Genomic DNA, 72,089 nt, shown 5'->3' on the forward strand with positions numbered 1-72,089 from the left:
AGGAAAGCATACAGGACCATTGTGCCATATTTTTGCACTTTACTAGTATGTTACAATGCTGAATTTTATTAACGAATGCAGAATTCTGCATTTAAAGTGTGTTTTAGGCACTTCCCGGCAATATAACTATCACCTAGTGACGTAGTTTTATGGTCCTCACTTCCCTACACTCCATACTAGTGCAGTACCCTGTCTCTGGCTCATACTTGCCTTAAAACATAGTCTGTCCATGTGCTGGCAGTGTCAGCATATTTCTGAATTACCTGCTCAGTGTCCTAACTATGCTTTGTGCATCAAGTATGTCACTAAAGTTTGTGTGTAATATGTGGAGTGCCTGTATGCAATATGATGCATATGTATTTATGATGTATAATTCATAAAGCAGTTCAAACCGTCAGTTGTAACCAAGCACAGTCATTAAGCACATAATTAAAATTAATTAATTGTACGGATACCTGTAATTGTGAGGGTTGCAACATTCTCCCCCCGTTAAGAAAATTTCGTCCCGAAATTTTAGGTTCTGCTTCTAGTTGCAGGGGTCTTGGGGAACAAATGTGGGTATTTTTCCTTCATTCGATCCTCACGTTCCCAGGTGAATTCTGGGCCGTGTCGTGCATTCCATCGAACCTTGATGAGTTTGACACTACTCCTGCGTGTTTTGATATCCTTCCAATCCGTAACCTCGACTGGTTCTTCGATAAAGTGGAGTGTGTCGTCAACATGAACTTCGTCGGCAGGAATGACCACGGTTTCTTGTGTTGGACTCTTTTTCAAATTTGATACGTGGAATGTATCATGAACGCCATTAAGTTCAGCAGGTAAATCCAACTTGTATGCTACCAAACCAATTCGTTCCAGAATCCTGAATGGACCAATGTACCTGGGGTTCAACTTCCCACGCTTCCCAAAGCGTGCCACACCCTTCCAGGGTGAAACCTTCAATAAAACCATGTCTCCCACCTCAAATTCCAGAGGTTTCCTTCTTAGGTCCGCATAACTCTTTTGTCGATCATGAGCTGCTTTGATGCGCTCTCGGATCTGTGCAATCTTGTCTGTCATTTCCTGGACCAATTCCGGGCCAACTATTTGTCTATCACCCGCGTCAGCCCAACAAATCGGTGATCGACATTTGCGTTCATAGAGAGCTTCAAACAGTGCGGCTTGAATGCTTGCATGATAACTATTATTGTATGAAAATTCCAGCAATGGTAGGTGAGTGTCCCAACTTCCACCTAAATCCATTACGTAAGCTCGCAACATGTCCTCTAATGTTTGAATCGTTCGCTCGCTCTGTCCGTCTGTCTGCGGGTGAAATGCTGTACTCATATTTAACTGAGAACCGAATGCTTCTTGAAAGGATTGCCAAATCCTTGACACGAATCTTCCATCTCTATCAGAGATGATCGAGAGAGGCACTCCATGTCGTGCAACAATCTCTCTCATGTATATCTCAGCAAGTTTACTCGTGTTGTCTTTTTCCTTGATAGGCAGAAAGTGCGCAGATTTCGTTAGACGGTCTACTATCACCCAAATCGTATCGTGGCCCTTGGCAATTTCGTTATGAAGTCCATGGAAATCTGTTCTCATTTCCATTTGGGTATTTCAGATTGTTGCAGAAGACCTGAGGGCTTCTGGTATTCGGCTTTCACTTTGGCGCAAGTTAAACATTTACCAACGTATATTGCAACATCGCCCTTCATCCTTGGCCACCAATAATAATCCTTTAGGTCTTGATACATCTTATCCGCTCCTGGATGAATCGAGTATCGTAACTTGTGAGCCTCATCAAAAATAACCTTCCGCAAACCAACAAACAAAGGAACCCAAATTCGTTTCATGAAGCACAACGTTCCTTCCCCGTTTGGTACCAATTGCTTCTCCATCCCACAGAGATACTCATCCTTGAAATTCCTTTCTTTAAGAGCTTCTCTCTGCGCGGCGCGAATGCGCAATGAGAGGCCTGTCTGGACAATCATTTCTAAAGCCCTAACCCTTATGGGCTTGATCCTTTCCTTCCGACTCAGGGCGTCAGCGACCACATTCGCCTTCCCTGGGTGATACTTGATTTCGTAGTCGTAATCGTTCAATAATTCAACCCAACGTCTTTTTTTTTTGGGTAAAGGGTTACCCCGGTGATTCTATTAAATGCAACCGCAAATAAGTACAAGTAGTGAGGATGTGTTCCTCACTAGTTCATATATAGGACATGCCCCATATATGTATGACCCATCAAAACAAAACAACTAAGACACCCCGTAACCTAGCCTACTATACCCAACGTCTTTGCCTCATGTTAAGCTCCTTTTGATTGAAAATATGTTGCAGGCTCTTGTGATCAGTGAAGATTGTGCACCGCGTGCCGTACAAATAATGTCGCCAGATCTTCAAAGCAAACACCACATTGCCTAACTCCAAGTCATGCGTGGTGTAATTTTTCTCGTGAACCTTCAACTGGCGTGACGCATATGCTATAACCTTCTGACGCTGCATCAGCACGTAGCCTAACCCTTGACGCGAAGCGTCACAATATACCACGAAGTCGTCTGTGCCTTCGGGTAATGATAAGATCAGTGCGTCACAAAGCTTGTTTTTCAACAGCTGAAATGCTTCTTCCTGTTTGTCTCCCCAAACAAACTTCTTGTCCTTTTGGGTAAGGGAGGTCAAGGGTTGAGTGATTTTCGAGAAATCCTCAATGAACCTTCGATAATAACCAGCCAAACCTAAGAACTGTCGAATTTCGGTTGGCGTCTTCGGAGTTTCCCAGTTTTTGATCGCCTCGATCTTTGTGGGATCCACATGAATTCCATTTCCATTAACCACATGACCCAGAAACTGAACGTCGCGTAACCAGAACTCGCACTTTGAGAATTTTGCGTACAACTTCTCCTTTTTAAGTAGCTCTAAAATAGCTCTTAAATGTTGTTCATGCTCGTCCTTCGTCTTCGAGTAGATAAAAATGTCATCAATGAATACAATTACCAACTTATCGAGGTACGGCTTGCAGACTCTGTTCATCAAATCCATGAATACAGCTGGCGCGTTTGTCAGACCAAACGGCATAACCGGGAACTCGTAATGTCCATAACGAGTCCTAAAAGCAGTCTTGGGAATACTTTCCTCTTGTATTCTCAACTGGTGATAACCTGATCGAAGATCGATCTTTGAGTAAAAACTTGAACCTTGCAATTGATCGAATAAGTCATCAATTCTCAGCAAAGGATATCTATTCTTGATAGTCAACTTGTTCAGCTCCCGGTAGTCGATACACATGCGAAAACTACCATCTTTCTTCTTGACGAACAGAACTGGAGCCCCCCAAGGCGAGAAGCTTGGTCTGATGAATCCTTTATCTAACAGCTCTTGGAGTTGCGTTGACAGCTCTTGCATTTCTGAAGGCGCAAGCCGATAAGGTACCTTAGCCACAGGCGCGGCGCCTGGAACTAAGTCAATGCGAAATTCGACCTGCCTTTGTGGCAGCAATCCTGGCAAGTCTTCTGGAAAAACTTCAGGATACTCCTTCATGACTGGAATATCTTCTATCTTGGGCTAAGCGGCTTCTTTATCAACGATATGTGCCAAGAAGGCAACACATCCCTTCATCAAACACTTTCGAGCTTTTAGGCAGCTAATGATCCTCAGAGGCATATCACGCTTCTCTCCGTGTACTACAATCGTTTCCCCATCCGCCATTGGGATGCGAATGGTCTTCTCGTGACAAACAATTTCGGCTTTGTTGCTAGATAGCCAATTGATCCCTACTACCACATCGAAGCTTCCCAACTCGACTGGCAGTAAATCCAGAGTAAACTCGTGTTCTCCCAGCTCAATTACGCATCCTCTGATGACTTCATTAGTTTCCACTAGCTTTCCAATAGCCAGTTCAATTGAGTACGGAATGTCTAACATACTAGTAGTTAACCCAAGCATATTCTTAAATTCTAGCGATACAAAACTATAGTCGGCACCAGTGTCAAATAGAACAGATGCAAAGCGTTGATTTATAGGGAATGTACCAGTGACAACATTCGGGTCCTAGCGTGCTTCCCTCGCTCCAATGTTGAAGACTCTGCCTTGCGCTTGATTCAGTTTTGGGCATTCCCTTTTAAAATTCCCCATGTCTCCACAGTTGAAACAACCTGGTCCTCGACCATTCCCATTTCCATTTCCACCTTGCGCATTGCCTTGGTTACGATTCCCACCTCCAGCTTGATTTCCAAAATTTCCCCGATTGCCATTTCCGTCGTTCCCTCCTTGTGGGCGGTTTCCATTTCCATTACCCCCACGGTTGTTGTTACCAAAACCCCTTTGGCCACCACGGCCAGCACCAGTACCAACCCAGCATGTATTCTTTGAATGACCCTCCTTCCCACAAGCCTCACATCTCCTCAATCTGCACTGGCCGAGATGGTGGTACTGGCATGTATCACATTTGGGCAGAGTGCCCATATATCCTTTCCCTTTTTGTTCACCGCCAGTCTTTACTTCAGTTGGCGGGTTTGTGTCTCTCCTCTTACTGGCACTGCCGGTACTTTTCTTAAAGTTCGAGAACTTTCTCTTGTTTTCTCCTGAGGATTCGACATGTGTCTCCTTTTTCTTTGGTTCAGAAACTGAAAACTTGTTCAACCGAATGTCTTCTTCTGTAAGTGTCACGCTGAGATCAATGGCTTCGGTAATCGTTGCAGGCTTTGAAGTGGTTACCATGCTCATAATCTGGGGTGCTAATCCCCAGATGAAACGCTCCACGCGTTTAAATTCGGGCGTGACCATGTACGTCACCACATGGGACAGATCGTGAAACCTTTGAACACATTCGACGATTTTTGGGCCTTCCATCTTTAGGTTCCAGAATTCCGTTTCTAGCTTTTGTATCTCAGCCCACGAAAAATATTTCTTCCTCATGAGCTCCTTCAGCTCATTCCATGTTAACGCATATGTCGCCGCCTCTCCCAATGTTTGAACTTGCAGATTCCACCATGATAGGGCACTATCAAGAAACAGCCCTGAGATGTATGTAACTTGTTGCTCATGGGCACACTTGCTCATTCTTAGAATCGAATCTGTCTTTTCTGCCCATCTGACGAATGCAACAGCACCTCCAGTGCCGTCGAAATTTAGGGGCTTATAGTGAAGGAATTGTTTGTAGGTGCAGCCTGTACAGGCAATATTGTTAACAATCAGTATTAGTGGATGTGTAAGAAGTACCCAAGTGTAACGTAATGTGTCTCAAGCGACTTAACATTACCACTGGGTGGGTTGTTGTTGTTGTTGTTGTTATTTGAGGTATTCCGGCTTGTTTCTACGTGGGAGGCCACATACTGTGCTACAGCCGCGGCAATTAGCTCCTGGAGTTCCGCCTCAGTATTAGGCAGACGGGTGTTTCGTCGTGGAGGCATCTTCTAAAAGATGATCATATTGGTCAGATCATAATAAGTATAGTAATTATGCATACATAATAACATCCATCAACCTCATAACACATAACATCCCATGTTAAAATATAAAACAAATAATTCAATAAAGCATGTAGTGAGAACGTTGCCATTGAGCTTTCATTAATGGTGACCACAATATAGTTTTACATAGTTCATAGTATATCATACATCAAAATAAGATCATAGGGTTACATAGCCCTAAAAATACAAGTCAGCCTACACAAATTATATACAAAAGTGTGGTCTTCCAAAAGTCTTCATGTGTTAGCCCAATTGCGACTTTCTCACCAAAACAATCTACCTGCACTAAACCAAAATATAGCTACGCTGATGGCGGTGGAGGAGGACGATGAGAGAAAAGCAAACTGCGCATGTGCACCCAATCCTCCTCAAGGGCATGAATAACACGCAGCAAATAAGCAATCTGCTGCTCAGGTGTGAGGAAGCGAACACCCGAATCAGGGGGTAATGGAAGAGGAGCTGGTGGTGTAGAAAAAGGAGACTGACAATGACACGGAGTAGGACGTGGAACTCTCTCTAACTCCTGAACGCGACGACTCAGTGCGTCCTGCTGTAGCTGTAGGGAGATGAGTATGTCGTCCGTCGTGTACCCCACATGAAAAGGGTGGTACGGGTCTGATAACGGCATAACATTGAGCGAAGACCACAGAAACGGCTCGCCCGAAGGTACAAAAGATGGTGTAGTGTGAGGAAACTGAGACATGAATGGAACAGCTGATGATACAGGCGGTACAAAAGCAGGCTGCTGTCTCGACGAACCCTCCCCACGACGAGGTAGAGGAATGTCCTGGATAAAAGTGATAGGAAGGTCGGTGCGATGGACATCAGAGATGTGTGGGTGGAAAAACGGAACATCAATAGGTGTGGAAATAGGTGCTACAGGAGGGGTGACTGGTAGCACAAACGGAGGGTAGTCATCATCATCCTCGATCCACCCTTTACGGGTGTCGGCATATCTTGGATCGATGTGAGTGGCGAAAGGTGCACGGTCAACAAATGCTGGCACGGGATCAGGCAGGGGTGCATCAGCAATAGGAACATCCACCACTGGTGGTGTAACAATGGGAATATCAACAATAGGTGGTGCAAGGGCTGGTGCATCCACAAGAACAGGGTCGTGCACCGGTACAGGGTCAGGAGCAACAACAGGCTCTGGTGCCATGATAGGTTCAGGGTCGGCAAAGTCCATATCAAAGTCGGCAGGTATATCAAGAAACTGATCAATAGGAGCCACTGGTGCCTCCAAGGGCTGGTCAACAGGAATAAACTCGATCTCGTGATCAGGATCAAAATTAGGAGGAAAAACTGGATCAAACTCATCCTCGAACTCATGATCAAACTCAAACTAGTGAGGTGAACCATGTGACTACTGGCAAAAATAATGGTAATTCCGTACAACTTAAACACTTGATTAACGTTTAATTTCTCTCGTTACGATTTAATTATTGCATGATTAGATCGTACAAAGTCTAGCAATCATAGGACATGGTTAAAAATAAAATGCTAAAGAAACATTAACACAATCGCCATGTCGCGAGAAAACCGCAAACTATGTCCTAATATTTTGGCAAAATGTTAAAAACACTATTCACCGGAACACTGTTCATGCCAGCTAGTTCTGAAAACTGTCGGAACGAGCAACGAAGGGCACGGACGCACTTGGTAGATGGAATACAAATAAAAATCCCGAATTAGGGGCATTGAATCATTAAAACACTTTAACTTTCCGGAAAACACGTGTCGTTAAAATTCGTTCGAACCGCGCCAAATTATAACAAAAAAATAAAATGTCCGCGACACTAAAATTTAGCATTCGAATGTCCGTAGGACTTGTAAATAATACTTTACATCATAAATAAGCTTGGGGATATCAATAGGATACCCGAAACATTTACTCCCGGTGTCACGCCGCGACTTTCCCACACTGTCCAAACTCGAGCCGATAGGCGAATAAATTATATTTCTACCATCCAATCTCCTAAACTAAAAGGCTAGCGAACTAGTTAGCGATATTTTGGCATCATAAGCGCCTTAAATAAAAGCCATAGCATCGATGGTAAAATAGAACCATCGCTTCCGGTATTAAACTACGACCTTCGTATATCACCCGATATCGCACCGGTGAGCGAACTAGTGGTATTTTTACCATCCAAAATTTATACCCGCTAAACTAATAAACTAGTCAAACCTTATTTATAACTCTAAAATACCATTAACCACTAATTTCCCTAATTAACATAAATGTCTAAATATCTCATGAACTAGTTTATACAATATACGTAAAAAAAAAAATCTTATACCACCCTTCCATGTTCACGACAACAAGTGGGTCCCCACCCACTTGTTTAGTGTTGAATTTTGATGGTAAATGTATGGCAATAAGATTTTGAGGTAAGGTATGAAATTTGCAACATTATAACTCCACCTTACTTCATCATTTCTATCATATCATAATCTAGGAACACCAAACATCTTTCTTTCTCCCCTTCTACTTTCGGCAGCCCCTAACACCCACACCCACTTCATTTTCTAACACTAAAAATCATTTATTACATCATATTAAGCCATTTCAAGATCATCTAAGGGATTTGCACGTATGGAGGGCCATTAGGGAACACTTTGGAGCTTTATCATCTTCTTAAACTTCACATTTAGCTTGTGCAAATTTGTAAGATCAACTTTTACCATTTTTAAACTTATTATGATATGTAGTTAAAGAAAGTACAAGTTGATCATCTTGAACATAAAGAAAATCAAACTCAAAAATTTTAATCTCTCCTTAAAAGGTTACTAAATATGTTGTATTATGTGATCATTATATGTTTTAGGGTTGTATGAGTTGTATGATCTTGTTGATTTTGTTTAAAGTAGGTTGTTTAACCTAGGATTTATGATAATCATGTTGTTTGTTTAGTGTAGTGAACTAGATTAGTGATGATCTTGTTAGATTAGTCCTAAAATGTGATTTAAACACTTAGAGGTTTAAATCAAGAAAGGTCATCACCCTTAAACTCATGAGCTTAATATATATATGTTTTTAAACTTGAAAAGTTAAGGATTTAATGAACTACAAATGGTGATTAAGAACTAATAAGTGTGATTTTTAAATAAAACAAGTGATTTAATAAATAGTCATAAAACCACACTTAAAAATCTTGAATTTAAAAACATAAAAGTCTTGAAATTCTTAAGAAAATTATTATATATAAGAGCTCATGAATCAAGGATATAAATGGTAGTATTTAGTTACTTGAAAGTTGTAAATTGTTGAGATTAGTAGAATGATGATTTGGAAATTGAAAAATGATTTTTAAACATGTTTTGACTACATGGGAAAAACGCCATAGTTTAGGGAAACTATGGCAAAAATTTATAAAAATCTAATCGCGATTAAAAAGAGATTAACGGGGTGATTAGCATGGTTAATCATGATTAGTGATCTTAATTGTGATTAACAACCATAATCGTGATTAGACAAACCCTAATGACAAGGGTTAAGATTTAACCATCCAAGAGTTATTTAAACACTAAAAAGTTGTTTTTATTAAATAAAATGGGTGAAACTAAAAGTATAAAAATCAATATAATTTTTGGAGAAAAATTATATATATTTCCAATACCTTATTTGGTGTATGATACATGTATAAGTGTGTGTATGTATTAGTACTAGGAAGATGTACTAAAATAACACATACAATTTTTTTTTACAATAAATATACACTTACAAATAACCGAAACTCCCCAAACATTCGCAAGCATGACAATAGTCGCGAACCTTCGCAAACACTCAAGACACACTTGTGTAATATCATTACTTCCGGCGCGAACATCGGACGACAAGGCTCGAATGACGGGCATCGGACGACCCTTTATGCCACGTCGGCGAAACGAACAACCTCGACAACAAAAGTTATATAAACCGAGCATTATGACAAGTCTAAAAATAAAGTATTTAGACACTTAACATATATTTTACAGACAACGAAAAACCGGAAAGTTTAATGCAAAAATAACGCTAAGTATAGTTATAAAAGTTGGGCTAAACAACTAATATGGGCTTAAAATAACATTCATATTGGGCTAGGCCTAACATCTTGAATACATGGGCAAAGGCCCATTCCATAAACACTAAATAAGCCCACTCTAATAAATAAAATGGGCTAAGCCCAAATACAATATTAAAATGGACTAAGCCCACTAACTTAAAGTCATGGACTGAGGCCCAATGTCTAAAGGTATGAACCAAGCCCAAAACACTAAATGGTGGGCTAAGCCCAAAGTAAAATACATGTATAATTTTTATAAATATATATTATAAAAATACATTATAAATACGGTATACCTACACGTATTATACGATATCCCTACGCGTATAAATACGGTATACCTACCCGTATAAATACGGTATACGTACGCGTTTAAAGCACACAAATACAAGTATACATACGGTATATGTATATGTATAAAAGACTCTAGTATACGATGATATACTCACATACACTTGTTGAAGTGTACTCTCTCACTAAGGTTGTATACATACGACAACGTATTTCGACATTAAAAATAAATATTTTCAACACTTTTGTCGAATAAAGACATACACTTATATTTGTGTAACAAATATAAAGTCTTGAACCAAAGCATACACCTGAAACAAATGCCAACATATTACTAAAAATACGCAAGCGTTCCAAAAACAAAATGAAAACAATAAACGTTCAAGATGAGCAACGAGTACAAGGTCTAGGAAGGACCGGTGTGTCTAATGAGTTAGAACCCTTGTAGGTTGACTCGCGTTTACGGAACACGTTGATTGAATATATCTCTCTCAGGAACGCAAAGCTGTGAGTTCATGTCCCCCTTTTCTCTTAACTGTTTTCGGATTTATAACTCTCGGGGGTGGAATACATGTCTCAATGGTATGGTTTAGCTAGGGAATGAACTGTTAGATCATGTGAGCGAATAGTAATCTCTCTTAAGTGCCATTAATCTTGTATAAGACCGAGGGCAAAAGTGGTAGATCTATCGGGTGTAGCGAGCCCCACTCTTGGGTCCTTGTGTGGCCCATGTAGTGCTTTTGTTGTTCTGACCGGGTGGACCGGAGGAAATTCGCTAGGGTTGAGTGCTTCCTATGTCGCCACACATATTAATGTCCTTGCAAAACATTAATGATCTGTTCATAGACGCTATACATACCTGTTTGTTATAAAAGATCTCTCATATGTTTAAAGGTTTCATTGGAGCTCACTCAAAACACATGAACTCGCTCAACTTTTGTTGATGTTTTCAAACTCACATGTATTTCAGGAAACTAATGGAACTTGGGTGCTGGTGTTTACTATGAAGCTTTTGGATTACAAGTCATCGATGTCATCCCTTTTGGAGGGTTTGGTCCATATATCTCATCTTCAATGAGATATAGGATGCAAAGCCTTATGTTTTAAACTTATGTTGAACTCGTCTTTTGTAAAACTTATAACTTATGTCGTTTTTGAATTTAAAATAACTTATGATGTGTAATATTTTTATTATGTCAATGGATGAACATCGTATGTTTTTAATCATGTAGTTGTTTACTTATATCGTACGCAATGAAAACTAATCAAGTTCACACCGCGCGCTTCCGCTAATGAACGGGTGTGACAAACCAGGTGCAGCTGACATCGCTACGTCAGAGTCAGCGTCAGGAGAGTAGTGCTGTACGCCCCGGTCGTGCAAGGAAGCGGATGCCACAGACTCAAACGAGTCTGGACCAGGTGAATCAGAAGGAGCCTCCTCCACAGGAGCCTCAATAATAGGAATGATGACATCATCAGCAATCGGGGCCCCACCCTCATTGTCGTCCTCAGGGGGACCCTCAACGAAAAGATCGATGTTGTCATCAGACACAACATGGAGTGGCAAATCCTCTACGGGAAATGCGGCAAGTGGAACGGGGGCAGGGATCTCAGCAAGAGGTAGATCCCCAGCTAGAATGCCATCAGCGGGCTGAACATCATCCCCGAAGTCGGGCAAAGCAAAAGGTTGAAAATCATCATCATCCGTGCTCGTGGTATCCAACGTGTAAACCTCGCTCTCGGAAAGGATCTCGTCGTCCGAGACTACCGCCATAGGATCAAGCGTATCTGACACTCCGGTATCCAAAGATGACATGCTGTCTGTAACAAACAATCATGACAATTGCACATATATCAACATATAATCAAATAATCATGTAAGTCACAATAATGCAAGTAATCGTCCTAGTCTTCCCCAGACTATCCCACCCAGCCTCTTAGACTGCTCTCTAGCCTCTCAGACTAACTCCCTGATCTCTAAGACCAACTTTCCCAGTCTCTAAGTCTAAATCCCTGGTCTCTAAGACCAAACTCCCAGTCTCTAAGACTAAACCTCCCCAATCTCTAAGATTGAATCCCCCAGTCTCTGAGACTGAACCTCCCCAGCCTCTAAGGCTGAACTCCCCCAGTCTCTAAGACTGAACCTCCCCAGTCTCTAAGGGTGAACTTCTCTAGTCTCTAAGACTGAAATATAAATTTGAAATGTGAAATTGTGGCCTTTTGTTTGTATAATGTTTGTGCCTCGGATCTGGACTTTTAGTGTATGCAATGTAAAAATGTTTTCGTGAGAGCCCTAGTGATTATACTCTAGACTCGAGATGGAATCCCAGTTCGCTATGATCGAGGCTCTGATACCAAGCTGTCACACCCTGGCATTTGCGGAAGCGTGGATTAATTGGTGTGACTTCTTAATACCATAGCAACAATCATAACAATGCTATATGAAAATAAAACACAAGATGTTCATCCATTCATTAAGTTTTATAATACCAAAACATAATTGTCTTGAAACAACTACCCAAATCAAGTTACATCCATGACTTGCATAAAACAAAATGAGTTCACAAAGGACTCAACAAAAGACCTTAAATAAAACGGGGTTTGGAGACATGTGACCCGTCCAGGCAAGGGTTACACCTCCCAAACCCTATACCCCTGGATGACATCTTTATTTAATACGCAGCTTAACGTGCATCACCTGCCAGATCCGTTCAATTCCCTGAAATACATGTAGTTTGAAAAATCAACAAAAAGTTGAGCGAGTTCATGTGTATGTGATTATGTATAAACCTTTGTAAACGGTGTATGTATGAAAGTCCCTGGTATGTAGCAATACGGAAAAAGAGATCACCAATGGGTTGCAAAGCCACTGGTATGTGTGAAATGGTGCAGGAAGTACTCAAACCTAGCAAATTTGTACCGGGCTTCCGGCTGGAAGACATAGCCACCACTATAGGCCGCCCCGGCCTCACGGGTGTGGGCTCGCTACTCCCAAATAGATCTATCACTCATGTCCCTCGGTCCTACGACGAGGATTAATGGCCTTAAGTGTTGTACCCACCACTCACATGATCTAAGTAGTAAACCCTCCTTAAGCAAACCATACCATGTATAAAAATGTCTGTAGTAATTGCAACATGTATTCCACCCCCGAAGTATAAAACTGAAAATAGTTAAGAGAAAAGGGGGACATGAACTCACAGTAGTGCGTCTCTTGAATCGTATCGTCAACTCAAACTTGGTCCGCTACACAACCTCCTACAACGTACTATGTCTATTAGACGAACGGGCCGTGCCTTGCTTTCATATTACGGGTTTGAGTTACATCACTTTGTTATTATTCCAAGTCTTAACTTCTTGTTAAAATAATGATAATTATTTTAACTTAAGTATTGTTTTAAGGGTTTTGGAATAATAGTTAGGCAACTATTTTGTATCCGTACTTTTCAAGTAATTTATATGCGCATTTCCTTCCCAAGGTTGGGGGTATTTATACATGTATTTTGGTAGTTCCGAAAATAATATATTTTTAAATTCCATTTAGAAAAAAAATATATTTAACGCATTTTTCGAAAATAATGTATTCCCAAAATATATATACTTTTCCCAAAAATAATATATTTTCATTCTTTGTGTCCAAATAATATTTACCCAAAATATATTCGTAAAAGTATTTCCGGAATTATAAAATGTGATGGCATTTTGCTAAGTTACATTATTTTGCCCTAAATAATATAACTAGTTCACAAAATAAACAAATAATCACACAAGCGTTTTAGTATAAAATATATTCTAAATATATATTTATCCACTTTTAGTTAAGAAAAATCAACCTCCGACATTCGTATTTTGATACAAAAATTATGGCGAAGTTTATGTTCGAAACACAAGTTATAGAATATACTTGTAACACTTGTTTAGAAAATATTTTCTAAGTCTTGGAATTTTTAGAAAATTTCGCCAGAGTTTCCCCTAAAAATGGAGGTGTCCATGCTATTAAGCATATCGTTTTCTTTTCAAAATCAATCAACAATCATCAACAATCAATCTTTACATTACCAAGAGCAAAAATATATGTGTTACACACTAATCATGAACTTGATATATTTCGAAAACGCGTAGTAACTTGGTAAAGCTTTTAGGGGACTTAGTTACCTTCCGAAGCGTATTTATTTCTTTAAAAATCATTCTCATAAAATAATTTAGTGTTTACAACTTGTAAGTAATTTTTACAAAAATTAACCCCTTTGAACTCTTCTTGTAAATAAAATATTCTCATACTTGTCTTATTTCTAAAAATGGTGTAAGTGTTTGTAATAGTCATGATTTTCTAAAAACCGCTTCTCCAACTTGGTTTATTTACAAAAATCCTTTGTAACTCTTGGATTTACAATATCATCAACTCACTTGTTTGATTATTCATGAAAAATCATTTTTATCAAGTTCATATTTAGTTAGAAGGTGGTCATTTTATGTAACACATACCCATTTTCTAATCTTGTTAAATCATACTTCTAAATATTATTTAACAAGACCCATATGGTGATTAACATCACACAATCAAGAATCATCATAAAATAAAAAACATATTCATAACTACATCCTACTAGTAACATTTCATCTTCATGTAACCTTTATGTTCAAGTTTCTTGTTTAACCCCTTTTAGTGTTCTTGGTCTTTAATGTTTTGAACATAGCCATCATACTACAACTTTTAGCTACAAAGACAAGATGAACAAGGGTGTAACAAGGACTTACTACTAGCACAAAGGCTAGGGATGATTCTAGTGAAGAAGATGAGGAAAAAGCAAGAAACTAGGTCCTTTGAAGCTCCACAAGTTGCAACTTCCTTGAATCACCTTGTAAGCTTGAATGGGACTTGAAAAATGGATGAAGATGGTGGACTTATGGTGGTGATGGGGGCGGCATAAGTGAGCCGAGAGGAGGGAGTGGGGAGAGTGAAAGTGTGGTGTGATGATGAGAAGTGATGATGGTGATGCTAGTGCCATACTTATAGTCCTTTCTCACATATTTTGCTCACCTAAACAAGATAACAATCCCATAAAATATTGAATTAAATCTTGTAGGAGGATATGAAGCATGGGGGATGATTTGTGGGTCCCTTGGGGACCGATTTCGGTTGGGGGGGGGGGTTAAGGGTAAAATTTTGCAACTAAGTTGTAAAGGTTAAGTTAGTTTCCAAGTACATGCTTATACATGTTAGTTATTTGATATTTAGTGGGTGTTAGGGTGTTTGGGGATCATGACTAGCCAGGAAATAAATAAACAATGTGTTTGGCAAAAATTTAGTGTCCCGGGTAATGTCCGGTTATCCAGTTAGATACTGTTTCGTTAAAGTGTTTAATTAGCCCGTAAAGTGTTTTTCATATATATTTTTGCAACTCTTTTAATTCCCGGCACTTAGGAAAGCATACAGGACCATTCTGCCATATTTATGCACTTTACTAGTATGTTACAATGCTGAATTTTATTAATGAATGCAGAATTCTTCATTTAAAGTGTGTTTTAGGCACTTCCCGACACTATAACTAAAACCTAGTGACGCAGTTTTATGGTCCTCACTTCCCTACACTCCATACTAGTGCAGTACCCTGTCTCTGGCTCATACTAGCCTTAAAACATAGTCTGTCCATGTGCTGGCACTGTCAGCATATTTCTGAATTACCTGCTCAGTGTGCTAACTGTGCTTTGTGCATCAAGTATGTCACTAAAGTTTGTGTGTAATATGTGGAGTGCCTGTATGCAATATGATGCATATGTGTGTATGATGCATAATTCATAAAGCAATTCAAACCGTCAGTTGTAACCAAGCACAGTCATTAAGCACATAATTAAAATTAATTAATTGTACGGATACCTGTAATTATGAGGGTTGTCACATGTCGGCAGACAAATCCTCACGGATTGGCAAGAAATGCGCTGACTTTGTAAGACGATCAACGACTACCCAGATGGCATCGTGACCTTTCTTAGTGCGCGGAAGTTTGGTAATAAGATCTATAGCAATGTTTTCCCATTTCCAAACTGGGATCTCTGGTTGCTCTAATAAACCAGAAGGATGTTGGTGTTCAGCCTTAACCTTAAGACAAGTAAGGCATTTTGAAACGTATAAGGCAATGTCTTTCTTCATACCAGGCCACCAATACTAAGTACGAAGATCCTTATACATCTTGTCAGCACCAGGATGAATAGAATAACGAGACTTATGAGCTTCATCCATAAGCAAGGTGCGAAGATCATCTTGACTTGGGACTCACAAACGGTCCATGAAATAATATGACCCATCGTCTTTAAGTACAAGATCAGGCTTAATGTGACAGGGTAATTCCTTACCCATCAAACCTGGTGAAACACAAGTATGCTGAGCCTGAGAAATGCGGGCTTGGATATCAGATCGAGCTTGAATATCAGATTGAACACGAACACAATGAAGCTTGACACGTTCCTTGCGACTCAAAGCGTCAGCCACGACATTCGCCTTACCAGGATGGTAGCGGATTTCACAGTCATTGTCGTTTAGAAGTTCGACCCAACGTCGTTGCCTCATGTTGAGTTCTTTCTGATTGAAGATGTGCTGAAGACTTTTGTGGTTAGTGAAAACCACACATTTTGTACCATACAAATAGTGTCTCCAGATCTTAAGAGCGAACACAACTGCACCTAACTCAAGATCATGAGTGGTGTAGTTCTTCTCATGTACCTTCAACTGCCTTGATGCATATGCTATGACTTTGTTCCTTTGCATCAGAACACAGCCAAGACCCAAATTTGATGCATCACAATACATGACAAAATCTCATTGCCCTCAGGCAAAGTTAGAATAGGCGCATCACAAAGTTTCTACTTCAAGGTCTGAAACGCTTCCTCTTGTTTGGTTCCCCATTCAAAGGGTTTGTTCTTCTGAGTTAGAGCAGTTAGGGGAACTGCAATCTTCGAGAAGTTTTTGATGAAGCGGCGGTAATAACCCGAAAGACCAAGAAAAGAACGAACCTCAGTAGGAGTAGTAGGCATATCCCAATCTTTAATCGCACTTATCTTGGAGGGATCTACATGAATACCTTGTTCGTTGACAATATGTCCCAAAAATTGAACTTCCTTAAGCCAAAATTCACACTTGGAGAATTTGGCGAAAAGTTGCTCTTTCTTTAGGAGTTCCAGAGTAAGACGAAGATGTTGCTCATGATCAGCTTGCGTCTTAGAATAAATCAAGATGTCATCAATGAAAACGATGATGAACTTATCTAAATAAGGCTTGCAGACCCTATTCATCAAGTCCATTGAAACTGCAGGAGCATTAATTAAACCGAATGGCATAACTGTGAACTCATAATGCCCATATTGAGTGCGGAAAGATGTCTTGGGAATATCTTCTTCGTGAACACGAAGCTGATGATACCCAGAATGAAGGTCAATCTTCAAAAAACAAGTCGCACCCTGTAACTGATCAAAGAGATCATCAATGCGAGGTAGGGGATATCGATTCTTGATGGTAAGCTTGTTAAGCTCACGATAATCGATACACATCCTGAAAGATCCATCCTTCTTCTTGACAAAAAGAACGGGAGCACCCCAAGGTGAAAAGCTAGGACGAATAAAACCTTTGTCTGAAAGTTCCTGAAGTTGTTTAGACAACTCTTGCATCTCAGACGGTGCAAGACGATATGGAGATCTGGCAATAGAATTTGCACCAGGTACAAGATCAATACGGAACTCGACTTGGCACGCTGGGGGTAAACCGGGTAACTCTTCACGAAATAGTTCGGGATAATCCCGAACAACAGGGATATCCTGAATAGACTTACCTTTGCCTTTATCTACTACATCATGTGCCAAGAAGGCTACGTGGTTCTTTCGCAGATACTTCCGAGCTTGAAAACAAGACATGAGCTCGAGGCTACTAATAGGTTTCTCACCACGAACCTGTAGGATCTCACCTGACGAAAGCGGAACATGAACAATCTTCTCGAAACAAACTACCTCTGCGTGATGCTTGGCTAACCAATCCATACCCACTATAATGTCGAAACTCCCAAGTTGCATAGGCGTGAGGTCAATGGGAAAAAGATGGTTATTAAGGTTCAACTGGCAGTTACGAAGAACAGAATCAAGAACAACAGTTCACCACTAGCAACTTCTACTGTCAAAGGCTTTCCTAGTTTCGTTCTAGACACGCGAAGCAATGGCTCAAAAGGCAATGGCACAAAACTCTTATCGGCACCTAAATCAAAAAGAACAGAAGCAGGTTAATTGTTAACAAAGAACGTACTGTTGACCACTTCATTGTCTGCCTGCGCCTCTTGTGCATTCATATTAAGACTCGCCCACGAGCCTGAGCTTGATTCGGATTCGCATTAACCAGCCTTGGACACTGGTTTCTATAGTGAGTCAGGTCTCCACAATTATAGCACGAACCAGGAGGAAAATGAGGTCGTGCAGCTTGTGCTTGCTGTTGAGCAGGTGGTTGGGCAACCTGCTGAGCTGGATTACAGGCTGCCTGATTCTAAGCAAAACGACAGACCTCAGCAAGATGACCTGACTTTCCACAGTTAGTACAGAAACGGCACGGAAGTTGCGGCTGATGGTGACTATTGCATCTGTTGCACAAAGGTGCATTTCCCGCATACCGTTTCTTCGGTGGAGGCTGTGCGGGCTGATTGGGAGCTGCCTAGTTCGGTTGGGCAGTGACAGCAAAATTTTGTGAAGCCTTACGCTTCCTTGACCCCTTTGCAGAACCTGAATCCTTACCCTTCTTGTTTTTACCTTTCTTGCTATCCCCTTTGTCAGACGACTGCTTCTTACCCTTGTCGCCCTTCCTGTGTAACTTACCCTTCCGAACCTGCGACTCAGTCAATGTTGCTGCTAACTCAATTGCCTGACGAACTATGATAGGGTTACTACCAGTAACGATGTCTTGAACAGAGTCAGGTAAGCCATCAATACACCTCTCGATAGCTTTCTCGAGTGGGGTAACCATGGTAGGGCAAAGTAAACTCAACTCCTCATACCTGTCAGTGTATGCCTGGTGCTCACTACTATCCAGTTTTAAATCATCAAACTCCCTTTCTAAAGCCCCTAATTCATGACGAGGACAAAACTCCCTCATCATAAGAGCTCTAAGCTCAGCCCAAGTTTGTGCTAACGCAACCTCAGCACCACGGTCTCTCATAACCCCGTTCCACCATGTAAGAGCCCTCTTCTGAAATACACTTAAAGCAAACTCGACTTTCCGATTTTCAAGACACTGAACGTGATAAAACGTACTCTCAATGCTCTCGAACCACTGTAGGAGCCTAGTTGCCCCTTCAGAACCACTGAACTTGAGTGGTTTAGCCGAATTGAAACTTTTGAAGTCGCATGGAGCATTCTGGTTATTGTTGGCTTGGTTCACTTGAGCAATAATGTCTGGGAGTACAGCAGCCGTATGCTGCGCCATGATGTCTGCCATTTCGACATTAGATAGCGGATTTTCGCGTCGAGGAGGCATTCTAAAAGATGAAACAATGAGAGGAAACGAGTGAGATGATTAGATAAAAAGAATGAGATGAAACAAAATCGACAAAAGCAAAGATGGTGGTCATTCGTCCGTATCACAAAGCAAACAAATGACACACAGTGACTAATCAAAGTAAATGGGTCAAAAATAATGTATCGCGAATACATGCTCGCCTATAAGTGAACACTCACCCCAACAGTTCCCAGGTAAGAGTGACCGGTCCGATTATGTGGATTTGTATGAACACTCTAGCCTTAGACAGAAAACCCAGGGTACATGCATTCACTCTTCCAGTTTACACGTGTTCACACTATTTAGAACCCAAAACTGTGACGAGATTTTGAAAACTTGGAAGGCACAAGGCCAAAGGAATCATTCAAAAATGGATGATAAATTTCTAAAATCATTTTGAAAAATTGAAGGGTTCAAAACCATACAATAGATTATTTGAAAACAGATGATTGATTTTCGAAAAGTGTTTCGGAAAAATTGGGTTCTTGTTTTGATAATCACCTAAGGATAGGTGAAGTACATGTCTTAAGATCTAAACACAAGATAACTTGTGTTGGGGTCCTAGAAAGGTTATAGTCTAGGTCAAAGCATTACTAATAACCTAGTTGCCTATAACCATTGGCTCTGATACCAACTCTTCTGTCACACCCCGACCACGTAAAACATCAAATCATGGCGGAAACGTCGGGGAGTGTTGTAACAGAGTTATTGTTTCACAACCATGGCATTCAAAGTTATGTTTTATTTATCAAACATAAAAGTTACATTGTCTTAAACGAAAGGAAGCAAGAGTACATAACAAAATTAAACTACTTCTATCTTCATTTTTAAGTCACTAAGGCACAGGTTCGCCCTAGTGTGTCACGAACATCCTATGCAACAGCTCCTGAAAACACATGTGAAAATAGATACGTCAGTAGAAAAATGCCTGTGAAATACATAGGTTTTATGGAAATAGGATTCATGACTTAGGTTTAAAGAAATGTTTAATAAAAATTAGTCATAAATCTTGTTAGGTGTTTTCTTTTATAAATCATATGAAAATGCGATAAGAAAATCAGATTATATAAAAGAAAAGTGTATGGTTAATTAAATAACCAAGTAAAATGATTTGTATAAAACAAACTGTTTTGTAAAACAATGTCTTGTGAAAAATATGTTATCTTGCTTAAAATGTATATGTCCAAATTGAATGATTTAAATAACGCTACGATATGTTATATCATACAAGCACTTATATATAGGAAGTACCAGCGGCGTATCCACCACGCTTGTATCATATTACACACGCCTCGTTACCTAAATCACTTACCCAAACAAACCACCAATGTAAATTGCCCATGTCTAAACCCTTTGTCAAATGTCATTGTGTAAACCGTGTCAAAATGTTTATGTCAAAATGTAAATCATGAAATGTGTATATCAATGTCAAAATGTCTATGTCAAGTGTCAATCATGTAATGTGTAAACAAATGTCATGTATGGCAAGTGAAATATATATCAACTAAACCATAGGTTAAAATGCACAAAACAATGTATTGAAGTAAAACATGGTTTAAATCAAAGTTATGTTTTGTGGAAATGCATGCTATACTGATACAAACATCTATGCAGTATTGTGAAAATGCATACATTCAAGCCTTGTGACTGTGGTGATAAACCCTTAAACAAATTAAAGGTTTATCTGTAACACCCGGTCTTTTATTTCAAGGTTTAACGTAAATTTTACGTTAAACAATCATGTAATTAAGATTACATAAACATTTGGAAATACGGGGTTATTAAAACTTTTAATAAATCATAAGTTATTCTACATAACGTGATTGAATTCGGTGTTTAAAAATTACAACGTAGCAAAATGCGGAAGCGTGTATCATTATCGTGTTCGGTTCTTCGCTGAGCTTGATCGTCTTCCGGCATCCAAGGTGTACCTACATTTCATAAACATGAAATGCTTTAGTCATACGGGGTTTAAATCATGTCCGAACGATGTCCGGGAAACAATTGATTTTCAAATGAAAAACAAAATATATAAAAAAATATATCTCCACCGTAAATTACGGTGGGACCGTAATTTACGGTGGCACCTGGGTTCAAGCTTTTCTACCGTAATGTAACACCCCCAAAATTCCACCTGCGGAAACCCCGCGAGGCGTGTTACGCATCAGAGTTCGAGCCACCAATCACATTGAACAAATGATAACTATTTAAGTAAGTCATGACATTAATTACCAAAATAAGATATCAACATGATATCAATTCTCAAATGATATGTAGCGGAAGCATGTAATCGTTTAGCAATCATTTCATAATAATAATCAAAATCAATGTATTGTTTATAAGTGAATTTAAGAGTCTCGATCCATGACCACTCCAGCACTTCCAGATAGCAAGTCCATGATCCAAAGTTAACGACCTACAAGCATGCAAACAAGTGTGTCAGACTACGCTGGTGAGTTCAAGGTTTTGTTAACAAGTTATGTTACCATATGTATGTTAATGCGATTTAATGTTGCGTTACGATGTTGCTCATGTTAGATACCCTAGGGAGTGTGCCCATAAGTATCCGGGGAGTGGGTACCCCTTAACGACCGTTTGCTATGTTGCCGGTTAGATACCCTAGGGAGAGTGCCCATATGTATCCGAGGAGTGTGCCTCTAACAACCATAGCCATACCCAGATAATTAGTTCACGCCCGTCCTTACGGCCCGGTGTGAGGTTTCCCACCTAATAGCGCTATCAACTAATCACCCCCATTGCCCTCCAGGCAATAACCAAAACCGATTAAGTTATTTACCCAATGTTTCCCTTCCAAATGTTTACCAGTTGTCCCAAACCACCGGGACGCATGCTTGAGAAAAGTGCAGTGAACTCACCTTAGGTTGCTCGGTATGTTGCATTACTTGTTCAATAATTGCTCAACACATCCTAACATGGGTATTAGTTACAATCAGTTTTGAATTCTTTTATACCAGATCTTTCACATACAATTAATTCACATATTCCATAATCACATACCACATTATTTGATGTATAAGTAACATACACACTATCCAACACATTGTAACAGTTAATCATATAGTGAAATTAGGAACATACACCATCATATCACATAGCAACAGTTGTAGGCGTTTTAAACCTCACAATGTCCGTTTGTTCTCATGACCATATATATAATTCCTACTCGTCACAATGTGTGATCTTCATGGTCCATTCGCGGCCCATCCTGACTGGCCCAAACGAACACGGTGCAATGGGTTCAAAGTGTGCGGCCCAAAGTACTAGTCTAATACAAAGGTATGTGCAACCCAATGTGCATTCGGCCCAAATCTCAACTATACTCAGGTCCATATATGAATTAAGTATTCCTATGATGTTTTGCCAACACTAGTGCGGCCCAGCCCACTTCAACCATATTTACAACTCTATTCTTGAGTGGCCCAGTGGTACGTACAACCCAAATTGTTATTCCGATTGTTACCCTTCTTTGGTTTATGATTACACCTTAACCTCTTAATAAGAAACTTAAAGGTTTAACACTTTAACCTGCTCGTGTGGTCCAAGTGCAGCCCAGCTGCCTTACGAGGCCCAGTCCCCTTCTGTATAACCCAATTATTTAATCATGAAAATCTAACATATCATGTAAGCCCATTTATCCTTATGTACTAGCTAATATAGACCTGCTGTCAATATTCCTCGGCCCAATGTTATTCAACACAAAATTTTCCAAAACATGATAATAGTTCATCAAATAAACACATAATGTCAATATAAAATTCAAGAACAATCATAATACTAGTTACACACAACCATGTTAATCATGTTAATTATAGAACTCAGTTTCTTATAAAACTCAATCCACGTTTTACTCCTAATCATACCCATACAACTCAACATATGATCCCATAATTATTATTATCATACCATCAGAATTAACCCACATCCAAAAGATACCCTAAACCAAAACCCTACTGATTAAACCCACATGCATGCATAACATCGAATAGCCAAAAGACAACTGTTAGTCATAATTATCATATTACATACATCATCCTCCAATCAATAGAGTTGTTTCTCATCGAACTTGTGACACCAATGATTCACATAAAACAGTTACAAACTAGCATGCAATTCACGAAACACAATCATCACATAACACCAGATTATTCAAGAATCCTAACTAGCGTGCTAACATACTGACTTGAATTGAGAAGATACAACTACAGGCTTCGATGGAGAGAAGATTATTCACGAATCCTAACTAGCCTGCCGTCGAACGATCAAGAAGGAAAAATATAGGGTTTGCAACAAGTATCAAGAACCCAAACATAATATACGTAACTTAAAGGAAAGGTTGGGGATTGGGCTTGATTGGTTCGGCCTATGCTACATGTGGGGATTGGGCCGATTATCAATAGGAGAGGGATCAATCCAAATGGACCGATCTCATAAATATATTTTAGTTACATCTTTGGGCTCCAGGGAACTGGTTACACAAAAGATGAGTTGGGCGGCCCAATACGTGAACGGTTCCTAAACTAACTAAACATCTATGTTGACCCAAGTACGCTACCTTCGACAAGTTTATTGTAAAATGTACGGCAACACATTTAATGCAACAAGAATGTGAACAATAATTAACGAGACATCGGACGCACGAAATTAAGCAACACTAAACTTAAAAGTCCGGGTTGTCACATCATCCCCAACTTGAAAGAAATTTCGTCCCGAAATTTGACAAGTATGCACAGTGAAGTGAAGTGGTAAATCAAGATTGCTGCAGATTTTCCTCAGGTGTCACATCATCCCCAACTTGAAAGGGAATTTCGTCCCGAAATTCGCCAACCCTGTCAGAAGTTGATACAACCGTTTGAACAACTGATGATACTAAAGCTTACTGTGGTCATCGCGTTCCCACGCAAACTCAGGTCCACGTCTTGGGTTCCAACTAGTTCTCACGATTCGATTGGTTCTTTGATAACTGCAACTTGTCAAGTAAAGGTACCATAAATGTTTCATCAACACTGTCTTAGATTCTAGACATAAATGACACTGTGCACGTTACCCAATTCGTCGGGTAACTCGAGTTTGTAGGCCATGTGACAAAATCCATGGCTATCTGTTCCAATCTCCAAATAGGTGTTTCTAATTACTGACACAAACTAGAAGGTTTCTGATGTTCCACCTTGACTTCCGCACAAGTCAAACGTCGTTCACCTGCTTCGCTGTGTAGGCCTTCAAGTCCATTGTCAGTACAAGATCCTTAGATCCTAATATATTCCATCAAAGTCCCGATGGCGAGAATATCGAGGCCGGTGTGCTTTGCTCAACACAAGTTCTCTACAGTTGCTGTATAATGAGATCCACATTCGTTCCGTGAGGTAGCGAATATCGTCCGACTTGCCAAAGGTTGCTTCTCCATGCCCCGCATGGGCCAATCTTGAAAATCCTCTTCCTTCAATTCTCTAGTTCGAACAGAGAGAGTCTGATAAGGTAAGTTCGTTGATTATATGACCAAAAAGGTATCCCTCGCATCCAGAAGTTACATTTATCAAGACTACGCGCGGTGTGGCTCCTCCTTCAGGAGCTCTCAAATAAGATACAAAGCTGCCCATGGTGTTCCTTTCTCCTGGAAATGATTCAACATATCGTCAATAAGCACGGTCAATTCATGTGATTCATACAGCTGCTGGTGTGATGATTAGCTCGAAAGTCTTGGCACACAACGTCAAATTGACCGCACTGCGCTTGGTATGCCATTGCAGACACATTCTCCCCTTAGACTACCTTCTGACAATAGCTCGTTTAATATTTAAACCTCGAATGGAAGCTCGACCCCCCCACAACTGGTCGTCAGGTTGTCAATATATGGTCGTGGCAAACGGTTCTAACTGTCACCTTATTGAGTTCTTGAAAACCAGTACACATACGAAAAGGCTTATCTTCACGAATATAACCGGGGCTCCCCAAAGCGAAAAGCTAGGTCCGACAAAACTCTTGTCCAACAGTTCCTGCAGTCGATTAGGCAACTCTTGTAACACTCCTGGTGCAAGACGGTAAGAGTGTGTGTAGTCAGGGCTGCCTCTGGCGCGAGATCGGATTGAGATTTCGCCTAACAGTTGTGGAAGTAAACCTGAAAGTTCCTCGAGTAGCTCACCAAAAGAAATCATGAACAGTTGTTGGATCCTCAAGCAGGTAGCATACCCTGCAGTATAGACACACGCTAGGATCCTTAGATCCTACATTAACTCTTGTATTTAACTTCGTTCTATGCGTACACAATAGGTCAACACGCGCAGCAGCCTGTCTGCACTTTCAAGTACTTCATGGACTGCCGTCCAAGTACTTTCAGTGGCACCGAGGGGGCAGTGGGACTCCTCCATTGGTTTGAGAAGCTAGAATCAGTGTTTGAAATGTGAGAATGCCCTGAGGCTCGCAGGGTCAAGTATGCCACTGGCACGTTGGAAGGGATTGCGCTCACATGGTGGAACGCGCAAGTACAGATCCTAGGGTTGGCAGCTGCTAACGCCACACCTTGGGAGGATTTCAAGGAATTGATTAAGCGTGAGTACTGCACCCGAGACGACATTCACAAGCTGGAGAATGAGCTTTGGTACGAGTGCCAACATAGCAAGGTAATCCTTCCGTAGACACTTCTGTGCTTTCATAGCTGAAATGACGCTAACCTTTGCGCCACTCTGACGCTTTAGAACAGATAACGATCCTCTACGAAGGAGAGGATACCCAAAATTTTCGCCTCACAGCGTATATCTACGCGATATCTGGATAACCAATCCACACTACTTACCGCATCGAGACTATCAAGAATAACAGAAGGAAGGTCGATGTCGAACACTTGTCCCACAAGGTCAAGTTTGCATCCCAGCGAACATATGAGGTTTCATTTGACTTGCCATCTACCGATTCCATAGCAAGTTCGGTTTCGAGAAGCATCAGGGCTAAACGGAATCGAGCCGAAGCGATTTGCTATCCATCCAAACTACCATGTTGTTATTGTCCTGTCGTCGCCCACGTCAATCCTAAATATCCTTTCGCGAGCACCACTGCCGGTGTTATTGTTATCATCACACGGATTTCTACCATACCGTCATCGCTCCCTTGGTTGTTGTCGTCTTGAATTATCAACTCCCATTACATGCCGTAGGCACCTTCATTTCCATACAGTAAGCTACTATTACAAGTACCTTGATGTCACGATAGTTGTTGCTTCTAATGTTGTTGCTCAAAACAGGGCTCTACGATCCTTCACCAACGATGTCCATCTCTTCATATTTCGTGCTAAGTTCCAGGGTGCTACTCGTTGGGTTGGAAGTTACACAGTCCACATCCTGGTCGATTGTCATCGTTCTACGTTTCGATTGATTCATAAAAGTCGGCTCCCATAAGTTGCTGACTAGAATTAAGGATTCGTTTGGAGTCAAATCGTTGGTGTTCATTGTCAATAATTGGAGTCGTTCAAATGCTGAAGTCGGTAGAGTACTAAATTTACCCTTATGCCCATCGTTCTTACAAGTTGACTGGGTAAAACACGGTAGGTTTCCAGAGTGTTGCAGGTGTGACCGCCCTTCAGGGTCTGAGATGTGAGTATATTGAGTTCCAACAACAAAGAGGAGTGAGGGGGGAAGAAAAGAGGTATAAACCATTCATGGATGCTGCAACATCCACTCAGGGACGTTCGTACAAGCACCTAGCATTCTACTTAGTTCGCTAGGCGTTCAAAGGAACGTTCAGGTAATACTCGATAGCATTGCGATTTCAAAAGGATTCAAAGAGAGGTGAGAAAGTCACATTTGTGTAAGAGACGATCACTGTTATGACTCCTATTAGTTTGTTACGTTTCACACGGATCAATTAACAGAGCGGAACCCCTTCTTCACTTGTTAAGCCTTACTGGGACTCGCATGCACCCCACATTATTATTATGTGTGCACCCACAATAATATTGTGATTTGCATGCTCATCTCAGCTCCTCCTAACTCATGTCGAATGGTTCCCCCAACTCGAATAGTAAACAAAGAGCATCACATAACATAAGTCACGAATGTTTAGGGAGTTACCACCCTATTAGTCATATAACATGTGCAGGGGATACGTAAGTTCATACTATCGTGTTTAACGTGCACCAGCATGCAATATCATATGTAAGTGTCCACTAGTTACGTAGTACAATGAGTATACGAAAGACGAACCTTGCAATCTGGAGCTGAGTGTCATGATCGATTTTCGAAGGTGTTCGGTTATAGTCTGGTTTTACAAAAACGTTTTAAAACCTAGTTCGCTATAACCAGTGGCTCTGATACCAACTGTAACACCCCCAAAATTCCACCTGCGGAAACCCCGCGAGGCGTGTTACGCATCAGAGTTCGAGCCACCAATCACATTGAACAAATGATAACTATTTAAGTAAGTCATGACATTAATTACCAAAATAAGATATCAACATGATATCAATTCTCAAATGATATGTAGCGGAAGCATGTAATCGTTTAGCAATCATTTCATAATAATAATCAAAATCAATGTATTGTTTATAAGTGAATTTAAGAGTCTCGATCCATGACCACTCCAGCACTTCCAGATAGCAAGTCCATGATCCAAAGTTAACGACCTACAAGCATGCAAACAAGTGTGTCAGACTACGCTGGTGAGTTCAAGGTTTTGTTAACAAGTTATGTTACCATATGTATGTTAATGCGATTTAATGTTGCGTTACGATGTTGCTCATGTTAGATACCCTAGGGAGTGTGCCCATAAGTATCCGGGGAGTGGGTACCCCTTAACGACCGTTTGCTATGTTGCCGGTTAGATACCCTAGGGAGAGTGCCCATATGTATCCGAGGAGTGTGCCTCTAACAACCATAGCCATACCCAGATAATTAGTTCACGCCCGTCCTTACGGCCCGGTGTGAGGTTTCCCACCTAATAGCGCTATCAACTAATCACCCCCATTGCCCTCCAGGCAATAACCAAAACCGATTAAGTTATTTACCCAATGTTTCCCTTCCAAATGTTTACCAGTTGTCCCAAACCACCGGGACGCATGCTTGAGAAAAGTGCAGTGAACTCACCTTAGGTTGCTCGGTATGTTGCATTACTTGTTCAATAATTGCTCAACACATCCTAACATGGGTATTAGTTACAATCAGTTTTGAATTCTTTTATACCAGATCTTTCACATACAATTAATTCACATATTCCATAATCACATACCACATTATTTGATGTATAAGTAACATACACACTATCCAACACATTGTAACAGTTAATCATATAGTGAAATTAGGAACATACACCATCATATCACATAGCAACAGTTGTAGGCGTTTTAAACCTCACAATGTCCGTTTGTTCTCATGACCATATATATAATTCCTACTCGTCACAATGTGTGATCTTCATGGTCCATTCGCGGCCCATCCTGACTGGCCCAAACGAACACGGTGCAATGGGTTCAAAGTGTGCGGCCCAAAGTACTAGTCTAATACAAAGGTATGTGCAACCCAATGTGCATTCGGCCCAAATCTCAACTATACTCAGGTCCATATATGAATTAAGTATTCCTATGATGTTTTGCCAACACTAGTGCGGCCCAGCCCACTTCAACCATATTTACAACTCTATTCTTGAGTGGCCCAGTGGTACGTACAACCCAAATTGTTATTCCGATTGTTACCCTTCTTTGGTTTATGATTACACCTTAACCTCTTAATAAGAAACTTAAAGGTTTAACACTTTAACCTGCTCGTGTGGTCCAAGTGCAGCCCAGCTGCCTTACGAGGCCCAGTCCCCTTCTGTATAACCCAATTATTTAATCATGAAAATCTAACATATCATGTAAGCCCATTTATCCTTATGTACTAGCTAATATAGACCTGCTGTCAATATTCCTCGGCCCAATGTTATTCAACACAAAATTTTCCAAAACATGATAATAGTTCATCAAATAAACACATAATGTCAATATAAAATTCAAGAACAATCATAATACTAGTTACACACAACCATGTTAATCATGTTAATTATAGAACTCAGTTTCTTATAAAACTCAATCCACGTTTTACTCCTAATCATACCCATACAACTCAACATATGATCCCATAATTATTATTATCATACCATCAGAATTAACCCACATCCAAAAGATACCCTAAACCAAAACCCTACTGATTAAACCCACATGCATGCATAACATCGAATAGCCAAAAGACAACTGTTAGTCATAATTATCATATTACATACATCATCCTCCAATCAATAGAGTTGTTTCTCATCGAACTTGTGACACCAATGATTCACATAAAACAGTTACAAACTAGCATGCAATTCACGAAACACAATCATCACATAACACCAGATTATTCAAGAATCCTAACTAGCGTGCTAACATACTGACCTGAATTGAGAAGATACAACTACAGGCTTCGATGGAGAGAAGATTATTCACGAATCCTAACTAGCCTGCCGTCGAACGATCAAGAAGGAAAAATATAGGGTTTGCAACAAGTATCAAGAACCCAAACATAATATACGTAACTTAAAGGAAAGGTTGGGGATTGGGCTTGATTGGTTCGGCCTATGCTACATGTGGGGATTGGGCCGATTATCAATAGGAGAGGGATCAATCCAAATGGACCGATCTCATAAATATATTTTAGTTACATCTTTGGGCTCCAGGGAACTGGTTACACAAAAGATGAGTTGGGCGGCCCAATACGTGAACGGTTCCTAAACTAACTAAACATCTATGTTGACCCAAGTACGCTACCTTCGACAAGTTTATTGTAAAATGTACGGCAACACATTTAATGCAACAAGAATATGAACAATAATTAACGAGACATCGGACGCACGAAATTAAGCAACACTAAACTTAAAAGTCCGGGTTGTCACATCATCCCCAACTTGAAAGAAATTTCGTCCCGAAATTTGACAAGTATGCACAGTGAAGTGAAGTGGTAAATCAAGATTGCTGCAGATTTTCCTCAGGTGTCACACGTAAAACAGTAGACCTTCACCGTAAACAAATCATCTCCACCGTAAATTACGGTGGGACCGTAATTTACGGTGGACACTGGGTTCAGCCTTTCCATTTTGCCGTAATTTGACACGAAATCCTTCGTATCTTTTTTTTGGGTAAAGGGTTACCCCGATGAATTTTATAAATAACTGATTAAGTACAAGGGTGTATCAAAACGACACACCAACTAGACTTGACAGACCAAGCCTAGGCAAACAAGAAGAACAACCAATCAAACGACCAAAACAAATACAACCATAAAAAACACAACCAACGAAACCTAGACACAAACAAAGCTACGCTAGCCTGGCTTCGCTACATTATTCTCATTCTCTTCAATCTTCCACAACTTGAAAATCCTTTTCTTAGTTGACTCCAATCGAAACCTGAAACCCATGAGACGCATTCGAACCGTGTTCTTTATCACCTCAACTACTTGGGCTTCCGTCCTCTTAAGATTTTTAAACATTCTGTTATTCCTCTCTTGCCATATGTAGTACGCCGATGCCGCAATCAACAACTTACAAATGACATGATCCGCTTGTTTAGAGCTTGAATGATGATCCACCCAACCTAAAACCGATTCCCACGTATTGTTTACGCTTCTCAACTGACCTAACATCTTGATATTACTCCACACATGCTCCGCAAAAGAGCATCTGAAGAATAAATGATCCCGGCTATCACGGTCCGAGTAACATAGCGGACAACACATCAAATTTAAATTCGTAAGGCTCCCTGCTTCCCAAACTGTCAACCGGTCCTGAGTTTTTAATTTATTCCGAAACGCTAGCCACAAATGAAAAGAATGCCTCGGTATACATTGAGAAAACCAAACCATGTTCGCCCACATCGCCGGATTCTCCCTATTCCGAATTGTGTTCCACACCTGAGCCGATTGGAACTCACCAATTTTCCCATCCAAACCTTTCCACACCAAACGATCAAAAGAATTAGGGACAATATTCGGAACCGAAATCGTAAATAATACTGGAAACAGGTCCAACCACGCTTGCGGCCACTTCCAATTCCCATTTTGGTCAATAACGTCTGCAACCGTAGATTGTAACGAAAAACCTGCATTAGCAATGGCCCGAGGTGTTATAAAGGAACTAAGCGGACTTAGCGAGCACCACATATCACTCCAAACATTTGTTTGAGACCCACTCTGAATAGACGACCAAATGTGAGGCCGAATGATATGACGAATAGATAAGATCTTACGCCATCCCCAACTGATACTCCCACGACACGGAACATCCCAAAAATTTCGACCTTTAAGCTTATAATCGTGAATCCAACGCACCCAAATAGACTCCCGCTTCGTGATAATACTCCAAATATGGTTTGCCATGAGCGATTTATTGACATCAGCAATGCTTCTTATGCCCAATCCACCCTCATTCTTCGGCAAACACACATCATTCCAAGCCACCTTGGCACGAACTCTACCCTCCGATCCCGCATTCCACAAAAATCTGCGAATCCGCTTTTCAAGCTCATTAATGACCCTAGTCGGAATAATGAACACTGAAGCCCAATAGATATGCATCGATGAGAGGACCGAATTAATAAGCTGTAACCTACCAGCAAACGATAAAGCTTTGGTTGCCCAATTAACAATCTTATTCTCCATACGTTCAATAAGAATCGAGCAATCTTTATATAAAAGTCTTGTTGAAATCAGAGGAACCCCAAGATAGCGAACAGGAAGGATACCCTCCTGATACGGCATAATATTCAGAATTTCCTGCCGTACCGCAAGAGGCACATTGCAAAAGAACACCGTACTCTTAGCTGGACTAGGTGCAAGACCTGAAATGTTAGTAAAAGTCTCCAGCGCTTCTTTTACTTTCTTCACAGAAACCACATCACCATGCACAAAGATAAATAAATCATCAGCGAACGACAAATTAATTATCTTCTCCTTGGCGCATTGAGCATGATATTTAAATGGCATACTAGCAGCTCGCTTAAGCAGAAGCGATAGAACCTCCATAACTAGCGTAAATAAGTAAGGAGACATAGGATCACCTTGCCTTAAGCCCCGCTTACCCCTGAAATAACCATGCAGACTACCATTAATGCATAACGAGTACGAGACCGTGGACACGCACGTCATGATCCATTTCACCATTTTATGATGAAACCCAAACCGAACCAGCACATTCTCCAAAAAATTCCAGTTGACCGTGTCATATGCTTTCTGAATATCTATCTTAAAAGCACACCTGGACGGGCCCCTATTCAAATGATAATTGTGCATCAATTCCTGAGTGAGGAGGATATTATCAGAAATCTTCCGACCCGGCACAAAGGCTGATTGGTTAACACTAACAAGAGATCCCAAACTCCCTTTCAAACGATCAGTAATGATTTTGCTTATACATTTGTACAAAACATTGCAACATGATATCGGTCGATAGTCCAACACCGAATCCGGAATGTCTTTTTTCGGGAGCAAAGCAAGAATAGTATGATTAATCTGTTTAAGAAGTTTACCGTTTTCAAAAAACTGAAGAACCGCATTAGTAACTTCATTCCCTACAATCTCCCATGCTTTCTTGAAAAAACTCGACGTATACCCATCCGGACCAGGGGCCTTGTCCTCCCCAATACTAAACATAGCATTCTTCACCTCATCAGACGTAACAGGCCGAATCATAATCTCCGCATCTTCATTACTAAGTACATTCGAAAATAAGTTTCCCATGTTCGTTGTCTCGACCGGATGTTCCATGCCTAAAAAACTCGAGTAATGAAAAACCATAGCATCAGCCACACTCTCTCCTTCATGTCTAACACCCATAAGATCCGTAACACTGTAAATCCTTGCTCTAGCATTCCTAGATTTTACAATGTTATGAAAATATTTTGTGTTCGAATCCCCTGCGCAAAGCCATTCTACCTTAGACTTCTGTTTCAAAAAACATTCCTCGTCATAAGCAGCTGTTTGAAACTCTTTAAGGCATTTAGCTTCCCGTTGACGCAACTGGCCATTCCACGGGTTACTATCAACCTGACCTTGAATCTCATCTAGCTCCTTCCTCAGATTATTGACTTTTTCATGCAAGTTTCCCTGATTAAATAATAGCTTTCTCAACCTCGGTTTTAAGTTCCTCAACTTTTTTACAACCGAAAGCATAGCAATGCCCTCCACCGTCTTCATCCATTCAAGTTTGACAATCTCCTTAAATTCTGGCTTAGTGGCGATAAAATTTGGAAACTTAAAAGGCTTTGGCCGAAAACCACTAGATCCGAGAATTTTTAGTATGCAAGGCGTGTGATCCGAAACACGAAACGGATGAAATATCGCATAAGCAGAAGGAAACTGGTCCAAAAACGTAATATTACCCATTATACGATCTATCTTTTTCAACAAGCCAACTCCACTCTTAGGCTTTTGAGTCCAAGTATACTGCAGCCCATGCGCATTTATATCCATCAACTCAGTTTGTTGGATACAATCCTGAAATTCTCGCATGCCAATCGATTGCTTAGACACCCCACATAACGAATCTTCAGCATTGAGGGCTGAATTAAAGTCTCCCATCACCACCCATGGTTTATCACGACAAAACATCTTATGTTTACTTAAATCAGCCCAAAGCGATCTTCGATCTAAATACTTGTTCTCCGCATAAACAAAAAAGAACAAAAAAGAACTCTCTTGGTAGCCTTAAATATAACCTGAGTATGCATAATTTGATCCGATTGATGAAGGACCATAAAATCTAGATTATCCGCATTCCATCCCAAAATGATTCTTGTACCACGGCTGCATACACCCCCATTCGAAGTCCAGTTCCAATTCCGAAATACAAACTTACAGATTTAGCCAGATTCCCAACATTCACATGCGACTCAAGGATAGCACATAACTCTAACTTATTTTCCGCAACAATAGTACGAACCTACCGTTTATCCGTTTGACCTACCGTTTCTTCCTACATGTTTGTAATTTAATTCTCCATTATATGGAGTTAAGATCTGACATCCGGATTAAATAAAATTGAGACTTTTAAGCCTTCGGCTTATTATCTTTTCAACAATTTTCGACCCGACTATGTGATTATCAAACAAACATGTTTGTTTGACCTCCATTCATCATGAACCCTTAATTTCTAATATTGTCAATCATATTAAGTACTGAACACGGGTTTCTACACAATTATTTACCCGTTTTCGTTTAAAATCTTATTTTGACCCGTTAAGGGTACTTACAACCATTTTAGCACGAACGGTGCTCATTTCTCATGTACCTCATAGTTCCACCAATTTGTTATTAGCTAGTCTTCCACCACAACTATGAATGTGGTGGATTTAACGAAATGGACTATTTATTCCGAGTTTAATCCTACGGATGTGTTATTTTGCGGCAACACACAATTTAAGCATTTAACTCTTGAAAGTTTATGTCTACAACTTTCATGCGCGTCTAAAGGTTACAAGATCGTAAGATAAGTTCCTAAACAACCTTTATAAGTTGTTTGCTCAAATTACCCTTCAAGGGCATTTTAGTCGACATTAGCCCCTCATTTACTACGAGGGGCTTTCACTACCTAATTGACCAAGTTTGTATGTTAACTATAATCGTATGCATGCGTACCTGGCTAGGGTCAACATATAGACCCAATTTATACCTTGCTTTTATCATCACACTTAGTGTGGGCGAAATTAACTGAATCGCTAATCGCTCCTGTTAACACAAGACTTGACAATCGCATTAGTCGATATTGTCAAATAGTGTTATCACCACCATTTGACCTGTTCGGCCTATATGCCCAACGTTGCCTATTAAATCAAAAACATGGTTTTTGACTTCTAATTCATACATCCATCCCGTCCCGGATTTCATTACCGAATCCCCTTTTTGCCATAAACATGGTTTTTAACATCTTTATATGTTCCGACTCGTATCAATCACGTCGGAAATCCATATTTTCAATATTAGCATTATTGCATCTATAACGTATAGAATGAACAAGTAATCTACACAATTATGTAAGTTTCACTTACCTTGCATCCGAGCTACGCTTTTCTTCCATGCTTGACTTGTTTGACCCGCTTTCACTCCAAGCTTCCACCTAGCTTGTGACGCGTCAAACTATCATCATCGTTTTCAAGGTGGTTAGTTTAATCATACTCTAATACGATTATTCCACCTTATGCATTTCATATCAAAATTGCTATTTATCGTATTATAGGTCAGTTTGACCTTTTTAATAGTCAAATGCCCATTAGTATACTAATTTGCATTTTCGAGTTGTCAACTAGTTTTAGCACTCATTAACTACTCGGTAGGCGTTATCTTTAGACCTCCGTTTTAACCAAGGTTCTAATCGCGTTTAACACATTTAGAACTCTCTTTAATCACTTTTTGCATAATAGTCGAAACATCACAACTAGGTGTTTTAACTACAAAATTCTAGTTTCGAGCCTTCTTTGAGGCATTTCAACGAACACCTTAAGGGCAGAATTTTACATGTTTATTTATCATGTCTCTAGCTTATCTCTTACCCCAAATTTCCCATAAATCAACCATCTTACAAGGTGGTTAACTTCTATAATTTCTGAATTCACTTCAAAATCGTCAATTTACACTAGATCAACAATCTATTTCCTAGTGTTCATCATATTAACATGAAACCCACTTATCACAATATAGGGTAATTACCAATTCCCTAGTTTTGACAACAATTCATCAAATTTTCTACTAGGGTTTGTTTCTACATCAAGATATAATCACAATAACACTCATAGATTCAAGATTCATTCCAGAATTTCGATTATGATTGTTCATCATAATCTGAACGTATCACCAACTCATATATTTCAACATACCTTGTAATCCCCATGATTAGGTGATCACGAATTTGTGTTCATGCAGTGATTTGGCTCTTGATTTGGGCTTCAATTTGATCAAGTTGTGGAAGTTAGGGTTTGAGCTCCCTGAGCTTTGTCCTGGTCGACCTCACACACGCACACACTAGGTGTGGTGGGTTTTTTTTATTTTTGTTTTTAGTAAATAAATCTTATTTCCAATTATCCAACTTTGGTCCTTCATGTTTCGTTAGTTATTAAGTTGATTATAACCTACTTATTTACAATCCATATTCCCTTTTATTAACCGGGTCAAGCATTCCTAGTTAGCTTAGCGGGTTCGGGAATATTTATGACTAAGTTTAATTTAGGTCCCGTTAACTCGGGCCTTCTAAGCTTTTATTTCCTAAAAGCTTTTATTGACTTTTTGTTTAATATTAGGATTAATTATTTAAATCCTAACATTTACCGGTTAAATTTTACCACTAACGGTATTTTACTCACTCTTTTGTATTAACGAGGTTTAATTACTAAACCCGTTTTCGGGGTGTTACAAGTCTACCCCCCTTAAAGAGGTTTCGTCCTCGAAACCTTTTCTTACATAGTTCATTGAGTTCTAAACTCAATGCGTTTTGACTTGAGTAATTTCTTAAGCATTACTCATACTCTAACCAATTGTTAGTATTACTAGAAAAATTATGGTAATGTCTTTCTGGTTACAGAACCTCTACGTACCTGATACGACATAATGTGACTTGAAATAACGTAATTCCGTTATTTTTACTTGTTTAGTTAACTTAGCGATTTCCATCGCTTTTAGATATTATCGAACTCTTGGTGAATCCGTTACCTTGACCCGTTTAAAGGTCTTTAGAGAAGTCTTTCACTTTTAGCAACAATTTCTTCTGTTTTCAAAATTCATTTATTCGGTTTAGTTATACCGAATCTACCGCTTACAAGCAACCAGATTACTTAAATGACCTTTACCGCTCGCTTGGTTATAATGTGATTCCGCTTCACATTGCATTTCTTGACCGTGATCGTGTCACACATGTTTAATTTATATCAACCTTTCATTTTCAAAAAGATCACTTTTCGAATATGTCGTCTTGCGCCTATCAGCGTCAAGACTTGAACCCTTTATGATTACTATTCAAATTCCTGTCAGAATTTAGATTTATAAAAATATTATTTCTTACTAAATCTGAATTTTAGTCTAACGTTTTTCTCTTAACTATGTCAATTACTCATGTCAAGGGAATTGACAACCCCTAATTTATTGTTTTTTCGTTCTCGTTTTACGCGAGGGATCGTAACAAGTTCCCTCACCTTACGCTATTGACCCGTAGGTTCTTTCACCTAACCTCGTAGGCTATTTTCTTAAGCTTTCGTCTCTTTAAGACGAGGCCCTTATGATCCCTTTGCTTTAGTTCATGACCCGTCGGTCATTTTGGCCCCTCCATTTTTCCTTAATTGACTCGTTTGACTCATTTTAGGTGAATTTTCATCACCTATGAATGTCAGACTTCGTTCTTTATTTGACCCGTCCAACTTTGAAATGGTTGAACGCAATTACCAAAATTTATATTTGCGAAGATTCTTATCATCTTTTAGTCATGACTCATATTCCGAGTCTTTTGACTTTCTATTTCGCCTTCCTGTTTCTCAGTCTACGCATGTGTTTAAATCCTTACCCACCAACTGGGTGTTTTACCGAAGTCGTTATTATTACAACCCTTACGGTATGTATTATGACTTCGTTTTACTTTTATATTCCTACCTCGTTCTCAAATTTGGTGTTTTACAAAATCGGCCTGTTAAGAGTCTTATTTGTATTCTTCGGGTTCGAGTGTAAGTACACTACCTCCTAATGCATATCTTGATCATTTTACATGTTTATATTCTTCGGGTTCGAGTGTAAGTATCACTCCCTCCCAATATTTGTCTAAATCTTTTTATATGCTTGATGTTTTCTGGGTTCGAGTGTAAGTACACTCCCTCCCAATAGCTTGATGTTTTCTGGGTTCGAGTGCAAGTACACTCCCTCCCAATAGCTTGATGTTTTCTGGGTTCGAGTGTAAGTACACTCCCTCCCAATAGCTTGATGTTTTCTGGGTTCGAGTGTAAGTACACTCCCTCCCAATAGCTTGATGTTTTCTGGGTTCGAGTGTAAGTACACTCCCTCCCAATAGCTTGATGTTTTCTGGGTTCGAGTGCAAGTACACTCCCTCCCAATACTTGTCTAAATCATTTTACATGCTTGTTTGTCCCTTCACTCGGGCTCATTATCCTAATGTAATACGCTCCCGTCACTTGGTTGTGCGTTTACATTATTATCAAATATTTTGTTTATCTGATTCATTTGGGCACTTTTTAATTAGTCCCATTCACCCTGCCCTTACTACATCGGATGTAAACGTGTCCGCCATAAGAAGTTCATGGTAACATATGCCACTACTTACTTGGCCAGAGTAAGCGTTTAACACATGACACGCATGACCTTTTTACAGTTTTCACATCACGCCCTATGTAAGTAATACCTCTATCTGTTTTTCTTGGAAACAATATCCCGGATAGGTTTTCTATTCAGGTCTTTCCAAGTTTTAAATTTTACATATGCAACTTTTAAGTTCCTACTTATTGTTGCATATTACTATTTATGCTATTATTTAAAATGTGCACCTGGTACTGTTTTCCCCGACGGGCGTTCTTTGCCATTAACTTTGTTCGCGGTCATTACGCGATTTAGTCCTCGGTGAGTATGCTCCTCTTGTCATACTTCGGACCGTTCCATCATCATATCCACAATTCGTTTGACTCTCGTCGTCTTCAAACGCGAGTGTCCTTCAATTAAAACATTCACAAAAGTTAGTAACGTCAACCTCAATAATCGCCCGTATTATGATACAAGGCTTTTTCTACTATACGCGTCAACGCGCGTATTTTCGTCAACTATTTCAATCATTTTAATTGGGGTAACGCGTATCACACGATAGCCCTATGTGTTGTTTACAACACTTTAGCATACTAACTATTCACGTACTTGTACTTACCGGATTTGCGATCAAGCCTCGAACCGAACACTATTCTTTATCAAGAGCATAAGGTTTAAGTCCAAGCATGGTTCCTCCCCACCATACTCGAATCTCTTAAACCAAGGCTCTGATACCAACTTGTAACACCCGGTCTTTTATTTCAAGGTTTAACGAAATTTTACGTTAAACAATCATGTAATTAAGATTACATAAACATTTGGAAATACGGGGTTATTAAAACTTTTAATAAATCATAAGTTATTCTACATAACGTGATTGAATTCGTTGTTTAAAAATTACAACGTAGCAAAATGCGGAAGCGTGTATCATTATCGTGTTCGGTTCTTCGCTGAGCTTGATCGTCTTCCGGCATCCAAGGTGTACCTACATTTCATAAACATGAAATGCTTTAGTCATACGGGGTTTAAATCATGTCCGAAAGATGTCCGGGAAACAATTGATTTTCAAATGAAAAACAAAATATATAAAAAAAATATATCTCCACCGTAAATTACGGTGGGACCGTAATTTACGGTGGCACCTGGGTTCAAGCTTTTCTACAGTAAAACAGTAGACCTTCACCGTAAACAAATCATCTCCACCGTAAATTACGGTGGGACCGTAATTTACGGTGGACACTGGGTTCAGCCTTTCCATTTTGCCGTAATTTGACACGAAATCCTTCGTATCTTTCAAACCGCTTATCCGTTTGACCTACCGTTTCTTCCTACATGTTTGTAATTTAATTCTCCATTATATGGAGTTAAGATCTGACATCCGGATTAAATAAAATTGAGACTTTTAAGCCTTCGGCTTATTATCTTTTCAACAATTTTCGACCCGACTATGTGATTATCAAACAAACATGTTTGTTTGACCTCCATTCATCATGAACCCTTAATTTCTAATATTGTCAATCATATTAAGTACTGAACACGGGTTTCTACACAATTATTTACCCGTTTTCGTTTAAAATCTTATTTTGACCCGTTAAGGGTACTTACGACCATTTTAGCACGAACGGTGCTCATTTCTCATGTACCTCATAGTTCCACCAATTTGTTATTAGCTAGTCTTCCACCACAACTATGAATGTGGTGGATTTAACGAAATGGACTATTTATTCCGAGTTTAATCCTACGGATGTGTTATTTTGCGGCAACACACAATTTAAGCATTTAACTCTTGAAAGTTTATGTCTACAACTTTCATGCGCGTCTAAAGGTTACAAGATCGTAAGATAAGTTCCTAAACAACCTTTATAAGTTGTTTGCTCAAATTACCCTTCAAGGGCATTTTAGTCGACATTAGCCCCTCATTTACTACGAGGGGCTTTCACTACCTAATTGACCAAGTTTGTATGTTAACTATAATCGTATGCATGCGTACCTGGCTAGGGTCAACATATAGACCCAATTTATACCTTGCTTTTATCATCACACTTAGTGTGGGCGAAATTAACTGAATCGCTAATCGCTCCTGTTAACACAAGACTTGACAATCGCATTAGTCGATATTGTCAAATAGTGTTATCACCACCATTTGACCCGTTCGGCCTATATGCCCAACGTTGCCTATTAAATCAAAAACATGGTTTTTGACTTCTAATTCATACATCCATCCCGTCCCGGATTTCATTACCGAATCCCCTTTTTGCCATAAACATGGTTTTTAACATCTTTATATGTTCCGACTCGTATCAATCACGTCGGAAATCCATATTTTCAATATTAGCATTATTGCATCTATAACGTATAGAATGAACAAGTAATCTACACAATTATGTAAGTTTCACTTACCTTGCATCCGAGCTACGCTTTTCTTCCATGCTTGACTTGTTTGACCCGCTTTCACTCCAAGCTTCCACCTAGCTTGTGACGCGTCAAACTATCATCATCGTTTTCAAGGTGGTTAGTTTAATCATACTCTAATACGATTATTCCACCTTATGCATTTCATATCAAAATTGCTATTTATCGTATTATAGGTCAGTTTGACCTTTTTAATAGTCAAATGCCCATTAGTATACTAATTTGCATTTTCGAGTTGTCAACTAGTTTTAGCACTCATTAACTACTCGGTAGGCGTTATCTTTAGACCTCCGTTTTAACCAAGGTTCTAATCGCGTTTAACACATTTAGTCGAAACATCACAACTAGGTGTTTTAACTACAAAATTCTAGTTTCGAGCCTTCTTTGAGGCATTTCAACGAACACCTTAAGGGCAGAATTTTACATGTTTATTTATCATGTCTCTAGCTTATCTCTTACCCCAAATTTCCCATAAATCAACCATCTTACAAGGTGGTTAACTTCTATAATTTCTGAATTCACTTCAAAATCGTCAATTTACGCTAGATCAACAATCTATTTCCTAGTGTTCATCATATTAACATGAAACCCACTTATCACAATATAGGGTAATTACCAATTCCCTAGTTTTGACAACAATTCATCAAATTTTCTACTAGGGTTTGTTTCTACATCAAGATATAATCACAATAACACTCATAGATTCAAGATTCATTCCAGAATTTCGATTATGATTGTTCATCATAATCTCAAGGTATCACCAAATCATATATTTCAACATACCTTGTAATCCCCATGATTAGGTGATCACGAATTTGTGTTCATGCAGTGATTTGGCTCTTGATTTGGGCTTCAATTTGATCAAGTTGTGGAAGTTAGGGTTTGAGCTCCCTGAGCTTTCTCCTGGTCGACCTCACACACGCACACACTAGGTGTGGTGGGTTTTTTTTTATTTTTGTTTTTAGTAAATAAATCTTATTTCCAATTATCCAACTTTGGTCCTTCATGTTTTGTTAGTTATTAAGTTGATTATAACCTACTTATTTACAATCCATATTCCCTTTTATTAACCGGGTCAAGCATTCCTAGTTAGCTTAGCGGGTTCGGGAATATTTATGACTAAGTTTAATTTAGGTCCCGTTAACTCGGGCCTTCTAAACTTTTATTTCCTAAAAGCTTTTATTGACTTTTTGTTTAATATTAGGATTAATTATTTAAATCCTAACATTTACCGGTTAAATTTTACCACTAACGGTATTTTACTCACTCTTTTGTATTAACGAGGTTTAATTACTAAACCCGTTTTCGGGGTGTTACATTATCTGTGTTATGTTTATCGAATTCGGTCATTCCTTCCATCCAAACATACCTAGGATGTCAGGAACAGGAGTTGTCAATTCCTATGGTACCACTACCTACTAACGAACGGCGTGATCAATGTTAATGAATGTATTTTGGTCCCATTTAAACAAACCAAATGTCATACCAAAATGTAAGCATGTGATGAAAACAAATGTACTAAATATGATGAACATACATAGCATGAAAAGATAATGTAAAACAATGCACTAGGTATGTACTAAATGGACATACATAGCGTGAAATGAAATGTAAATCAAATGTACTAAGTATGCAACAAAGGACATACATAGCAAAAACACAATGAAATCATGTACTATAAATGTACCAATGAACATAGCAAGCATATGGTATTTTTTTTGGGTAAAGGGTTACCCCGGTGAATCTATTAAAATGCAACCGCAAATAAGTACAAGTAGTGAGGATGTGTTCCACACTAATTCATATACAGGACATGCCCTATATATGTAGAACAAATAAAAACCAACGACCTATAACACCCCATAACCTAGTCTACTATACATCATGACACGACATCAGTAGACAAAAAATGCAAAAACACAAAAATAATCTCAACCACCATCATCAAATATAAAGTAGCCGCAAAACAGCAGCCCCTTCAGACGAAAAGCTGACAGCCTATCCATTATAGGACTTGGAAGAAGAGGTGCTTGCCCCTGCTTTCGAAGAGAAAAAAGAAGGAGGAATACCCGAAGTCATAAATTTACTAGTTTCATTGTAGACTTCCTCAACCACTTCCTCATCATCCGATTCTTGCTGATCATTATGAGCCCCACTACTAGACTGACCCGTATGAAGACTTCTATCCCGTAAAACTTCGAAAGAGTTCTTAGATAAGACCTTCGATTGCTGAGCCGATGGATTGGTACCCCCCTGAGGTTTGGGACCAATCGGCCTATACTCAAACTTTTGTTTCTGCTTGTTTACAGGAAAACCTGCTTTAGCCGCTTTCTTACGAACCACATCCGTAAACCCATCCTTGTCAACTACCGGCTGTTTCCTTTGCTGCCTATTATTCCCTTGCTGTTGTTTCTGAATGTTAACCGGCTCCTTAGGAACCCTCCTAGTCTGCCTCGGGCATGTATCATCAGAATGCCCAAACACTTTGCAATGAGCACACCTAGGAGGACTCCATTCATACTCCACATAAAGTTTCTGCTTGACAAAACCTTCACCTTCAAGGTCAGGAACCGCTATGACTATCTCCTCCTTAAAATCATTATCGGCCGAGATTTCTACTAACGCTCTAGCATAACTACTCCTTCCCCAAGTATCCATACACATGGACGAGGTATACGAGTCCAACATCTTCGGATCACCAATAGCCGAAGCTATCATACTCAACCCATCCTCCGTATACGCAGCAATCGGAACATCATGAATTTTGACCCACAATTGCAACTTCTTGACCTCCTTTTTTTCCAATTTTGAAGTGGCCGACCAAATATTAAGAAAAAGAGGCTGACCCCGAATAATCCATGGCCCTTCTTTCAGCACATTCATCATCCCGTCTTTATCAGCAAACTTGAAAAAGAAGTATCCATTAGCATTCATCATGGATTTTTGCACTCCATACTTCTTCCAGTTTGTCCGCACAAAATAATCCACCACCGGGTACGCAACTCGGTCCCCTAGGAAATAACCAAATAGAGTATTTGCTAGCTTCTCTTGCACTACTCTAACAGATTCACGAGGCAGCATCACATCACAACCCTCATGCACATCAGTACTTGCAAGAAACCTGAAGTTTACCTTAACTGAATTGGCTGCACAAACTGAATCTGCATAAGACATCGGCTTAGAACTAATGTTCAGATCGCTTCGGTTCCCCTGGGACCCTACACAACCTTCCAATGTATCCGAAAACCTAAGATCAGCCCGTAAATTCTCAACCGGAACTGGGTCAGATTCCTTGAACAGTTTATCCATTTGAACCGGTGAAGAAACTCTTGTGAGTTGTTCGATAATATTAATGCCACGTTTTGGCTGTATAGTATTCCCATTTACATCAAGGAGTCGATCAGCTATTTCTTTAAACGACAGTGGCGGCTTGCCACCAGGATGCCCGTGTTCATCCATTAAACCCTAAACTGAACAAACAGAAAGGGTATGACGGCTGAAAAACAACAGAAACCTGCAAACCCTAGTAGCCGTCAAGCTTAAAAAACAGTAAAACCCAAAACTTAACAACCGACGCAATCAATTAACGATTCAGAAAAGAGGCAGGAACCCTAAATCAAAAACGGAAATCAATAGCTTAGTCGTCTGAACGAAGTTGACAGAAATCCCACACTCGTGATACCCTAGACTGATTTCAATCGATTAGAAGCTAAGGAGCGAAATCAGTACTCCGTAGATGCTAAGAGATCGATCAGAACCAGGATTGAATAGAAGAGAGGATTAAAATTCAGAGAATCGCCCAATTCGCCCTAATCGCCCAGAGCCCCATTCGCCTAGCTAGGTTGTTGCAAGCATATGATATGAAAACATGGAAAGCACGAAAGTAACAAGTAGGCACATGTGTTTCACCCCAAAATGTTTGAAAAACAGGAAAAAGAGGGGACTATGTACTCAGTTGAGATTTCTCAATAGTCCTAGGATAACCACCAAGCAATGCTAGAAGATCACGGAATCAAATGGCACCTAATATAGGTATCTATGTTAATAAACGGACCTAATCGGAGGATCGGGTAGCATGAGGGCTCGTAAACCAAACAAGTGTAAGAACTCATGCAATAAGGTTTAACAAAGCCTACATACTAAAACGGAACCTATCCAAAGTGCTTTTGACCCGTTACGACCCGTTTAGGTAGCTTACGCTACTTTAACGTGTCGTTCGCATAAAACACGTTCAGATCGCGTAAAACACTTCAACTTAGAGAAATCTCAGAAATCAAGTGGGTTTGAGAATGAAAGGGGTGGGGTATTTATAGTTTTCAGAGAGCCGTTAAGATCGTTCCTCGTAAAACAAGCTTCAATCTCAGCCGTACACCTCGTGCCAACTGATTTACAAAATCATGGGAGCCCAAAATAGCCCATAGTATGTTCAAACACCGTTGGCAATGTATAAAAACCCAGCTGCTGTTTTAAACAGCTTGTTTTGCCGGTCTGATGGTAGCTCGCGGCCCGCGTAAGAGTCTAAGGGGGCTTACGCGGCCCGCCTGGACTCCCTGATTTGCACATATGTTTCAGAAATTGCTGTTTTGGTCCCTGCATGCTTCTAAGGCTCATTTTGACACGTCTAAGGCCTGTTAAGCCATTTTCAAGGCCCTACATTGATTCCCAAACATAGTGGACATGAAACATGCTCAAAAATATGCCGGATGTCGGTTCGTTTAGTCGTACGGACGCGTTATTCGCTTAATTACGACGAAATGGTCATGAACGCGAAAAACGATCCAAATTGCGCGACGAACGGATTTTTCTTATGCCAAACACTAAAATAAACTATTTTAATGCTCACATAAATTTTTGGATGTCCGGATGTATTCAGAACGTAAGATATGCGCGAATATATAAACTTATGCACTTTTTGACGCTTTTAGTCCCTGAATGACCAAAAAGTTTATTTTAGCACACCGAACCCCTCAAAGCCTATTTCTATGCCATGTAAAGGATATTTAGGGTATTTTTAACTTATATCTGTGTTCCGGAATGTTCATTACAGTTCAAATCGGCATACTTTCGCAGTTTGTCGAATTTAGTCCATGTAAGCGAATAAACTTGATTTTGCCATACCAAAGCCTTCAAAACTTATTTCTAATTATGTAAAGGTTATTTAAGGTATGTTAAGCATATGTTGATGTTCCAGAGTGTTTGTCGCATTAAACTGATTACGTTTATGCACCAGTTTGTGTATAACTCTCCAGAAAGCGATAAAGAGTTTGAAATTGAATAAAAATCAAAACACGAAAAATGTCAAACATAAACGAACAACACTGGGGTCAAATAACATTGTCTTATTGATAACTTGAAATGCTTACAATGATTATAGACACAGGTGTCACATAAGCTAATTATAAATAAGTAAGGATAGTTTTGGTTATATTAATATAAATAGTATGCTCGAAGGGCCAAACATGTAAAGTGGCAAAACTTGAAACATTAAAAGAAAACAAAAAATTAAAAACACACACATATGCGCGTGTGTATGTGTGCTGTGCGATCGAGCAGAGGCAGGAGAACAAGGTGAAACCCTAGTTTCACCAATTTCATCAAATTGGGCAGAAATCTTATGGATAATCAAATGCATGTGACCAATTCCTCAGTTATCTAAGGGTTTTCCATCATGGGGTAAGTTGAATTTTGTGAATTTATGCTAGATGATTATAAGGGTTTTGATTAATCCATGAGATAGTATGAAATTGAACTTGCTTGTGAGTTAAAATCATCAAATAGAGGATGTTGTATGAGTAATACCGATTTGTTTGAAAGTTTGAATAAAAACCCATTTGGTTTAGTTAAATAGTGAACTAGTAGTGAATTAATCAAGAGATTTGGATGGGTGATTGTTTGTGTGCAAATTATAGACATATTGTTAGGTTGTAGAATGAATAAGTGAGGTGAATTTAGTTGATTATGTGATTCATGAAGATTACTAGTGAGATTGTGCATTGTATACTTGTACATAGAGCTTACAATGTTATATGCACGCCAAGTGTTCGATTAAATGTTTGGATGGGTAATATTATAAATTTGAATGAATTAGGAAGTCTTGTGTTGTACGTAGAAATTATGGAATTGGTCTTTTTGTAAAGCGTTGTGGAATGCAAACTATATGTGAATGCAATAGCTATATAAGTGAACGGCGTAGTTAAATGAAAGTGGTTTATGTATAGGTATGAAGTTAAAAAGGTAAACATTGTATGCAAGAAACTATTGTGTTATGAACTCGCTAGTTAATGTGTTATGTGCGGTAGTAATAAAGTATGATGACACACATTCCTTATATGCGTTATTAAGCTAACGGAAGTCAAATATTGCATGATTTGAAAGTCGAATTAACGAATGTTCATAAGCTAATCGTGATACATTTATGATGACATGTATGGATAGGAGTCATGTCAATAGGGACACGAATATGGAAGCGCTTCGGGTCGAAGGTAAACACGGAAGCCACATGTAAATTGGACGTACGAGGTAAGTAAACTTCTGGACTCCCTCCTTAGTAGTAAAAAGTTTATTGTATGATAAAGATTAGAAATTATGTGAAATGCATTATTGTTATTGATAGTCAAGTAGGGAACATTAAGGAAGTGGTTCGTGATTTCCGAATCACTTCCTAGTCCATTTTAGCAAAATTATATGCGAGTCACTCTAGTGTGGCAACCTAAGTCTATTTAAGTTTTGGTTATTAAGAGAGGTGGTATTCGCTAAGAAGACCGAATGGGTCAAAGTGAGGGTATGCTTTATCACGGAATGTTTGTGCAAGTAATGACGATGGTATTTCATGTACCTGGTTAGTGTAAAGATATTATAGCATTATCATTATGTGAGTTTTAAGTGTAAACATATGAGTGCTTGATAAAGTCATATAGGTCGAATAATTGTACATAAATGATGTATTGTTAAAGAATTCGGATAGATTTGAGACCCGGGGCATGAACTTTTAGTTAGTTATATAAGGAATAGCTTTGCGAATAATTAGGATTAAGTTTCAAGTGGTTCGAATGCGAAATGAACAAGTTAAGAGAGTTTTTTTCCATAAAATAGGATGCAGGACTAGGCACCACCGTAGCTTACGATGCCCACCGTAGCTTACGGTGGGTGCTGGTCTTTTCTTTTCTGCCGTAAGGCAGTCCCTGGCCACTGTAAGAGTTTTGAGGGTCACCATAAGCTACGGTAACCACCGTAGTTTACGGTGGAGCCCTGGCGCCCCGCGAAAGATCAGACAAAGCCGTCGCGCCCCGCGATAGACCTTGCTACTGGCAATTATTTGTTGTTCGTGTGTAGGAATGGTTGTAAATGCTTATCGAGGCCACCGAATTAATGTTTATGCTAGTTCTAAATAACGTGAAGGTTACGGGCCTTTGATTCCCCACAAGGTACTCTAGAATCCCAATTAGGAGGCGTTTAGGAAGCGTGGTCACGAGTAATATGTGCGGGTAAGAATGTAAGGGATCGAACTAAGTTTGTGTTTATTTAATTATATTTACACATTTATGCTTATGGAATAATTTACCATCCAATGGTTGGAACTTATAGGTGTTTATGATTAGAAGTAAGAAGGCATGCTAGGTCGTATGTACATGGTTTAATTGTATGGAAGCTTGTGATTAGCATACCTTAGTAAACTTAGGAATGATTTAAGTGTTATAATGGAGTTGTAAGTTTGTATGGGAGTATGTAATCATGTGTGTAGGTTCACGTTTACGTATATACATATGTGTTTGTGCCTATGTTTGAAGTAAGATTCATTGTTTATGAGCAATATGTTTGTACAGTTTGACCAAGTTGAAGTGTTAAGTTATTAAACCATTGTCTTGAGTATGAAATGAGAATGAAGGTATTCTATTAATGTCGTTTTCAAGGTTAAAGGATTTTTGGAATGCTCGAATGCACACGGAAAGCATATTCATGAGGATTAGTATGGGAAGAAGGAATGTGGACTAGCTATTGACTATGTATGTCTAGTTTAGGAAAGATGTCATTAAATCTAACCGATGCATATGTATGTGGTGAATGCAGGTGGCGTAGACTTAGCATCATTATGAAGAAAAGATGGATTGAACACCGAGTCAAGAGCGAGGGTTGTACGGGAAGGATCGGTCACATAGTTTGACAAATATAGGTTCGAAGCATTAATGTAATAGAATGTGGTAAATCCTTTTTAATGAGTGTATGACATTTTGTATTTGAACCTTCCTGTAAGTATTATGTCTAATAAAGAATGAAATTTTGGGTTCATATTTTCCGCTGTGTCGTATTTTTAAGTTATTACAAGTTAGTCTTACAGGGAATTGTTCATAATACGAACGGGTCATGCCCGATTTTTGTTAAATAATAGTATGATAATATCACATTTTGGAAGGTGAAATCTGGGCGTAACAAGTTGGTATCAGAGCCCTGGTTTGAGGGAAATCAAGTATGAGGAGGTAAATACTTGAACTCAAACCTGTGTGCTCTTATAACAAGGAACCCGTACAATCCAAGACTCGATCAAGATCTAAGGGTATAAGCAAAGGTAAGTATGTACTTAAGTATATATTTGGAGAAAACTAACACTATGTTATGTGTAAGGTAAGCATAATTTCTTGGAGAGGATGATTCGTGAATGCGGTCTAGGACCGGCACCAAGGCATGTAATAAGACAAATTGACCCAGGTACGTAAATTTAACATGTGAGTGCATATAATGGTAAAGCCTATTAAGTGAATGAAAATTTTAAATAAAGGATAGTGATGGAATAGTAATGAAGTTTTGAAATGTTGCACGTGCTGAAACCTAATTCTTCGGACATAAGGCGATGATTACATGAAGGCACGAAACTAGTATGTGGATTGCGTACCTGGCCAGTGCGCAAGAAATATATGACGTTCGTGAGACCGTGATAAATGTGACAACCCTCACTAAACCAGGTATCCGTACTATTTAATTAATAATTAATTTCTGCTTAATTACTCTGCTTAACTGAAATTGCTGATGAACTGCTACTTGATTTCTGATACTTGTATATTCCTGCATCATACTTTACATACTGTCACTACATTATTTACATGCTGAACCTTAGTGACAAACATGATGCACAAAAGCACAGTAGCACTTTGAACGGATAACCTATTGAACATGCTGATAAAGCCAGCATCAGGCAGACACTGCCTCTAAGGCCTGCATGAGCCAAAAATATTTTTACTACACCCACAGTGAGTGTAGGGATACAAGGATTGAAGAACTGCGTCTCTAGGGATAAGATATAATGACCGGATGTGCCTAGGACATACACTAAGCACAAAACTCAGCACTTTAACTAAAATTCAGCATTTGGATAACAAATAAAGTGCCAAAACATGGGAAAAATATTACTAGACACTTTCCAAAGTATCGGGAATAAGTTGTGTCACTAAAAAGGGAATTAACGACACTTAAAAGCTTTGTTAAGCGCTTTAACGGATTACTATCCAACCGAACAACCGGACTTTACCCGGGATATAAAAATATTGTCATTTTCACTATTAATCTTTTTCTAAGCCAGTTAGGATCCCTGAGCACCCTAACACCCGCCATAAAGCACATCACACAACTAACCGAGTTAACTACTTAATAACTTATGTAACCTAACTATTAACCTAACTAATAGTTACAAATGGACCAAGACCCCCCCCCCTTGCCAACCGGCCCCAACTAGAGGGGAACACCCTTGTACCATTTTTGAATATTAAATTCCTCAATGTTTAATATCTAGATAACATACGATCCAATGGTCCATGATCTCACAAATTGTCTATAAGTTCAAGTCTTGAACCAACATCACACACACTTAACTTTGCACCACACACACTCTCTCTTTCCCTCTCTACAAGTCACGGCCGAACATCCCCTTGGTCATCCCACCATTTTTCGATTTTGATCTTCATATTCCAAGCATACACAAGAGTCAAGGGTCACGTATTAGGAAGCTTGGTGCACTCGGAGCTCGAAGGACCTCTCTATCTAGCTTTTATCCACCTCTTTTTCGAGGAGATTCTTCCCTAGCCTCGAGCTAGAGGTATAATGCTTAAAACACTCTCTCGAACTATTCTAAGGTGGTTAAAATGTGTTGTAACGGTTAAAAGTCAGAAACTTACAATTTGAAGCACAAAAGTCTACTAAAAATGCAAGTATTGTTGGTTAAAAGATCATAAGTTGTGTAAATGATGTAGTAATTGAAATTTGTGGTTATCTAGGCCCGATCTATGTTGTGGTAGCTCGGATCACCATTTAACCCGGTTTGGTTAAGACCATGGATCTTGACATAAGCTTGTTTTGAATGGTACAAGGGTTAAAAGGTGAAACTCTACCACACGAGAAACACGAACTTGTGTAAAAGTATTTTTACTTGTAAAATAGTGTTTAAAACGGGCGGATCTACGTATGTACAAATGGTATTTTCATAGAACCAAGCGTCAAGAAAATCATGTTTTCTAAAAGACGGATATCACACTAACAAGTATGATTTTTATAAACCACAAGTGTATAAAACACTTGTGAAATGAAAAGTTTCGACAAAATAACAATCTTTGTGAAAGATGACGGGAAGTTGTAAAGATGGGTTTACTCTAAAAACGAGGTTTTTACGAGATTAAGCTACTTTATATAAAAATCCACAAAATATAATGGGATTTACACTATAGTTTTCGGAAAAACTACAAGTTCATGCGATTATGCAATTTACATACTTGTCGACTAGTTTGATGTGTCAGAAATTGTTTGATTGAATCAAGAAGTTGTTGAAATGATTTTTGTAAAAGAAAATGATACGCTTGAAAGCGTGGCCACCTCCAGTTACAGGGGAAACTCTGGCGAACTTTTTCTAAAAACATAACACTTAGAATTATTTACAAGTGTTAGAATTATTTTTGATATGTTTTCAAAATATATTTCGCCATGACTTTATTTACAAATATTCGGAGGTGGGATTTTCACAAAATTAAACGTGATAAATATATATTTGGTAAATATAATTTTTCACAACACTGTTTATGATTATTTTGTGAAAATACACAAATATTATTTTTAGAGTAAAAATAATATTTACAAACGTTGACGAATCCAAAATAATACGAACGCTTTCACGATAAACATATAAGTTACAACGGTAATTATTATTACCACACGATTACTAAAACGTAACTTACGCATTATACGGAAATGATTATGAACGAGTATTTTACCAACGTATTATTTTTGGGGAAAAATTATGTGAAATGGAAATATAATATTTTTGAGAAAAATATTTATATTTGGAATTAGAAATGAAAATATATTAAGTGAGACTTAATATTATAAATTGAACGCACATGTATTAAATCCCCCATCCTTGGGAAGGAGATTAACTACCAAGTACATGCAAAATATAAACACGAAATAGTTGTCTAACTATTTCCCAAAAACCTAAACTATAAAGCTAAGGCACGGCCATCCGTCTAATAGAATTAGTACATGTAGGTCGTTGCACAACTGACATTTGGAGTACTTGGTAGAGACGCACTGACTGTGAGTTCATGTCCCCCTTTTCTCTTAACTGTTTTCAGTTTTCTAAACTGCGGGGGTGAAATACATGTTACAATGTTTATGATTACTTTATACATGGTATGGTTAGCGTAAGGAGGGTTACTTTTTAGATCATGTGAATGGGTAGGCGGAAACTTGAGGTCATTAATCCTCAGGGTAGGACCGAGGGGCAGGAGCGATAGATCTATTTGGGTGTAGCGAGCCCAGTCCCAGGCCCAGCATAACGGACCTTGCTATGACTTTGTACCCGACGCATAAATCTGCTAGGTTTGAGCCTTCCTACTTGCACTTCACACATATCAATGGCCTTGCAAACCATTGGTGATCTCTTTTTCCTTATCTGCTACATACCAGGATTTTTGATAAATACAAAGGTTTATTTACTCACTTGCACATGAACTCGCTCAACATTATTGTTGATTTTTCAACTTACATGTATTTCAGGGAATTAAAAGATCTGGCACGGTATGGCACGTTTTCCCGCTGCACTAGTTTCCAAGATCATCCGGGGTTTAGGGAATGTGACTCTTTCCTGGACAAGTCACAGTCCTTAAACTGTGTTTATGTTATGTTTAAGTTGTATTGTTTGTTGAACAAGGTTATGGTTGTTAGGGCGTGATCCCGTTTTAAAACAATGGTACTGTATTTGGTTTTAAAACTTAATGGATGATTCTTGCATGTTTTTAATTCATATAGCTTTGTTATGATTAAGCTATGGTATTAAGAAGTCACACACTCACACCAAATTAACCACGCTTCCGCAAAGCCAGGGTGTGACAGCTTGGTATCAGAGCTCTGATCATAGCGAACTAGGATTCCTTCTCGAGTCTAGACTATGATCACTAGGGCTCTCACGAAAACATTTTTTACTGTATACCACTTAAGTCCAGATCCAAAACGTTTTTATAAACACATGTTGAGCACATTTTATTATTTTTAGGCTCAGTCTTGGAGGCTGAGGCTCGGTCTTGGAGGCCGAGGCTCGATCTTAGAGATCGAGGTAGATGTTATTTATGTTAGGCTCAGTCTTGGAGGCTGAGGCTCGGTCTTGGAGGCCGAGGCTCGATCTTAGAGATCGAGGTAGATGGCTAGTAAGACTAGGAAGAGTAGGCTCAGTCATGAAGGCTGAGGCTCGGTCATGGAGGCCGAGGCTCGATCTAGGAGGTCGAGGTGGATGATAGAGCAGTCTTAGAGACTGGAAGGAATTTGGCTAGTGGGACTAGGAATGTCAGTCTTAGAGACTGGGAAGAATTTGGCTAGTGGGACTAGGAATGTCAGTCTAGGAGACTGGGAGGCTAGTGGGACTAGGAGAATTATTTGATTGTTTATTGTTGACTTACATGTTTATATGAATATATGATTGATTATTATACGTATGTGTGTTTGTGTTACAAACGTCATGCCTTCATCATGTACTAGAAAGATGGACACTACGAATCCCATGGCCATAGTATCAGACGACATAGTTTCATCGGAGCACGAGGAGTACATTTCCGATACTACCGGCACAGACAATGACGACTTTCAACCCTTTTGCGCTGCCTGAAGTCGTAGCAGAGCCTACTGATGGCCATCTTGTTGGGAATTTGTCACTCGCGGTGATCCCTGCTCCTGTGCCCCTTGCCGCTTATCCTGTTGTTGATATGCCCCCCCCCCCCGACGTGGCCTCTGACGACGATAACGATCTACTAGAGGAGGACCCATTCGAGGGCGAGACCCTATTGCTGCCGGTATTAGCCTACTGCTTGCGGACGCTCCTGCGGGGGAAACTCATGCCCATTCCCCTGTCCCAGACTCATTTGAGTTGCTGACATCCGCATTTTTGCATATACAGGGAGTGCAGCACCATTCACACAACGCCGACCCTGATACGGCATCATCGGCTGCACCGGTTCCCGCACATAGCTTTGAGTTTGATCACAGTATTGAGGGTAATCCTGTTCTTCCATCTGGTTTTGATCCAGACCATGACCTTGAGTTCATACGCTTAGGCCAGCCCTTGGAGGATCCTGTAACCCCCTGTGATGGTTGATCCAGCTGATTTTGAGATGGAGTTTGTTAATCCGGAGCCAGCCGTAGCCCCTGAGCCAGGCGTCACTCCTAACACCGCATTAGAGCATGACCTTGTTCATGCCGATGCACCTGCTGTTGCTCCTTGATTGATCATCTGCTTGGGCGAGAGAAAATTTGGGGTAACTGTGCAAGACAATTTATTATTACGGGGGCCCACGTAATAACGACTTGTAGTGCACAGAAATCCTGGTGGACTCTGCGGGTCAAGCTAATGAAAACCAATGTAGCAGGAAATAACTCGAACACGAATGACCAAGGCGATGAAGCCTCGAGTTCATTCTATTTCAAGCAACCAGCCAAATTGGCAAGCCTATGTGAAGGCTCAGAAAAATTTATTTCCCCACCCATACATTGAGTATATTTATGTGTAAAATTGGGTGAGTACATGATGGCTTATGGTGCTATGTATCTCCTAGACAATTGAGATGATGTCTAACCCGCTTCATGCCACTTCGGCAAAAGAGAATGCCACCCAGGCATGACACAAACACCAGTACGTTGCCAAGGATAGAAGCCGAGCTGCAAAAACGCAACTCACCGGCAATTGCACGACATGAAGCCCTCCGCTTTAAGCACAGTGATGGCACTAATGGAAATAACCCTCCAATTGACTGCACCTATGAGCAGCTCCTGAACTGCAAGCCCTTGAACTTCGACAGAACAGGAGGCGCCATTGCATTTGTTCGTGGTCCGAAAAGATTGACTCCATTCTAAGAATGACTTGCCCCAACAGAGTGTTACCTCTACCTCGGGGTCATTTCTGGATGGCACACTCTCATGGTGGGACCATCAGGTTCAGGCCCTTAGCACAGATGCTGCTTATGCACTGAGCTGGGACGAGCTCAAAGAAATGATTGAGAAGAAATGTTGTTCTAGGACTGGAATCCAGAAGCTTAAGGTGGAGTTCTGGAACTTGAAAATGGACGAACCAGAGATTCCTTAACATGTCCAGCAATCGCACGACTTGCCTAGGGCCGTCCCCTACTAAGTCATTGTTGTTGTATGATACAGTTATGTACGTGTAAGCTTTACATTGTGGTCTCGATTTGTGGTAATGCAATCGCAGTATTCTCATCACTTGTGATGTTTGATCTATGGTTTATGTTCTATGACATGAGATGTTATGTGGCTGATTTATTGATAGCATGAGATGTTATGTGCTGATATTGTTGAATACATACGTACATTTTACCTGCTACGACCTAACCTACGTGAAACATCTTTTAGAAGATGCCACCAAGACGCGAAATGCGCATGCCCACCTCAGAGGCGGAACTTCAAGAGATAATTGCTGCAGCTATATCACAGCACGAGGCCCTACGCTCCGAACCTAACAGAGGCACCTCAGAAAATAACGGTTGTTCCTACTGGTACTTCCTCAACTACAAGCCTCCGAAGTTCGACGGCACTGGGGGTGCCATAGCTTTTGTGAAATGGATTGAAAGTCTGGAATCCATCTTTCGAATGAGTGGTTGTACGCCAGAACAACAAGTCCCATACGTTTCTGAGTTGTTTCAAGATGGAGCTCGATTATGGTGGAATCTTCAGGTTCGAATAATGGGCCTAACTACAGCATACGCGTTAACTTGGGATGAGTTGAAAGGAATAATGCGTAAGAAGTATTGCACCCAAACAGAAACACCGTGGTTGGAAGGTGAATTCCAGAGCCTGATAATGGAAGGTCCGAAAATGTTGGAATACATGCAAAGACTTCATGATTTGGCACGAGTAGTTCCGTACTTGGTAGAACCAGAATTAAGGAAATTAGGACATTCCATTTGGGAATTGGCACCTCAAGTCCTGAGCTTAATGACAGCATCTACGCCACCAACAACTATGGCTGCAAGTAAGATGGGCTTGGCACTCGTTACGGAAGCCATTAGACTAGAAAAACTTGCAAACCCTGACAGGGAGACTCAGGTAGAGTCGGCTGGAAAGAACAAAAGGAAGCTCACCGAAGATACCCGAGCGAATAATGATGAACAAAGATCTATTCGAGGTTGTTTTGACTGCGGAGACAAAGGGCATTTCAAGAAAGATTGCCCTAACAACAGACAGGCCAATGATGTTACTTAGAAACTAAACCAAGACGTGCTGGGTGCAAGTATCACCATGAATGTGGATGTCGGAAGCCTAGGTGCGGGAGGAAAGGGCACAACAAGGATGGTTGTGGGATGAAGAGTCCCAGACAAGGGGAAAACCGTAACAACGCTCAAGGTGGAAGCAGGAAAGGAAATGGCCGAGTGCTAGGATGCTTCCATTGTGGGGACACTGGACATCTTAAGAGGGAATGCCCGAAGTTGAAACAAGACCGTGAAAGAACACCCAGCATCGGAGTTTGTGAAGCATGCCAGGATCCAGGCGTGATTACTGGTACGTTCTTTAACAACCAAAACTTTTGCATCTATTTTATTTGATACTGGTGCCGATCATAGCTTCGTGTCACTAGAATTTAAGAATATTCTTGGTTTGACGCCTAGTAAGTTAGACGTCCCATATTCGAGCGAATTAACAAATGGAAAACTAGTGGAGACCAGTGAAGTTGTCCAAGGATGTGTGATGGAATTCGGAGGGCACGGGTTTACGCTAGGCTTACTACCAGTCTAGTTGGGAAGCTACGACGTGGTAGTAGGAATGGATTGGTTGTCAGGAAACAAGGCCGAGATAGTTTGTCATGAAAAGGGTCGTTCGTATCCCGACCGAAGATGGCGAAACAATTGTGGTTCACGGAGAGAAGCGTGATACGCCGTTAAGAATTATCAGCTGCTTGAAGGCGCAAAAGTGTTTGCAGAAGGGATGTGCTGCCTTCCTGGCACACATTGTGGATAGGAAAGCTGAAGAACCAAAGATCGAAGACATCCCTGTCATAAGGAAATATCCAGAAGTCTTCCCAGAAGACTTGCCTGGATTGCCGCCTCAGAGGCAAGTGGAGTTTCGCATCGATTTAGTTCCAGGCGCCGCGCCTGTGGCTAAGGCACCGTACAGACTAGCTCCGTCTGAGATGCAGGAACTGTCGACACAACTTCAAGAGTTGTTAGACAAGGGATTCATCCGACCGAGCTTCTCGCCTTGGGGAGCCCCAGTACTATTTGTCAAAAAAAAGGACGGTAGTTTTCGTATATGTACCGACTACCGGGAGTTGGACAAGCTGACGGTCAAGAATAGGTATCCTCTGCCAAGGATTGATGATCTGTTTGACCAACTGCAAGGTTCAAGCTTTTACTCAAAGATCGATCTTCGATCTGAATACCATCAGTTAAGGATACAAGAGTAAAGTATCCTGAAGACAGCCTTCAGAACTCGTTATGGACACTACGAGTGTCAGGACCCCCGATCCCATCCTGGCCGGAATCGAAAGCCGCGAGCAGTCCAGTGGTACCGGTGATTATTTTGAAAAACATTGCAGCGGAAATTTCATCAGGACCGTGAGTTAGGAAAAATATCAGAGTTTAGAAACACCGGATTTTATTTAAATGGATGGAATAAATTCCAAGTTTTACAAAGGTAGCTTTTAATGAAAACAATATTTCTTAAGTTGATTTAATTAATAAAATAAGCCACTTCTTGAAGTCTTTTAGTGCCGGATCCAATCCTTACTCCAATCTACTGTAATTACCTGAAACGCGTTTTAAAAAGGTTTTGTCAGCGGGAAATACTGAGTGAGTTCATTCATTTTACTGAAAACAACACATTTGTTATAATTTACAGTATTAAGGGTTTTTACATATGTTTATTATCAACCAACATTTCAAGAATAGGTATTTGTCACAGACCAGCTCTGTGACTATGGTCATATCACCATTGGCTGGCCCAATGAGTGACGTATATCACTTACTTTTAGGCTCGCCCACCTAATGTGATTAAAACAATAATAATACTGTGCACAATACCCCACATACCGGCTGTAATTTGGTGATTACATAAACTTAATCACTGTAATTATAACTTTTGGAAAATGATTTGGAGTATTGTAAAACAGTTAATAAAAAGAGAATGACTCACAAATCAGCATGCAGTATTTGAATTTAATAAGCTTCATGGTTCAGATTCTTCTGAGAATTAGCATCTACTTTGATTGTAAGTGTATTAAGACTAATAATCCTAATTTAGGAAAGGATGCACACAAAACCGGGTTAATGATCAATACAGCTTTTACGATAACTCACGAGATCAAATTCTCACAATGAATGACAAAGTGCAATACTTCAACTCATTTATCGTATTAACGACAAACGACAAAGTATAATACTTCAACTCATTTATCGAATTATCGACAAACGACAAAGTATAATGCTTCAACTCATTTATCGAATTATCGACAAACGACAAAGCATAACCCAATGTGGGCGGCACTTAGACATTCTTTGGATATATTGATCCCGAAAATGAATCGTAATAGCGATCGAGTAATTACCCTGTTCCGCGGCAGCGATTCGATATTAGTGTGTGTGGTTGGTAGTATATGGATGATATTTCGAAGTGTAAGACGAATTTGTTCGTCGTTTTAACGCAGAATTTCATGTCCCACACCCTTCTATTTATAGCTGGAAAATGGTCCCTCTCGCGTGTCGCGAGAGGTTGCCTGGGCGGCGTCGCGTGGCGCGACGGGTTACTTTTCACCATAGGGTTGCCACGTTTGTGGGTAGGCTTGCTGCGTCGACGGAAATTGAGAATTATATTTTGACAACGAACTGTGATGATAATCATCAATGGGGAATACCCCCCTCTGAGTTTTAGGGGCTCTGATCCTGATTCTGATTGCTATGAAAATTTTAGGATTTGTGCAGGTTTACTTGGGTGTCTCAACTATGGTTCCCTATTGGGTAAATAAAATAATAGGCATGACTTTTGATGAAAGTTTGTTTACAAAAAAAAAATAATAAATAATAAATAATAGTTTTGGGTAACTCACAAAAAGAGAATAAAATGGTGGGAAAAAGGAATGGACCCACTATGTAACTTTAGGGTTCAACTAGAAGGATTCCTGGTATAAATTTTGGGTATAACCTTTGGAGCTATTAAAAATATATATTGCACTCGTGTTAAGTATAGTACCCCTAATTCAACCTTGTCCCGAAGTCCCGAGACCAAATCCCAACAACTTAGTCGCGCAGAGCCCTGAGGCTCAGATCAATCGGAAAGGGTAGCGGTGATCGGGAGTTTAAAATGAGACAGGGTTTTATTATTATAAAAAAAAATAATAACAATATATATAGAGAGAGAGTAGACAAAAGATATAGCAGAAGAAAGAAAAGAAGGTATGGAAATTTGTTTAAAAGACTACCTAGCTATTTATAGTTGACATATTGCTTCGAGATCACGCCAATATGGCCATCTAATTCATGGATGGTTCCACATACTGACACGTACTTCCTTTTAATTGATAGAGGTGTCAAATTTTTAATTTATTTTATTCTTTCAATGACACGTACATAACTAATTTATTTTAAAAATGAAAAAGCTTTATTTATTTAAAACAGATGGGACACGAATTGGAAAATGGAGACATGACATGTTTCTTTGAATTTGTGAAACTTCATTTGGCTATTATATTATTCTTATTATTATTATTTTTTTATTATGATTATTAATTTAACCACTTTATTCATTTGGTATGTATAACTTCTAAAATATAGCGTTTTGTAAAATAGTAAATATGTCATTAGAACCAGAATATTTTTGTCTACATTTGGGTCTAAGTTTTATTAAGAACAGAGTAGGTTCAAAATACAATATATTTTTATAATTTAAGTATTATACGGTTCCTAGGCCCGTTTAGATACTTCATATTTCTAATAATTAACTTACCCGTGATCTACGCGCCTAATAATATAAGTTATTATATACCTTTATTTTTATTAGAAAGGTCACCCATATACAATGGGTTGAATATTTATATTAAAAATAACTAGTTTCTAGTTACTAGTGGTTAATAAATTTAACCAAACCTTATAATTTATATGATAAAAATTGGTATGTTACAATGAGTTCCTAGTTATGCCGTTTGGGTTAACAAACGCACCTGCAGTATTCATGAATTTGATGAATAGAGTCTGCAAGCCGTATTTGGACAAGTTCGTGATAGTGATTATCGACGACATTTTGATTTATTCAAAGACGAAGGCTGAGCACGAGCAGCATCTTAGAGCTATTCTGGAGCTGCTAGAGAAGGAACAAGTTGTTTGCCAAGTTCTCTAAGTGTGAGTTTTGGCTGCGAGAAGTGCAATTTCTTGGACACGTGGTGAATAGAGATGGAATTCATGTTGATCCCACAAAGATCGAGGCGATCAAGGATTGGGAAACGCCAAAGACGCCAACTGAGATTCGGCAATTCTTGGGTTTGGCTGGCTATTACCGCAGATTCATTGAGGATTTTTCAAAGATCGTTCAACCATTGACGCTCCTCACTCAGAAGGACAAGAAGTTTGATTGGGGAATCAAACAGGAAGAAGCGTTCCAGATATTGAAAAGTAAACTTTGCAACGCGCCAATCTTAGCCCTACCAGAGGGTACAGATGATTTTGTGGTATACTGCGACGCATCGCGTCAAGGATTGGGTTGTGTGTTGATGCAACGCCAAAAGGTTATTGCCTACGCGTCACGCCAACTGAAGGTACATGAAAAGAACTATACCACACATGATTTGGAGCTAGGCGCCGTAATTTTTGCATTAAAGATCTGGAGACACTACCTTTATGGTACGAAGTGCACAATCTTCACAGATCACAAGAGCCTCCAACACATATTCAGCCAGAAGGAGTTGAATATGAGGCAAAGACGATGGGTAGAACTGTTGAATGACTACGACTGCGAGATTAAGTATCATCCAGGGAAGGCGAATGTGGTCGCCGATGCCCTAAGTCGAAAGGAGAGAATCAAGCCCATAAGGGTTAGGGCTTTGGAGATGGTTATTCGAATCGACTTTCCTCTGCGCATTCGTGCCGCGCAGAAGGAAGCTCTCAAAGAAAGAAACCTTGGAGAAGAGTATCTCCGTGGGATGGAGAAGTTATTGGTACCAAACAGGGAAGGAACGTTGTGTTTTGAGAAAAGGATTTGGGTTCCTCTGTTTGGTGGTTTAAGGAAAGTTATTTTCGATGAAGCTCACAAGTCGCGGTACTCTATCCATCCTGGAGCGGATAAGATGTACCAGGATCTTAAAGATTACTATTGGTGGCCTAGGATGAAAGGCGATGTTGCTATTTATGTGAGCAAATGTTTAACATGCGCCAAGGTTAAGGCGGAATATCAGAAGCCTTCGGGACTTCTGCAACAACCAGAAATTCCCAAGTGGAAGTGCGAATAAATCTCCATGGATTTTATTACGAGGTTGCCAAGAACGCCAAGAGGCCATGGCACTATTTGGGTAATAGTGGATCGCTTAACGAAGTCAGCGTACTTCTTACCTATCCGAGAGAAGGATAACACGAGCAAACTGGCCGAAATTTACATGAGAGAAATTGTTACACGCCATGGAGTACCTCTCTCAATCATCTCCGATAGAGACGGAAGGTTCGTATCAAGGATTTGGCAATCCTTCCAAGAAGCTTTTGGCTCAAAGTTGAATCTAAGCACTGCTTTTCACCCGCAGACCGACGGTCAAAGCGAGCGGACGATACAGACTTTGGAAGATATGTTGAGAGCATGTGTTATGGATTTGGGCGGTAGCTGGGATAAATATTTGCCATTGGTCGAATTCTCATACAACAACAGCTACCACACCAGTATTGGTGCCGCGCCATTCGAAGCTTTATATGGGCGCAAGTGCAGATCACCGCTCTGTTGGTCTGACGCAGGCGATAGACAGTTGGTTGGTCCTGATGGGGTCCAGGAAACCACAGACAAAATTGCACAGATCCGAGATCGCATCAGTGCGGCTCGTGATCGACAGAAGGCTTACGCGGGTCGAAATAGGAAGCCTCTAGAGTTTGAGGTAGGTGATATGTTTTGTTGAAGGTATCACCCTGGAAGGGTGTGGCACGCTTTGGGAAGCGTGGAAAGTTGAATCCGCGATATATTGCTCCGTTCAAGATCTTGGAAAGAATTGGGCTAGTAGCATACAAGTTGGACCTACCTGCTGAACTGAATGGAGTTCACGATACATTCCATGTATCCAACCTGAAGAGGAGTCCAACTCAAGTCACTGTTGCCATTCCCACTGACGAGATTCATGTTGACGACACGCTCCATTTCGTTGAAGAACCTGTTGAGGTTACGGATTGGGAAAGTGAACAAGACCCGCCGGAGCAGTGTCAAATCAAAGTTTGTGGAAACACCAAACATGGTCCTGAATTCACCTGGGAAAGTGAGGACCGAATGAAAAAGAAATACCCCCACTTATTTCCTAAGAACCCGACTTCTACAAGCAGAACCTAAAATTTCGGGACGAAATTTCTTTAACGGGGGGAGAATGTGACAACCCTCACTAAACCAGGTATCCGTACTATTTAATTAATAATTAATTTCTGCTTAATTACTGTGCTTAACTGAAATTGCTGATGAACTGCTACTTGATTTCTGATACTTGTATATTCCTGCATCATACTTTACATACTGTCACTACATTATTTACATGCTGAACCTTAGTGACAAACATGATGCACAAAAGCACAGTAGCACTTTGAACGGATAACCTATTGAACATGCTGATAAAGCCAGCATCAGGCAGACACTGCCTCTAAGGCCTGCATGAGCCAAAAATATTTTTACTACACCCACAGTGAGTGTAGGGATACAAGGATTGAAGAACTGCGTCTCTAGGGATAAGATATAATGACCGGATGTGCCTAGGACATACACTAAGCACAAAACTCAGCACTTTAACTAAAATTCAGCATTTGGATAACAAATAAAGTGCAAAAACATGGGAAAAATATTACTAGACACTTTCCAAAGTATCGGGAATAAGTTGTTTAATATCTAGATAACATACGATCCAATGGTCCATGATCTCACAAATTGTCTATAAGTTCAAGTCTTGAACCAACATCACACACACTTAACTTTGCACCACACACACTCTCTCTTTCCCTCTCTACAAGTCACGGCCGAACATCCCCTTGGTCATCCCACCATTTTTCGATTTTGATCTTCATATTCCAAGCATACACAAGAGTCAAGGGTCACGTATTAGGAAGCTTGGTGCACTCGGAGCTCGAAGGACCTCTCTATCTAGCTTTTATCCACCTCTTTTTCGCGGAGATTCTTCCCTAGCCTCGAGCTAGAGATATAATGCTTAAAACACTCTCTCGAACTATTCTAAGGTGGTTAAAATGTGTTGTAACGGTTAAAAGTCGGAAACTTACAATTTGAAGCACAAAAGTCTACTAAAAATGCAAGTATTGTTGGTTAAAAGATCATAAGTTGTGTAAATGATGTAGTAATTGAAATTTGTGGTTATCTAGGCCCGATCTATGTTGTGGTAGCTCGGATCACCATTTAACCCGGTTTGGTTAAGACCATGGATCTTGACATAAGCTTGTTTTGAATGGTACAAGGGTTAAAAGGTGAAACTCTACCACACGAGAAACACGAACTTGTGTAAAAGTATTTTTACTTGTAAAATAGTGTTTAAAACGGGCGGATCTACGTATGTACAAATGGTATTTTCATAGAACCAAGCGTCAAGAAAATCATGTTTTCTAAAAGACGGATATCACACTAAGTATGATTTTTATAAACCACAAGTGTATAAAACACTTGTGAAATGAAAAGTTTCGACAAAATAACAATCTTTGTGAAAGATGACGGGAAGTTGTAAAGATGGGTTTACTCTAAAAACGAGGTTTTTACGAGATTAAGCTACTTTATATAAAAATCCACAAAATATAATGGGATTTACACTATAGTTTTCGGAAAAACTACAAGTTCATGCGATTATGCAATTTACATACTTGTCGACTAGTTTGATGTGTCAGAAATTGTTTGATTGAATCAAGAAGTTGTTGAAATGATTTTTGTGACAACTCGAACTTTAGACCTATCTTTGTGTAACGTTTATGAACATGTTATGACTATATGAACTTGACTTACTAAGCGAATGATTATTTGATATGTGCTATGTTTAATATGTGTGTTTATTATGTGTGTATTAATCAAGCCCAATCCGAACCACACAACACCATCCGACCGCACAAGCCCAAATTGGGCCGCACCTCTTGTACTCGGAACATGGGCAACCCATTAGTGGGTTCGGCCCACTTCTCCTTAGCGAGTAAAACACCCGTAAGGGGTTTTGTTCTCTCATTTGTCACTGAACATAAGAAAGCACACAAAACCCTAGACAACTTTTGGCTCTCTCTCTTGTTTGCTTGGAACCCGATGGCACACACACCCTTACAACCGAAGATCATTCTCATCCGGATCATCCTTGTTCCTTCTCCAATTCGGTTAGTATGATTAAGTGTTTGTTGTTGTTGTTTGATGATGTGTTATAGCTAATCGACTTATATGTGTTTTGCAATAATAATCGGATTGTTGATATATGAAACTGAATGATTGTTAATCGGCTCACATGTATGGTTACCAGGATTGATTATGTTATTGCGTCATGATTAGGATGGAATAAATGTAATCGGCTGAGATGTGTTGAACTCGAATGATATACTTGGATGATATGATTGATCCGTATGAATGTTATAATGTTGTTCATGTTGATATGGATTAGGGTTCATAAGAGTTCTTGATGAAATTGCCTTGTTTGATCTATAGTTGGTTAACCGAATTGTAGGGATTGTGTTAATTGATTTGATAAACAAGGAAACCGATTAATTGGGATTGATTGTGTAAAACTTGGAAATTGTTAGCTGTTGTAACTGATAGCATGAATCACGGGATTTGTTTACTGATCGCACAAGCAGCACAACACGGGACTGAGGTTGCGAGTCTGGATTGCGACTCGAGACCACAACAGCACAAGCCGAAACCATGGTTGCGAGTCCCGTTGCGACTCGTAACCAGACCATGACGAGCCGAGACCATCCCTTGCGACTCGAAACCTCTCGTTGCGACTCGTAACCCCCTGTTGCGACTCGAGATCGCTGGTTGCGACTCGAGACCGGTTATGCACGAACACTGTATTGGACCCTGCCTGTCACGAGCCCAATCAGCTTGGGCCAAATAATTTGGACTTATGACTGTATGTTATTGGACTGCTTATCTGGTTGGGCCGATATGTTATTTGGTAGTATGTAATTGGGCTGATTCTCTTTTGGGCTTAGACATTGGATCGCACAAGTTTAATATGTGGTATATAATTGGGCCGGGTTATGTTGGGCCGAGATTAGAACGCACAAGTTATGCTCTTGACTGCTAAGTGTTACCATGTTCTATAAGTGCTCGAAACATGTTTACTTGTATGTTTTATACGTGCATTACGTGAAGTCAAAACCTGACTTGTATAAAAACCGTGATAGGACGTGGTTGACCATTTACTTGCTACCTGTACTCTTTGTGTATCTGCCGAGCAAACCAAGGTGAGTTCACACAGCCAAGGCATGGGATTCCCGGGTTGGGAATTGGGTTGGAATGTTGATATGATATGATTACTCGTACTTACGCAATCACTAGACTATAGACCATCGTCCTCAGGATAGTCAAGACACGTTACGTAAAGCCTACGTAACCCAGTAATTACCATTTGTCTCCCGGGTCGGGAGGACACGTTACGTAAAGCCTACGTAACCCAATACCATCTACTGTCTTCCGGTTCGGAAGGACACGCTGCGTAAAGCCTACGTAGCCCCCACGCGTACCACTGTCCTCGGGGAAGGGCACGTCACGTAAAGCCTACGTGACCCAGTACGTATTCCTGTTCTCGGTTTAAGAAGAACACATGGTTGCACTAGTCTAGTAAGTACCATAATGGGAATCCCCCATTATAAAGGATAAATGTGAGAATCCCTCACCAGTAGTATATACATGTATGGGAAGCCCCCACTAGATGAACTTACGCATTACTGTTATAAACTTACTTTCTGTGAACTCGCTCAACTAGTTGTTGATTATTTGCTGCATGCCTTGCAGGACCTTAGGTACATTATGGAGCTTGCACAGGGAGGAGCAGGTCGTTGTGGGATATGGATCATGAACGATATTTGAACTTATGACTATTTTGAGTTTACATTACTATGCTTCCGCTACTTAAACAATGTTTGGTTTTGAAACATCAATCATGTCATGATGAACTACCTTAACTACTTTTATGATTATTAAATGCTATGTTTGATATGATTGATGGCTTGATCCTGGTCATGTCACGCCTCCAAGCGGTGGTACTCCGCGTGTGGATTTTGGGGGTGTGACAGATTGGTATCAGAGCCATTGGTTATAGAGAACTTGGTTTTAATATGGGAAAACGTTTTTATTAAAACCAGACTATAACCGGAACAGTGCTCTCAACGATCCACAACGACGCTTCGCTCCACGTGCAAGACTCGACATCCTAGGTAATAAGGTTTATGTTTATTGCCTGTTTGCTAGAACTATGTAGAACTTTGCTCGCATTACGCTTAGATACACATGACTATACTATAGCATGAGAATCCCTACGTGCTTACACTTTTCTGTCATCGCCCTACTCGCGAACCACTCTCACTCACGTTACTTTTTACTGTGAAGATCATGTCTGGAAGAATTAACATGACACAAGCCCAGCTAGAGGCTCTCGTTCAAGCTCAAGTTGCTGCGGCACTTGCAGCTGCTCAAGCAGGTAGTATACCCTGCAGTATAGATTCATACTAGGATCCTTAGATCCTACATTAACTCTCGTATTTAACTTCGTCCTATTCGCACACAATAGGTCAACACGCGCAGCAGCCTTTCTGCACATTCAAGAACTTCATGGACTGCCGTCCAAGTACCTTTAGTGGCACTGAAGGAGCAGTTGGACTCCTCCATTGGTTTGAAAAGCTAGAATCAGTATTCGAAATGTGCGAGTGCCCTGAGGCTCGCAAGGTCAAGTATGCCACCGGCACCTTGGAAGGAATCGCGCTAACCTGGTGGAACGCGCAGGTGCAAATTCTGGGGTTGGCAGCTGCTAACGCCACACCTTGGAACGATTTTAAGGAACTTATCAAGAGGGAGTATTGTACGCGTGAAGATATTCACAAGTTGGAAGACGAGCTGTATAATTTAAAAATGGTTGGGTCAGAGATCGAAGCGTATACTAAACAGTCAAATGAGCTAGCCGTGCTGTGCCCAACTATGGTGGACCCGCCATACAAGCGCATTGAGATGTATCTCAAGGGATTGGCGCCAGAGATCCAGAGCCATGTTACCTCGGCTAATCTCGATAACATTCAGGAAATCCAACGCCTCGCTCATCGTATCACCGACCAGGCAGTGGATCAGAATAAACTGCCTAAGCGTGTCAGCGCTACTGCTACAGTCACTCCTTCAGCTACTCCCGCTACTACTAGTGACAGCAAAAGAAAGTGGGATGGAGATTCCAGTAAAGGTTCAGCATCTGTTCAGTCTCAAGCTCAGCAGCAGAAGACTGACCACTACCAGAGTCCTGGTCAGCAATCCTCTGGTGGTCATAGACGGGGAAGATATCAGGGATTTCACCCCAAGTGTCACAATGCAACAGGCACCATAGCGGCCCATGCAGCAAGGGTCGTTGCCAAAGGTGTCTCAAGATGGGGCACGAGGCCAAAGACTGTAGGAGCCCACGGCCTGCAAATCAAAACCAGCAACCTCAACTACCAGCTCCGCAGAACCAGAACCAGAACCAGCAACAGCAGCCACAGCGTGGAAACCGGGGATGTTTTCAGTGTGGGGCTGAAGGTCACTTCAAGCGTGATTGCCCTCAGTTGAACCAGAATCAGAACCGCAACAACAACCAGGGCAACGGGAATAACAACGGGGGAAACAACAACAATGGCAACGAGGCAAGGGGTCATGCATTTGTGCTAGGTCGAGGTGACGCAGTGAACGATCCCAACGTGGTTATGGGTAAGTTTCTCCTCGACAATATTTACGTTACTGTTTTATTTGATTCGGGTGCGGATACAAGCTATATGTCTGTGAAAATGAGTCAACTGTTAAAACGTGCACCAACACTTTTACCCACCAAGCATGTAGTAGAGTTAGCTAACGGTAAAAGTCTAGAAGCCACGCACGTAGTTCAGGGTTGTAATCTTATCCTAGCTGGTCAAGCTTTCTCTGTCGATCTCATTCCTATAGTTTTGGGTAGCTTCGACGTCGTGATTGGGATGGATTGGTTATCCCAACACCAGGCAGAAATCTTATGCAGTGAGAAGATAATTCGCATTCCTCGTTCTGGTCAAGAACCTCTCGAAGTTCAAGGTGACAAGAGTGGTGCAGTGGTCGGCATCATCTCTTTCTTGAAGGCTCAGAAATGCTTACGAAAGGGTCACACAGCCATTTTGGCTCTTGTTTCAGATGCATCAGCAAAAGAAAAGAGACTGGAGGATATACCGGTTGTACGTGACTTTCCTCAGGTATTTCCTGAAGACTTACCTGGATTACCGCCTCATCGTCAGGTCGAATTTCAGATCGAGCTCGCTCCAGGAGCAGCACCTATAGCTCGCGCACCATATCGTTTAGCTCCATCAGAATTGGAAGAACTGTCAAAACAGCTGCAAGAGCTCTTGGAAAAGGGCTTTATTCGTCCAAGCTCTTCGCCTTGGGGAGCTCCAGTGCTTTTTGTGAGAAAGAAAGACAGTACGTTCAGGATGTGCATCGACTACCGTGAACTCAACAAGGTGACGGTGAAGAACCGTTATCCTCTTCCGCGCATCGACGACTTATTCGACCAGTTGCAAGGGTCGAGTTACTACTCCAAGATAGACTTGAGGTCAGGATACCATCAGCTGAGAGTCCGAGATGAGGACGTCTCCAAGACAGCCTTCAGAACTCGTTACGGTCACTACGAGTTTCTCGTCATGCCATTTGGGTTAACGAACGCGCCTGCTGTATTTATGGATCTTATGAACAGGGTGTGCAAACCCTATCTCGACAAGTTCGTCATAGTATTCATCGACGACATTCTGATCTACTCCAAGAGTCAGGAGGAACACGAGCAGCATCTACGCCTCATTTTGGAACTCCTTCGGAAGGAACAGCTATACGCTAAGTTTTCGAAATGCGACTTCTGGCTTCGTGAAGTCCATTTCTTAGGCCACGTAGTGAACAAGGATGGGATCCATGTCGATCCATCCAAGGTAGACTCGATCAGAAACTGGCCTGCACCACGTACGCCAACGGAAATACGCCAATTCTTGGGTTTGGCAGGTTATTATCGGCGGTTCATCAAGGACTTTTCAAAGATTGCTCAGCCGCTCACGCTACTGACACAGAAGGGTGTCGTTTGTCGCTGGGGAGAGCCCCAGGAGACAGCTTTTCAGTACCTAAAGGATAGGCTTTGCAGCGCACCTATTCTCTCATTGCCAGAGGGCACAGATGACTTCGTAGTATATTGTGACGCATCAATACAGGGTCTGGGTTGCGTATTGATGCAGCGGGATAAAGTTATTGCCTACGCCTCTCGTCAGCTAAAGATTCATGAACGGAACTACACGACGCACGATTTAGAGCTGGGAGCTGTTGTTTTCGCGCTTAAGATATGGCGACACTACCTGTACGGTACCAAGTGCACGATTTACACCGATCACAGGAGTCTCGAGCATATTTTCAAGCAAAAGGAATTGAATATGCGTCAACGACGATGGGTCGAGTTGCTTAACGATTACGAATGCGCTATCAAGTATCATCCAGGCAAAGCCAATGTTGTGGCTGATGCCCTCAGTCGGAAAGACACTCTACCACGGCGCGTGCGAGCGCTACAGCTTACTATTCAGTCCGGTCTACCTGCTCAGATACGGAATGCTCAGATAGAAGCACTGAAACCTGAAAACGTCAAGGCTGAAGCCTTACGCGGCTTAAGGCAACGATTAGAACAGAAGGCAGACGGCGCCTACTATGTAACGGGGCGTATTTGGGTCCCACTTTATGGCGGTCTACGCGAACTTGTGATGGACGAAGCTCACAAGTCTCGCTACTCGGTACATCCAGGGTCGGACAAAATGTACCACGACATCAGCACTACTTATTGGTGGCCTAGCATGAAGGCCCACATCGCTATGTACGTTGGAAAATGCTTGACCTGTGCAAGAGTCAAGGTTGAATACCAGAAACCAGCGGGTCTACTTCAGCAGCCTAAGATACCTCAGTGGAAATGGGAAGAAATTTCCATGGATTTCGTTACAGGCCTACCTAGATGTAACAACTCTCGCTAAAATTAATACTTAGTATGATTAATTAATCAGTTAATCAATATTAATTAAGCTAACAAGATTAATTAAGCTAAGTAAGGTTTATTAAAAATAGATATATATGGGGTCGTATAAGAACGTTTAATATTAATAATTAAATATATTTTTTTCCCTTACTCCGTTTTTAATGAAACTTAGGTTAAAACGTAGATAAAAATATGCTCGTTCTAAAGACATATTCGTCGTTTTATAAAACGTTATATTTTAAAAGTTATGCAAGAAAAACGAGTGAAGCAGCTGAATTAATATATATAAGCAAGCTAGCTAGCACGTCAAGCAGGTAGGTAGGCACGTCAACTTATCCCACATCGACCAGAATTATGAATTGAGGTGCTTGCCTGCTTGCTATAAATAAGAAGCTTAGGATTCATTTTTCTTTGCTCATTTCTTTTCTTCTTCTCTCTATACGTTGGTGTTCTAACCAATAATCACCGATACGATATTCTGTTCGGTCGATTCAGGAACCAACTAACGGAATCCAAAGTACTATACTTTGTGAGTTCGTTAAACGGATGCCAAAGTACTGTCTGAATAAGACTACACTTTGTGAAGTTCGTTAAGGTTCGAATCTCGTAACTATCGTTGAGGTTTGATTTGGGTTTTACACAAATACGTATTCCATTCTGTTAAGCTATATGTTTAACTACCGAAAATACTCCCCACCACACACACATGCGAATCACTAATTAGTATAGCAGGGTGCTGCTACGATACAGGGTATTAACTCGATCGCTATTACGATTCATTTTCCGACCGATCAATATATCCAGTGGATGTTTAAGTGCCACCCACATTAGGGTTATACTTTGTCGTTCGTCGTTAAATCGATGGATGTTTAAGTATCGCACTTTGTCGTTTGTTGTGAGAATTTGATCTCGTGAGTTATCGTAATTGTTGTATTAAGTTACCTACCTAGTTCGTGTGCACTCGGTTACAAGGCTAAATCAATAGGCTAAGCTTTGCCAGTATAAATCTGCAATATATCAAGGCTTATCTGTAGACTAAACTTTGGCCGTATGAATCTGCATGTTTATAATGTGAGTCATTCTTCTTTTTAACTGTTTTCTCACAGTTTGTGAGTAAGTATTACAATACCTCAAATTATTTTCAAA

At 40.2% G+C, this 72,089-nt stretch overlaps 1 protein-coding gene and 1 long non-coding RNA gene across 2 annotated transcripts; both read right to left on the reverse strand.

The window, feature by feature from the left end:
* Positions 1-5,754: 5,754 nt before the first annotated feature.
* Positions 5,755-18,785, reverse strand: LOC110943259 (calphotin-like). Its single transcript, XM_022185009.1, has 3 exons — positions 18,638-18,785; positions 11,102-11,611; positions 5,755-6,758 (listed from the first exon to the last, which is right to left on the reverse strand). The coding sequence occupies exons 1-3, from the start codon at positions 18,783-18,785 to the stop codon at positions 5,755-5,757; spliced, it is 1,662 nt and encodes a 553-aa protein (XP_022040701.1).
* Positions 18,786-39,424: 20,639 nt separating this feature from the next.
* LOC110938899 lies at positions 39,425-41,068 on the reverse strand. Its single transcript, XR_004892510.1, has 2 exons — positions 41,012-41,068; positions 39,425-39,596 (listed from the first exon to the last, which is right to left on the reverse strand). It is a non-coding gene; the product is annotated as an uncharacterized LOC110938899 (long non-coding RNA).
* Between the last annotated feature and the right edge of the window lie 31,021 nt (positions 41,069-72,089).

Source organism: Helianthus annuus, chromosome 5 (assembly GCF_002127325.2).
Source record: "Helianthus annuus cultivar XRQ/B chromosome 5, HanXRQr2.0-SUNRISE, whole genome shotgun sequence".
Taxonomy (NCBI): domain Eukaryota; kingdom Viridiplantae; phylum Streptophyta; class Magnoliopsida; order Asterales; family Asteraceae; genus Helianthus; species Helianthus annuus.

Bases quoted from the DNA above. Each gene is read 5' to 3' on its own strand.
- LOC110943259 (XM_022185009.1), bottom strand. From the start codon at position 18,785: ATGGTTACCCCACTCGAGAAAGCTATCGAGAGGTGTATTGATGGCTTA. The intron at 11,612-18,637 runs GTAAGTTACACA...TGTTTGTTACAG, and splicing joins TGAGTCGCAGGTTCGGAAGG to ACAGCATGTCATCTTTGGAT. The intron at 6,759-11,101 runs GTTTGTCACACC...AGTTTGATCCAG, and splicing joins AGCGATGTCAGCTGCACCTG to TTTTTCCTCCTAATTTTGAT.